The sequence below is a fragment of the Salvelinus fontinalis genome, chromosome 22 (assembly GCF_029448725.1).
Source record: "Salvelinus fontinalis isolate EN_2023a chromosome 22, ASM2944872v1, whole genome shotgun sequence".
In the NCBI taxonomy this organism is placed as follows: Eukaryota; Metazoa; Chordata; class Actinopteri; order Salmoniformes; family Salmonidae; genus Salvelinus; species Salvelinus fontinalis.
Window position 1 is genome coordinate 21216680 of NC_074686.1, and position 69467 is coordinate 21286146.

At 44.1% G+C, this 69467-nt stretch overlaps 6 protein-coding genes and 1 pseudogene across 8 annotated transcripts; 4 read left to right on the forward strand and 3 right to left on the reverse strand.

Annotated features, from left to right (window-relative positions):
- Positions 1 to 586: 586 nt before the first annotated feature.
- On the reverse strand, positions 587 to 2807 carry LOC129820378 (uncharacterized). The gene is made up of 4 exons (XM_055877446.1): positions 2701 to 2807; positions 2547 to 2605; positions 843 to 2457; positions 587 to 657 (listed from the first exon to the last, which is right to left on the reverse strand). The coding sequence occupies exons 1-3, from the start codon at positions 2721 to 2723 to the stop codon at positions 1016 to 1018; spliced, it is 1524 nt and encodes a 507-aa protein (XP_055733421.1). The 5' UTR covers positions 2724 to 2807; the 3' UTR covers positions 587 to 657; positions 843 to 1015.
- A 9958-nt stretch (positions 2808 to 12765) lies between these two features.
- Positions 12766 to 15036, reverse strand: LOC129820379 (uncharacterized). Its single transcript, XM_055877447.1, has 4 exons — positions 14880 to 15036; positions 14726 to 14784; positions 13022 to 14636; positions 12766 to 12836 (listed from the first exon to the last, which is right to left on the reverse strand). Exons 1-3 carry the CDS (start codon positions 14900 to 14902, stop codon positions 13195 to 13197), a joined length of 1524 nt encoding a protein of 507 aa, XP_055733422.1. The 5' UTR covers positions 14903 to 15036; the 3' UTR covers positions 12766 to 12836; positions 13022 to 13194.
- Positions 15037 to 15884: 848 nt separating this feature from the next.
- LOC129820380 (uncharacterized) lies at positions 15885 to 18156 on the forward strand. Its single transcript, XM_055877449.1, has 4 exons — positions 15885 to 16042; positions 16138 to 16196; positions 16286 to 17900; positions 18086 to 18156. Exons 1-3 carry the CDS (start codon positions 16020 to 16022, stop codon positions 17725 to 17727), a joined length of 1524 nt encoding a protein of 507 aa, XP_055733424.1. The 5' UTR covers positions 15885 to 16019; the 3' UTR covers positions 17728 to 17900; positions 18086 to 18156.
- A 9072-nt stretch (positions 18157 to 27228) lies between these two features.
- On the forward strand, positions 27229 to 29516 carry LOC129820381 (uncharacterized). The gene is made up of 4 exons (XM_055877450.1): positions 27229 to 27402; positions 27498 to 27556; positions 27646 to 29260; positions 29446 to 29516. The coding sequence occupies exons 1-3, from the start codon at positions 27380 to 27382 to the stop codon at positions 29085 to 29087; spliced, it is 1524 nt and encodes a 507-aa protein (XP_055733425.1). The 5' UTR covers positions 27229 to 27379; the 3' UTR covers positions 29088 to 29260; positions 29446 to 29516.
- A 2870-nt stretch (positions 29517 to 32386) lies between these two features.
- LOC129820018 (keratinocyte differentiation factor 1-like) lies at positions 32387 to 38351 on the forward strand. Of its 3 annotated transcripts, none has more exons than XM_055876813.1 (5): positions 32387 to 32461; positions 33994 to 34869; positions 35041 to 35156; positions 35284 to 35361; positions 35957 to 38351. In XM_055876813.1, exons 2-5 carry the CDS (start codon positions 34016 to 34018, stop codon positions 36043 to 36045), a joined length of 1137 nt encoding a protein of 378 aa, XP_055732788.1. In that variant the 5' UTR covers positions 32387 to 32461; positions 33994 to 34015; the 3' UTR covers positions 36046 to 38351. The 3 variants fall into 3 exon arrangements, with proteins under 3 accessions (XP_055732788.1, XP_055732787.1, XP_055732789.1); XM_055876812.1 differs by having other exon boundaries at positions 32393 to 32810; XM_055876814.1 differs by having other exon boundaries at positions 32393 to 32810; positions 35960 to 38351.
- A 511-nt stretch (positions 38352 to 38862) lies between these two features.
- On the reverse strand, positions 38863 to 44948 carry LOC129820019 (nuclear receptor subfamily 0 group B member 2-like; annotated as a pseudogene).
- Positions 44949 to 46327: 1379 nt separating this feature from the next.
- On the forward strand, positions 46328 to 53968 carry LOC129820020 (nuclear migration protein nudC-like). Its single transcript, XM_055876815.1, has 9 exons — positions 46328 to 46518; positions 46841 to 46918; positions 49584 to 49796; positions 49925 to 50017; positions 50192 to 50305; positions 50640 to 50834; positions 50943 to 51026; positions 51255 to 51373; positions 53220 to 53968. The coding sequence occupies exons 1-9, from the start codon at positions 46447 to 46449 to the stop codon at positions 53269 to 53271; spliced, it is 1020 nt and encodes a 339-aa protein (XP_055732790.1). The 5' UTR covers positions 46328 to 46446; the 3' UTR covers positions 53272 to 53968.
- The last annotated feature ends 15499 nt before the right edge of the window (positions 53969 to 69467 follow it).

Genomic DNA, 69467 nt, shown 5'->3' on the forward strand with positions numbered 1-69467 from the left:
ATTTGCAGGGTCAAGATAACCAGCCAGAATGGGTTGCGCAGGCTCTAAGCTCAAGACCTCCAGTGCGCCTCAACGGAACAGTGTATCCGGTGCCTCTGCCAAGGCCTCCTGTATGTCTCTCCAGCCTGGTGAGTCCTGTGCCTAGAATTAAGCCTCCTGCATGTCTCCCCAGCCTGGTGAGCCCTGTGGCAGGTCCACATACCAGACTGCCCATACGTCTCCTCACTCCAGTGAGCACATGTGACAAGTTTGATTTGGCCATTTCCTGGACGATCAGACAATGGAATAAATGTTCTTACACTTTTTTTTTGGGGGGGGGGGGGGTGTTAATGAAATACTTCAATCAGGAGGGTTTTAGTGAGATAGAAAGCAAGTGCATTAGAGCCACCATTAATATTAAAGGCATCAGGCCCTAAACACTGCTTCGAGCTCATTGACTGCAGAGGTCCAGTGATGCAAATGATCCTGGCCAATGCCAGAGAACCAACATTTCTTCTACTGGAACAAGCAACCTGATTACCACAACACTGACATTCCTTTGAAGGCATTCAAAACATTTAAATTTAATAAGAAAAAAAGACTAAAATGTATTAGAATCAATTTTATTTAAAACAATTGAAGTAGAGAAGTCCTGACAACACTTCCAGGTCACAGCACCTAGAAGACAACATATTAGTAACAAGCATACATGAAAGAAAAGACAAGTGGCAAAGCTGCATTTACACAGGCAGCCAAATTCTGATCTTTTGCCTAAGAGCCAATCAGCAAAAAGATCAATAAACTGCCTGTGTAAACCTACACAGCCCAAGTGGCATAAAAATACAGAGAAGCCGAAATCTCACCTCAACTGGTGGCTACAGATCCCACTTCATGTTCTGGACTCCCCTAGTCCACTAAAGCTCTGGGCTCAGACGTAGGTAGTGCTGGGGCCTTTCTGCTTGGCAGATAGTGTGGTTTGTCTGTGGCTTTCCGACACTTGAAGAGCTGGGTTGAGTGGCTAGGGGAGGCCCTACTCCTACTGAGTAGGGTCTTTGAGCCGATGGATTGGAGATCCGCCGTACAATTCTGGGATGCTGTGGATGACGGTCTGGGCAAAGCGTTGAGGGGTGGTCGAGATGGCACTGCTGGTCCTGCTCTGGGTAGGGCCATAGCTGCTAGACAAGAGGTTCTGGGTGGGACCTCTGACAGCGCCAGTGTTGGACTTCACTTCATTGAACATATAGCGTTGACCGGGGGCAGGTTCAGAGCCACTTGACTTCTGGGCTGTGGCAGGAGCATTCTGGATGAATGTTGAACTGGCAGCCTGGGTAGAACTGAAGAGGCTGGAGACTGGCCCACTACTGGCAGCATAGCTGGGCTGGTAACTCCCCCAATGAGCAGACATTTGGCCATACTTCCTTTGGGTAGGTTTAGCAAGGAGATTCTGGCTGTATGTTGAACCCTTTCCACCCTGGTTAGAGGTAAACAGGCTTTGGCTTGGCGTTGCACCAAGGTCATAGCCAGGCTTGTAGGCTCCATAGGAGTTTCCACTAGCTGTAGAGCTAGGGCGAAAAAGACTGGAGCGAGAGGCCAGGCTAGATGTGGGCATGCCACGACTTGAGGTAGAGGCTCCATCTATTCTCTGGCCAGATGTTTGGGCATATTGATTGGAAGTTGAAACACTACTGGTAGCGCTGCTCTGGTATTGCATAACATCTTGGGAGAAGCTAGGCTTGTAGCTTTTTGTTGCACTCCACCCTTGAGTAGAACCAAAACTCAGAGGACCTGATCTAAATGAAGTTAGTGAAGAACCACTTGAGGGAACTTGACGGTCAGGAGTGGAAATTGACTGGGCAGAGATTTCTATTGGTCCCTTGGAAGCCAGGGTAGGGAAGCGGCTCCCTTGCTTCAGTTCCTGGACATAGCGGGTGAGGGAGGTGGTTTGGGTAGCAGCTTGACCATAGAGGCTGGGGGCTCCTCTACTCTGAGTCTGGACAAGGCCTTGGTTGGGTTGTCTGGAGGTGGAGAACTTCAATCCACTCTGGGTAGAGCCATAGTTAGGAGAAGATGGTTTCAGGTTAGAGGCAGTTCTACTCTGGACATTAAACATAGCATATGGACTATGGACTAATCCAGAGCTGCTGGAGTGAGGCTGTACTGGACGAAGAGTGTAGGGCTGGATTCTCTTTGCCTCCCAACTTGTGTCAGTGACACTTTGACCATAGGTTCTGCTGGCCTTGGTTTGATGCTTGTTGTGGATGGCAGAGGTTCCACTGGCTATAGAACCAGAGAGGCTAATGTCAGTATTCTTGGCACGGGTCCTCTTACCCTTTGTCTGGGCAGAGGTAAAGCTGCTGGGGTTAGAGCCACGAGAGGCTGGTCTGAATTGATCCTGGGGATAGCTGCCACCTGTTTGCCTCTGCTCAACTTCCATTCTGGAAGAGCCAGAAAACCCATAGCCTCTTACTCTCTGGGCATCTAAACAGAACAAAGGGAAGTTATAGATTCAGTGACAAACGTGAAGGTTGGTCTGACAAAAGTGACAATGTTTGGTGTTCATGCCTTACCACGTGGAGCCCATGTAAAACTTGAGTGTTCTGCAAACAATGAGCAAAGGAACACAATCCTGTCAAGAAAAGAAGTGGCCATTACACATCAACATTGCAAATACAAGCAGCAACCTTGCAGTAGACCTGAAACACATTGTTCAAAGAATCTTACCCCAAATTAATTCCAAAAGCCATATCAAAGCCTTAAACCACCAGACCAGCCAACGCAACACTCCACAATTAGTAGCTCAATGCCTTGCTGCCTTGCTTGGTGTGTATTTATTGCCTGAACCTGCAGTTGCCGTCCAAGCACTGGCTTATTGATTGATCATTCTCAGCTGTATGTCTTTGTGGAGTGGACAGATTTTAAAACAACCAAGGTGAGGAGAGAGGACGCGAAGAGTTAAGGAAAGACTTTTGAAATTCACACAAAGAGGGCTAACGTTATGACATCACAACGACATGCAGCTGAACATGATCAATCAATCAAACAGTGATGACGACTGGCTGTTCAGGCTAGAAATATACACTCAGCTGATATATCAACAACTCAAGGCAGTAAGGCTGCGTTTACACAGGCAGCACAATTCTGATCTTGTTTTCACTAATTAGTCTTTTGACAAATCAGATCTGCTCTGAAAAAGAGCTGATTTGAAAAGATCTGATGTGATTGGTCAAAAGACAAATTAGTAGAAAAAAGATCTGAATTGGTCTGCCTGTGTAAAAGCAGCCTAAGTCAGCGAGCTGCCAGCTATTGCGCTGTCTAGTCTGTGGGTTCTCTAGTACTTCATTTAAATATAGCTTTTGGAAAACATTTTGGTTACAATGTTTGGGGAAAAAGTGTTTCATACCTACTGAAAAGTTTGTGAAATATGTTGTGTAATTTCTCTCTTGGCTTTTACGTGATTTAACTTGTACAATTTATTCTCTTGACAGGATTTGTTTGTTTTGTTCATTGTTTGCAGCTTGTGTAAGCTATGTGTGTCAAATCAAATCAAAATTCAAATCAAATTGTATTGGTCACATACACATGGTTAGCAGATGTTAATGCGAGTGTAGCGAAATTCTTTGCTTCTAGTTCCGACTATGCAGTAAAATCTAACAAGTATTCTAACAAATTCAGCTACCTTATACAAAAACAACTACCTTATACACACAAACGTAAAGGGATGAATAAGAATATGTACATATAAAAATATGGATGAGCGATGGCAATGAGATGAGTAATGTAGGATATGTAAACATTATTAAAGTGGCATTATTTAAAGTGACTAGTGATACCTTTATTAAGTCAGTTTATTTAAGTGGCCAAAGATTTTTGTCTGTATGTTGGCAGCAGCCTCTCTATGTTAGTGATGGCTGTTTAACAGTTTGAAGCTGTTTTTCAGCCTCTCGGTCCCAGCTTTAATGCACCTGTACTGACCTCGCCTTCTGGATGATAGCGGGGTGAAAAGGCAGTGATGATCTTTTTGGCCATCGGGTGCCGTAGGTGTCCTGGAGGGCAGGTAGTTTGCCCCCGGTGATGCTTTGTGCAGACCGCACTACCCTCTGGAGAGCCTTGCGGTTGAGGGCGGTGCAATTGCCGTACCAGGCGGTGATACAGCCTGACAGGATGCTCTCGATTGTGCATCTGTAAAGGTTTTTGAGTGTTTTAGATGAGAAACCACATTTTTTCAGCCTCCTGAGTTTGAAGAGGCGCTGTTGCACCTTCATCACCACGCTGTCTGTGTAGGTGGACCATTTCAGTTTGTCCGTGATGTGTACACCGAGGAACTTAAAACGTTCCACCTTCTCGACTACTGTCCCGTCGATGTGGATGGGGGGGTGCTCCCTCTGCTGTTTTCTCAAGTCTTCTTTGTTTTGACGTTGAGTGAGCAGTTATTTTCCTGACACCACACTCCGTGCCCCCTTACCTCCTCGTCGTTGTTGGTAACCAGGCCCACCACTGTAGTGTTGTCTGGAAACTTGATGATTGAGTTCAGCGGGGTGGAGATGTTGTTTCCTACCTTCACCACCTGGGGGCGGCCCGTCAGAAAGTCCAGGACACAGTTGCACAGGGCGGGGTCGAGACCCAGAGTCTCAAGCTTGATGACGAGTTTGGAGGGTACTATGGTGTTAAATGCTGAGCTGTAGTCAATGAACAGCATTCTTACATAGGTATTCCTCTTGTCCAGATGGGATAAGGCAGTGTGCAGTGTGATGGCGATTGGATCGTCAGTGGACCTATTGGGGCAGTAAGCAAATTGGAGTGGGTCTAGGGTATCAGGTAGGGTGGAGGTGATATGGTACTTGACAAGTCTCTCAAAGCACTTCATGATGACAGAAGTGAGTGCTATGGGCGATAGTCATTTAATTCAGTTACCTTAGCTCTTGGGAACAGGAACAATGGTGGCCATCTTGAAGGATGTGAGGACAACAGACTGGGATAGGGATTGGTTGAATATGTTTTTTTGTTTGTAGCACATAGCCCTTTAGCTTCACGGTTGTTTTGGATTTTGTGCCACAAACAAAGTTAACCTCCCACAAAGACAGGTGGGAAAAAGGGCTACCTAAGTATGGTTCTCAATCAGAGACAATGATAGACAGCTGTCCCTGATTGAGAACCCTACCCGGCCAAAACATAGAAATACAAATAATAGAACTAAAGAACATAGAATACCCACCCCAAATCACACCCTGACCACACCAAATAGAGACATAAAAAGGATCTCTAAGGTCAGGGCGTGACACCAGTCACTCTATGGGTAGCTTTACTCTGGCCTGAACCAGCAGTACTAGAGGCTGGTCTGAGTTGATCCTGTGGTTAGCTGCCACTTGGTGGTCCCTGCTTAACTTATAAGACTGACGTATAAATGAATATTGCATGGCCCAGACTGACTTATAAATGAATATTGCATGGTCCAGACTGACTTATACATGAATATGGTGTGGCCCAGACTGACTTATAAATGAATATGGTGTGGCCCAGACTGACTTATAAATGAATATGGTGTGGCCAAGACTGACTTATAAATGAATATGGTGTGGCCCACAGTGATGTTCTGTGCATTCAAATGACCATTTGTTAAACTCTCCTTTGTTCTACACTCTCCTTTGTTCTATTTTATAATAATAATAATGTAAGGCCCATGTACAATGGTTCACAGCGCCTTTATGCAACCACTTCTGTTCTTCACCAATGTTGCACATGTTTACATTCCAAATAAGTCATTCATTCAAATTTGTACAATTGAATGTACATTTTATAAAAACAACGTTTCCTAAGTCGTAGACGACTATGTTTGTTACTACGCTGTACCACAGCGCCGATAAAGGACGTAATCCATCTGGACCTTTGCCACCGAGGAAATTTGTGTCACCGGACCTTCTCAAATGGTTTAATACCGAGGTAAAGTTGGTTTTATATTCACACATTCGGACATGCAACAGACATTCAACAGACATTCGCCAAAAGCAATTTAAAAATGTAAAAATCAATAACTAATTCACGTTTGTCACAGAATCATCAAGCTATATATGATTTATTCTATAAACATCTAGAATACTTTTACAACCTTCGTTTCGAGGAAAAATTCCAGTTTTGATTTAATAGAACTACATAAAATCTATAAAAGGCCATTTAAAGTGGCAAAAATCAATAACTAATTCACTGTTTGTGACAGAAACATCAAACTATGTATGATTTATTCTATAAATGCCAAGCATTCTTTTATAACTTGTTTTGAGTAAAAATTCCTGTTTTGATTTGATAGAGGTCATGTAGTCCGTCTAGAGGGCGTGTGGTCAAAGTTCTAATGAGTCTGTTATACCCTATTAGAAGGGGCCTGGCAGGAAATTCTGCATCTTCACCAAGACAACCATGAGGATCAACATGGACATTCCACAGTGGAGATAAGGAAAACAGAGTGAACCATAACATACACTACCATTCAAAAGTTTGCGGTCACTTAGAATTGTCCTTGTTTTTAAAGAAAATCAACATTTTTGTCCATTAAAATAACATCAAATTGATCAGAAATACAGGGTAGACATTGTTAATGTTGTAAGTGACTATTGTAGTTGGAAACGGGAATATATGCAAATGAACATTAATACCATTTAAATGTAGATGTTTTTTGCATTGGATATATTTACCATATCATATGGAGACAGAAACATAAACCTTATCATAAGTAGATATAATTGCAAATTATGAAATCGTTCCAATAGAAAAACAACAACAATTTAGTTACGAATTGAACTTTAATTAAATGAGTTGACTCTTCACATGGGATGATTTCACTGAACAACAAAAGGGAATATTTAATGATCCATCGCATCTCCCAAAAACGTTATCAACATACATCTCTAAAATGATAGTCTAGAAACTAAAGCTTTGGTTGTCTTCCTCGCGGGCGTCCACGTGTTCTCCCTGGACCTCCTCAATGTCCACTTCTTAAACATCAGACTCTGAGGCCTCATCTTCACTGTCACTTTCCAACCTTGTTGAGGATGGCTCGTTGTCAGGCTCAAATAGCCTCAAATTTGCCTGGATGGCAACCAATTTTTTCAACCCTTGTATTGGTCAGCCTGTTGCGTGCTTTGGTGTGTGTGTTCTCAAACAAGGACCAGTTGCGCTCTGAGGCGGCTGATGTTGGTGGGATTTGGAGGATGATGGGAGGCAACAGAGGAAAGAGCCTCAGTTCCACAAAGCATCTTCCATCAGGTGGCTGATGAGATATGTTGGCACGACTACCATATTGCATCTCCATCCCAAAGCCCTTGCTTGGAAGTGTACTTCCCTAGACTGCCAAGAACCTTGCCCTCATCCAAGCCAAGGTGGCGAGACACGGTAGTGATGACACCATAGGCCTTGTTGATCTCCAGACAGGATGCTCTTGCCAGCATACTTTGGGTCCAATATGTACGCTGTGGCATGTATGGGCTTCAGGCAGAAGTCTTCACACTTTTTGATGCATTTCAGAACTGCAGTTTCCTCTGCTTGGAGCAACAGTGAAGTGGGCAGGGCAGTACGGATTTCTTCTCTTACATCTGCCAGCAGAGTCTGAACATCAGACAGGATGGCATTGTCTCCCTCAATCCGGGCAATGGCTACTGCTTTAGGTTTCAGCAGTTTCAGGCTGCTTACCACTCTCTCCCAAAATACATCATCCAGGAGGATCCTCCCGATGGGGCTTGTCCATATTGGCAGACTGTGATATGGCCATTTCTTGGCGACTCTTTCCCCTCCAGGAGACTGTCAAACATGATGACACCACCCCAACGGGTGTTGCTGGGCAGCTTCAATGTGGTGCTCTTATTCTTCTCTCTTTGCTTGGTGAGGTAGATTGCTGCTATAACTTGATGACCCTTTACATACCTAACCATTTCCCTGGCTCTCTTGTAGAGTGTATGCATTGTTTCCAGTGCCATGATGTCCTTGAGGAGCAGATTCAATGTATGAGCAGCACAGCCAATGGGTGTGATGTGAGGGTAGGACTCCTCCACTTTAGACCAAGCATCCTTCATGTTCACAGCATTGTCTGTCTCCAGTGAAATGCCTTCTGTGGTCCAAGGTCATTGATGACTGCTTTCAGCTCATCTGCGATGTAGAGACCGGTGTGTCTGTTGTCCCTGGTGTCTGTGCTCTTGTAGAATACTGGTTGAGGGGTGGAGATGATGTAGTTAATTATTCCTTGTCCACGAACATTCGACCACCCATCAGAGATGATTGCAATACAGTCTGCTTTCTCTATGATTTGCTTGACCTTCAGACCTTCACTTGAACTCTGTTGAACTCTACATCCAGCAAATGAGTAGATAAAGCATGTCTGGTTGGAGGGGTGTATGCTGGGCGAAGAACATTCAGAAATCTCTTCCAATACACATTGCCTGAGAGCATCAGAGGTGAACCAGTTGCATCCACAGCTCGAGCAAGACATTCATCAGCATTTCTCTGGCTACGTTCCTCCATTGACTACGTTCCTCCATCCATTTAATACTGCAGATAGAATGCTCTGTGTGCCAGAGATGGTACCATTCAGCTTGTCTGGGGATGAAGGACTTCAACAAAGCCAAAATAGAAAATGATTGGAAGGGGCCTCTTTGCTGTTAAATTAGAGACGTGTAAATAAATGACTGTTGTGCCTTGTAACTACTTTAAAATGTGGAACTGTTGCACTAAAAATGTGAACATTGATTTGACATAAAGTTGTACAGTGTTTACAATCTTACATTGTACAACTTTTTGTAAACATTGTCTAACTTCATATAGAACAAATTACACTTGAAATTAACATTTCTTTAAAGTTATTGCAAATAAATGCATATTTTCACTTTTTCTGAGACAATCACTCAATTACTGCACTCTTTAAATGCACTATTTGAGATTTTATGTATTTCTATCAAATCAAAACTGGAATTTCTACTCAACGCAAAGGTTGTAAAAGTATAGACATTTATAGAATAAATCATACCTAATTTGATGATTGTCATAATCAGTGAATTAATTACTGATTTTTTACAGCTTTAAACGGCATTTCATAGATTATGTATTTGTCACGCCCTGACCATAGAGCCTTTTTATTCTCCATTTTGGTTAGGTCGGGGTGTGACTAGGGTGGGTAATCTAGGTTGTTTTATTTCTATGTTGGCCTGGTATGGTTCCCAATCAGAGGCAGCTGTTTAGCATTGTCTCTGATTGGGGATCATATTTAGGCAGCCATTTCCCCACTGTTTTGTGGGATCTTGTTTATGTGTAGTTGACTGTGAGCACGCCATTGCTTCACGGATCGTTCGCCGTTTAAAAAAATGTTTTTGTGCGTTTCACAAATAAAAAGATGTGGAACCCATATCACGCTGCGCCTTGGTTCGAATGTTATTTCGACGATCGTGACAGTATTTCTATTAAATCAAAACTGGATTTTTTTCCCCCCTCGAAAACAAAGGATGTAAAAGTATGCTAGACATTTATAGAATACATCATATATAGCTTGATGATTCTGTGACAAACGTTTAAATATCTTTTGGCCAATGTGTGCTGAATATCGGTTGAATGTCTGATAAATGTCTGTGTATAAAACCAACTTTACGTCGGTAATAGTAGTGGAGTGCCCCTGGACTACAGTTTACTGAAGGGAGCATAATCATTAGTCCAAACAGTTGCAAAACGGAACGTTTTCCCAATAAAAACGTCAGTTTCTATTGGACCAATTCTGGTAGGTCCCTCAGTTTCGTTTCACTTGCTTCATTTTAAGAAACATTTTTCAACAGAATCTGCATAAGGAATTTGCCCCTGATCTACGCTAACCAGCAAAAATTGTAGTGCACCATTTGACCAGTAGACGGCAGCCAATTCACATCTATAAAGGGTGACATAGCGATGCCCTACATTCACACAGTAGTCTCAATACCTGGCCACTGGTCTCTAGGGTTTAAGGATGGCACAGTACATGGCCAAATAATTAATTATAGGACAAACTTACTGTTGGGTGAATGGTTTGTTAGAAAGCCAAAATAGAAAATGATTAAAAGGGGCCTCTTTGCTGTTTGGCTTTGTCTGAATTCAGAATTGCCCACAAAAACAGATGCGGTATGGTTTGGTTTCCCATGCACTTCCTACAACAGTTTATCTGCGAGACAAGGTAGACCAACCATACATTCAACCCATAGGAGAGAGAGGACATCATACGCACTCCAATGTATGCCCTACTTTCACTAATCTTAATGGCTGGCCCTGGTCAAGGGTTCAAGGGTGACATAGTTTATGGCCAAATAATGCATTACAGAACAAACTTACTGTTGGGTGAATGGTTAATTATAAAGATTTGTCTGAATGCAGTCATTTAAGTGACACATTTCCCAAATGTACTAGTTAGGATTAAAGTGAAAGACAGAAAATTCCTAAAATAGACAAATTCATTAAACATTTAAATTGGTTCAACTACAGCGGTTGAGTGTCACCAAGAAGACAAATGTAGATTAGTAACAAGTCACACAAAGCATCTGAAGTGCTTACTGAAAATAAGATTTATAAAGCTGTTCTAACACCCGAAGATGCTTTGTGATATCTTACCTCAACCCCTGGGCTCCCATACTAAAGCTCAGACGTAGGTAGTGCTGTGGCTTTCTGCTTGGCGGGTGCAGTGTGGTTTGGCTGTGGCTTGCTGACACTTGAAGAGCTGGGTTGGGAGTGGCTAGGGGAGGAGGCACTACTTAGTCTTGGAGGCGACGGACACAAGCTCCACCGTAGTATTCTGAGATGTTGTGGATGGTGGCCAGGGCGAAGCGTTGAGGGGTGGTGGAGGTGCCATTGCTAGTCCCACACTGGGTAAGGCCATAGCTTCTAGAGGAGAGGCTTTGGGTAGGGCTGCTGGCAGACCTAGGGTTGGACTTCACTGCATTGGGAGTATAGCTGGGCTGATATCAGCACAGGCCAAGCTTGGGGGCAGGTTTAGAGCCACTTGACTTCTGGACAGTGGCAGGGGCTTTCTGTATGTAGGTTGAAAAACTGGCAGCCTGGGCAAAACTGAAGAGGCTGGAGACTGGCAGTGTAGCTGGGCTGGTAGCTCCCCCTCTGAGCAGACATTTGTTTGTGCAGGTGTAGCACTGCTTGGCTTCTGGCAAGGACATTCTGTCTGTAGGTTGAACCACTTCTACTGCCTTTTGTTGCACTCCCCACCTTCAGTGGAACCAAAACCCAAAGGACTTGGTCTAAATTAAATTTAGACCACTAGACCGTTAGGGGTGTAAGCCAATTCCCTTCCAGACAGAAACTTCCATTGGTCCACTTGAAACCAGGATAGATGGCCATAGCGGGTGAGGTTCTGGCCGTAGTGGGCGAGGGAGGGGGTGTGGGTAGCAGCTGCGGCTGGTGGCTCCTCTATTCTGAGTCTGGACAAGGCCTTAGTTGGGTTGGCTGGAGGTAGAAAATCTTGTTCCACTCGGAGTAGAGCCATAGCTGTTAGGAATAGATACACCAGTAGAGGGTTTCATATTACTATAGACAGAGGCAGCTCTACAGAAGAAAATATCTTGAAACCTAACAGAGCCTAGTGGTTTTATATGGGGGTGTCGCCTCTGGACTTGTAGCTTCCACTTTGTGCTACAGTTCAGGGATTCTGAACTGATCCAGAGCAGCTAGATTGAGGCTGTACTGGACAAAAGGTGTTGGGCTGGATTCTCTTTGTCTCCCAACTTGAAACTGGCTTCACTGCAGTGGGGTTGGTGACACTTTGACCAGAGGTTTTGCTGACCATAGTGTGATGCTTGTGCTGTCAGAGAGGTTCCACTGGCTATAGAGCCAGAGAGGCTACGATAGCTATTCTTGGAGCGAGTCCTCATACCCCTTGTCTGGGCTGAAGTGAAGCAGCTGATGAGGGAAGATCCAGAGCCCCTTGGGGCTGGCTGGACAGAGTTTGGTGTAGAGCCTCAGAGACAGTCTCTGGTTGTTGGCTCCAGTTGTCACGGCCGTCAGCAGAAGTAGACCAAAGCGCAGCGTTGTAAGCGTACATATTCCTTTATGACACCGACAAAAACAACCGTGAAGCTAAAGGGCCATTTATTGTTTTTGTTGGCATCATATAAAGGATTATGTACGCTCAGCTTTGGTCTACTTCTGTTGACGGCCGTGACAGAACCTCTCACCACAAATGGACCAAGCAGCGTGGTAAGGGGGACTCATGGACTTGGGAGGAAATCCTGGATGGTAAAGGACCCTGGAGGCAGGCTGTGTAATATCATTGTCCCAAAGAGGAGCTGGAGGCAGCAAAGGCATCGTTACGAGGGAACACGGCTAGCAAGGAAGCCCCCAACATTTTTTCGGGGTGGCCCACGAGGAGAATGGCCGAGTCAGGTTGGAGACCTGAGCCAACGTTCCACGTACCAGACTGCCCATACGTCTCCTCACTCGTGAGCACATGTGACAAGTTTGATTTGGCCATTTCCTGGACGATCAGACAATGGAATAAATGTTCTTACACTTTTTTGGGGGGGGGGTGTTAATGAAATACTTCACAATCAGGAGGGTTTTAGTGAGATAGAAAGCAAGTGCATTAGAGCCACCATTAATATTAAAGGCATCAGGCCCTAAACACTGCTTCGAGCTCATTGACTGCAGAGGTCCAGTGATGCAAATGATCCTGGCCAACGCCAGAGAACCAACATTTCTTCTACTGGAACAAGCAACCTGATTACCACAACACTGACATTCCTTTGAAGGCATTCAAACATTTAAATTTAAAAAGAAAAAAGACTAAAATGTATTAGAATCAATTTTATTTAAAACAATTGAAGTAGAGAAGTCCTGACAACACTTCCAGGTCACAGCACCTAGAAGACAACATATTAGTAACAAGCATACATGAAAGAAAAGACAAGTGGCAAAGCTGCATTTACACAGGCAGCCAAATTCTGATCTTTTGCCTAAGAGCCAATCAGCAAAAAGATCAATAAACTGCCTGTGTAAACCTACACAGCCCAAGTGGCATAAAAATACAGAGAAGCCGAAATCTCACCTCAACTGGTGGCTACAGATCCCACTTCATGTTCTGGACTCCCCTAGTCCACTAAAGCTCTGGGCTCAGACGTAGGTAGTGCTGGGGCCTTTCTGCTTGGCAGATAGTGTGGTTTGTCTGTGGCTTTCCGACACTTGAAGAGCTGGGTTGAGTGGCTAGGAGAGGCCCTACTCCTACTGAGTAGGGTCTTTGAGCCGATGGATTGGAGATCCGCCGTACAATTCTGGGATGCTGTGGATGACGGTCTGGGCAAAGCGTTGAGGGGTGGTCGAGATGGCACTGCTGGTCCTGCTCTGGGTAGGGCCATAGCTGCTAGACAAGAGGTTCTGGGTGGGACCTCTGACAGCGCCAGTGTTGGACTTCACTTCATTGAACATATAGCGTTGACCGGGGGCAGGTTCAGAGCCACTTGACTTCTGGGCTGTGGCAGGAGCATTCTGGATGAATGTTGAACTGGCAGCCTGGGTAGAACTGAAGAGGCTGGAGACTGGCCCACTACTGGCAGCATAGCTGGGCTGGTAACTCCCCCAATGAGCAGACATTTGGCCATACTTCCTTTGGGTAGGTTTAGCAAGGAGATTCTGGCTGTATGTTGAACCCTTTCCACCCTGGTTAGAGGTAAACAGGCTTTGGCTTGGTGTTGCACCAAGGTCATAGCCAGGCTTGTAGGCTCCATAGGAGTTTCCACTAGCTGTAGAGCTAGGGCGAAAAAGACTGGAGCGAGAGGCCAGGCTAGATGTGGGCATGCCACGACTTGAGGTAGAGGCTCCATCTATTCTCTGGCCAGAGGTTTGGGCATATTGATTGGAAGTTGAAACACTACTGGCAGAGCTGCTCTGGTATTGCATAACATCTTGGGAGAAGCTAGGCTTGTAGCTTTTTGTTGCACTCCACCCTTGAGTAGAACCAAAACTCAGAGGACCTGATCTAAATGAAGTTAGTGAAGAACCACTTGAGGGAACTTGACGGTCAGGAGTGGAAATTGACTGGGCAGAGATTTCTATTGGTCCCTTGGAAGCCAGGGTAGGGAAGCGGCTCCCTTGCTTCAGTTCCTGGACATAGCGGGTGAGGGAGGTGGTTTGGGTAGCAGCTTGACCATAGAGGCTGGGGGCTCCTCTACTCTGAGTCTGGACAAGGCCTTGGTTGGGTTGTCTGGAGGTGGAGAACTTCAATCCACTCTGGGTAGAGCCATAGTTAGGAGAAGATGGTTTCAGGTTAGAGGCAGTTCTACTCTGGACATTAAACATAGCATATGGACTATGGACTAATCCAGAGCTGCTGGAGTGAGGCTGTACTGGACGAAGAGTGTAGGGCTGGATTCTCTTTGCCTCCCAACTTGTGTCAGTGACACTTTGACCATAGGTTCTGCTGGCCTTGGTTTGATGCTTGTTGTGGATGGCAGAGGTTCCACTGGCTATAGAACCAGAGAGGCTAATGTCAGTATTCTTGGCACGGGTCCTCTTACCCTTTGTCTGGGCAGAGGTAAAGCTGCTGGGGTTAGAGCCACGAGAGGCTGGTCTGAATTGATCCTGGGGATAGCTGCCACCTGTTTGCCTCTGCTCAACTTCCATTCTGGAAGAGCCAGAAAACCCATAGCCTCTTACTCTCTGGGCATCTAAACAGAACAAAGGGAAGTTATAGATTCAGTGACAAACGTGAAGGTTGGTCTGACAAAAGTGACAATGTTTGGTGTTCATGCCTTACCACGTGGAGCCCATGTAAAACTTGAGTGTTCTGCAAACAATGAGCAAAGGAACACAATCCTGTCAAGAAAAGAAGTGGCCATTACACATCAACATTGCAAATACAAGCAGCAACCTTGCAGTAGACCTGAAACACATTGTTCAAAGAATCTTACCCCAAATTAATTCCAAAAGCCATATCAAAGCCTTAAACCACCAGACCAGCCAACGCAACACTCCACAATTAGTAGCTCAATGCCTTGCTTGGTGTGTATTTATTGCCTGAACCTGCAGTTGCCGTCCAAGCACTGGCTTATTGATTGATCATTCTCAGCTGTATGTCTTTGTGGAGTGGACAGATTTTAAAACAACCAAGGTGAGGAGAGAGGACGCGAAGAGTTAAGGAAAGATTTTTGAAATTCACACAAAGAGGGCTAACGTTATGACATCACAACGACATTCAGTTGAACATGATCAATCAATCAAACAGTGATGACGACTGGCTGTTCAGGCTAGAAATATACACTCAGCTGATATATCAACAACTCAAGGCAGTAAGGCTGCGTTTACACAGGCAGCACAATTCTGATCTTGTTTTCACTAATTAGTCTTTTGACAAATCAGATCTGCTCTGAAAAAGAGCTGATTTGAAAAGATCTGATGTGATTGGTCAAAAGACAAATTAGTAGAAAAAAGATCTGAATTGGTCTGCCTGTGTAAAAGCAGCCTAAGTTAGCGAGCTGCCAGCTATTGCGCTGTCTAGTCTGTGGGTTCTCTAGTACTTCATTTAAATATAGCTTTTGGAAAACATTTTGGTTACAAAACTTTTCAGTAGGTATGAAACTTTTTCCCCAAACATTGTAACCAAAATGTTTTCCAAAAGCTATATTTAAATGAAGTACTAGAGAACCCTAGTGAAAACAAGATCAGAATTGTGCTGCCTGTGTAAACGCAACCTTACTGCCTTGAGTTGTTGATATATCAGCTGGGTGTATATTTCTAGCCTGAACAGCCAGTCGTCATCACTGTTTGATTGATTGATCATGTTCAGCTGCATGTCGTTGTGATGTCATAACGTTAGCCCTCTTTGTGTGAATTTCAAAAATCTTTCCTTAACTCTTCGCGTCCTCTCTCCTCACCTTGGTTGTTTTAAAATCTGTCCACTCCACAAAGACATACAGCTGAGAATGATCAATCAATAAGCCAGTGCTTGGACGGCAACTGCAGGTTCAGGCAATAAATACACACCAAGCAAGGCATTGAGCTACTAATTGTGGAGTGTTGCGTTGGCTGGTCTGGTGGTTTAAGGCTTTGATATGGCTTTTGGAATTAATTTGGGGTAAGATTCTTTGAACAATGTGTTTCAGGTCTACTGCAAGGTTGCTGCTTGTATTTGCAATGTTGATGTGTAATGGCCACTTCTTTTCTTGACAGGATTGTGTTCCTTTGCTCATTGTTTGCAGAACACTCAAGTTTTACATGGGCTCCACGTGGTAAGGCATGAACACCAAACATTGTCACTTTTGTCAGACCAACCTTCACGTTTGTCACTGAATCTATAACTTCCCTTTGTTCTGTTTAGATGCCCAGAGAGTAAGAGGCTATGGGTTTTCTGGCTCTTCCAGAATGGAAGTTGAGCAGAGGCAAACAGGTGGCAGCTATCCCCAGGATCAATTCAGACCAGCCTCTCGTGGCTCTAACCCCAGCAGCTTTACCTCTGCCCAGACAAAGGGTAAGAGGACCCGTGCCAAGAATACTGACATTAGCCTCTCTGGTTCTATAGCCAGTGGAACCTCTGCCATCCACAACAAGCATCAAACCAAGGCCAGCAGAACCTATGGTCAAAGTGTCACTGACACAAGTTGGGAGGCAAAGAGAATCCAGCCCTACACTCTTCGTCCAGTACAGCCTCACTCCAGCAGCTCTGGATTAGTCCATAGTCCATATGCTATGTTTAATGTCCAGAGTAGAACTGCCTCTAACCTGAAACCATCTTCTCCTAACTATGGCTCTACCCAGAGTGGATTGAAGTTCTCCACCTCCAGACAACCCAACCAAGGCCTTGTCCAGACTCAGAGTAGAGGAGCCCCCAGCCTCTATGGTCAAGCTGCTACCCAAACCACCTCCCTCACCCGCTATGTCCAGGAACTGAAGCAAGGGAGCCGCTTCCCTACCCTGGCTTCCAAGGGACCAATAGAAATCTCTGCCCAGTCAATTTCCACTCCTGACCGTCAAGTTCCCTCAAGTGGTTCTTCACTAACTTCATTTAGATCAGGTCCTCTGAGTTTTGGTTCTACTCAAGGGTGGAGTGCAACAAAAAGCTACAAGCCTAGCTTCTCCCAAGATGTTATGCAATACCAGAGCAGCTCTGCCAGTAGTGTTTCAACTTCCAATCAATATGCCCAAACCTCTGGCCAGAGAATAGATGGAGCCTCTACCTCAAGTCGTGGCATGCCCACATCTAGCCTGGCCTCTCGCTCCAGTCTTTTTCGCCCTAGCTCTACAGCTAGTGGAAACTCCTATGGAGCCTACAAGCCTGGCTATGACCTTGGTGCAACACCAAGCCAAAGCCTGTTTACCTCTAACCAGGGTGGAAAGGGTTCAACATACAGCCAGAATCTCCTTGCTAAACCTACCCAAAGGAAGTATGGCCAAATGTCTGCTCATTGGGGGAGTTACCAGCCCAGCTATGCTGCCAGTAGTGGGCCAGTCTCCAGCCTCTTCAGTTCTACCCAGGCTGCCAGTTCAACATTCATCCAGAATGCTCCTGCCACAGCCCAGAAGTCAAGTGGCTCTGAACCTGCCCCCGGTCAACGCTATATGTTCAATGAAGTGAAGTCCAACACTGGCGCTGTCAGAGGTCCCACCCAGAACCTCTTGTCTAGCAGCTATGGCCCTACCCAGAGCAGGACCAGCAGTGCCATCTCGACCACCCCTCAACGCTTTGCCCAGACCGTCATCCACAGCATCCCAGAATTGTACGGCGGATCTCCAATCCATCGGCTCAAAGACCCTACTCAGTAGGAGTAGGGCCTCTCCTAGCCACTCAACCCAGCTCTTCAAGTGTCGGAAAGCCACAGACAAACCACACTATCTGCCAAGCAGAAAGGCCCCAGCACTACCTACGTCTGAGCCCAGAGCTTTAGTGGACTAGGGGAGTCCAGAACATGAAGTGGGATCTGTAGCCACCAGTTGAGGTGAGATTTCGGCTTCTCTGTATTTTTATGCCACTTGGGCTGTGTAGGTTTACACAGGCAGTTTATTGATCTTTTTGCTGATTGGCTCTTAGGCAAAAGATCAGAATTTGGCTGCCTGTGTAAATGCAGCTTTGCCACTTGTCTTTTCTTTCATGTATGCTTGTTACTAATATGTTGTCTTCTAGGTGCTGTGACCTGGAAGTGTTGTCAGGACTTCTCTACTTCAATTGTTTTAAATAAAATTGATTCTAATACATTTTAGTCTTTTTTCTTTTTAAATTTAAATGTTTGAATGCCTTCAAAGGAATGTCAGTGTTGTGGTAATCAGGTTGCTTGTTCCAGTAGAAGAAATGTTGGTTCTCTGGCGTTGGCCAGGATCATTTGCATCACTGGACCTCTGCAGTCAATGAGCTCGAAGCAGTGTTTAGGGCCTGATGCCTTTAATATTAATGGTGGCTCTAATGCACTTGCTTTCTATCTCACTAAAACCCTCCTGATTGTGAAGTATTTCATTAACACCCCCCCCCCAAAAAAGTGTAAGAACATTTATTCCATTGTCTGATCGTCCAGGAAATGGCCAAATCAAACTTGTCACATGTGCTCACGAGTGAGGAGACGTATGGGCAGTCTGGTACGTGGAACGTTGGCTCAGGTCTCCAACCTGACTCGGCCATTCTCCTCGTGGGCCACCCCGAAAAAATGTTGGGGGCTTCCTTGCTAGCCGTGTTCCCTCGTAACGATGCCTTTGCTGCCTCCAGCTCCTCTTTGGGACAATGATATTACACAGCCTGCCTCCAGGGTCCTTTACCATCCAGGATTTCCTCCCAAGTCCATGAGTCCCCCTTACCACGCTGCTTGGTCCATTTGTGGTCAGAGGTTCTGTCACGGCCGTCAACAGAAGTAGACCAAAGCTGAGCGTACATAATCCTTTATATGATGCCAACAAAAACAATAAATGGCCCTTTAGCTTCACGGTTGTTTTTGTCGGTGTCATAAAGGAATATGTACGCTTACAACGCTGCGCTTTGGTCTACTTCTGCTGACGGCCGTGACAACTGGAGCCAACAACCAGAGACTGTCTCTGAGGCTCTACACCAAACTCTGTCCAGCCAGCCCCAAGGGGCTCTGGATCTTCCCTCATCAGCTGCTTCACTTCAGCCCAGACAAGGGGTATGAGGACTCGCTCCAAGAATAGCTATCGTAGCCTCTCTGGCTCTATAGCCAGTGGAACCTCTCTGACAGCACAAGCATCACACCATGGTCAGCAAAACCTCTGGTCAAAGTGTCACCAACCCCACTGCAGTGAAGCCAGTTTCAAGTTGGGAGACAAAGAGAATCCAGCCCAACACCTTTTGTCCAGTACAGCCTCAATCTAGCTGCTCTGGATCAGTTCAGAATCCCTGAACTGTAGCACAAAGTGGAAGCTACAAGTCCAGAGGCGACACCCCCATATAAAACCACTAGGCTCTGTTAGGTTTCAAGATATTTTCTTCTGTAGAGCTGCCTCTGTCTATAGTAATATGAAACCCTCTACTGGTGTATCTATTCCTAACAGCTATGGCTCTACTCCGAGTGGAACAAGATTTTCTACCTCCAGCCAGCCCAACTAAGGCCTTGTCCAGACTCAGAATAGAGGAGCCACCAGCCGCAGCTGCTACCCACACCCCCTCCCTCGCCCACTACGGCCAGAACCTCACCCGCTATGGCCATCTATCCTGGTTTCAAGTGGACCAATGGAAGTTTCTGTCTGGAAGGGAATTGGCTTACACCCCTAACGGTCTAGTGGTCTAAATTTAATTTAGACCAAGTCCTTTGGGTTTTGGTTCCACTGAAGGTGGGGAGTGCAACAAAAGGCAGTAGAAGTGGTTCAACCTACAGACAGAATGTCCTTGCCAGAAGCCAAGCAGTGCTACACCTGCACAAACAAATGTCTGCTCAGAGGGGGAGCTACCAGCCCAGCTACACTGCCAGTCTCCAGCCTCTTCAGTTTTGCCCAGGCTGCCAGTTTTTCAACCTACATACAGAAAGCCCCTGCCACTGTCCAGAAGTCAAGTGGCTCTAAACCTGCCCCCAAGCTTGGCCTGTGCTGATATCAGCCCAGCTATACTCCCAATGCAGTGAAGTCCAACCCTAGGTCTGCCAGCAGCCCTACCCAAAGCCTCTCCTCTAGAAGCTATGGCCTTACCCAGTGTGGGACTAGCAATGGCACCTCCACCACCCCTCAACGCTTCGCCCTGGCCACCATCCACAACATCTCAGAATACTACGGTGGAGCTTGTGTCCGTCGCCTCCAAGACTAAGTAGTGCCTCCTCCCCTAGCCACTCCCAACCCAGCTCTTCAAGTGTCAGCAAGCCACAGCCAAACCACACTGCACCCGCCAAGCAGAAAGCCACAGCACTACCTACGTCTGAGCTTTAGTATGGGAGCCCAGGGGTTGAGGTAAGATATCACAAAGCATCTTCGGGTGTTAGAACAGCTTTATAAATCTTATTTTCAGTAAGCACTTCAGATGCTTTGTGTGACTTGTTACTAATCTACATTTGTCTTCTTGGTGACACTCAACCGCTGTAGTTGAACCAATTTAAATGTTTAATGAATTTGTCTATTTTAGGAATTTTCTGTCTTTCACTTTAATCCTAACTAGTACATTTGGGAAATGTGTCACTTAAATGACTGCATTCAGACAAATCTTTATAATTAACCATTCACCCAACAGTAAGTTTGTTCTGTAATGCATTATTTGGCCATAAACTATGTCACCCTTGAACCCTTGACCAGGGCCAGCCATTAAGATTAGTGAAAGTAGGGCATACATTGGAGTGCGTATGATGTCCTCTCTCTCCTATGGGTTGAATGTATGGTTGGTCTACCTTGTCTCGCAGATAAACTGTTGTAGGAAGTGCATGGGAAACCAAACCATACCGCATCTGTTTTTGTGGGCAATTCTGAATTCAGACAAAGCCAAACAGCAAAGAGGCCCCTTTTAATCATTTTCTATTTTGGCTTTCTAACAAACCATTCACCCAACAGTAAGTTTGTCCTATAATTAATTATTTGGCCATGTACTGTGCCATCCTTAAACCCTAGAGACCAGTGGCCAGGTATTGAGACTACTGTGTGAATGTAGGGCATCGCTATGTCACCCTTTATAGATGTGAATTGGCTGCCGTCTACTGGTCAAATGGTGCACTACAATTTTTGCTGGTTAGCGTAGATCAGGGGCAAATTCCTTATGCAGATTCTGTTGAAAAATGTTTCTTAAAATGAAGCAAGTGAAACGAAACTGAGGGACCTACCAGAATTGGTCCAATAGAAACTGACGTTTTTATTGGGAAAACGTTCCGTTTTGCAACTGTTTGGACTAATGATTATGCTCCCTTCAGTAAACTGTAGTCCAGGGGCACTCCACTACTATTACCGACGTAAAGTTGGTTTTATACACAGACATTTATCAGACATTCAACCGATATTCAGCACACATTGGCCAAAAGATATTTAAACGTTTGTCACAGAATCATCAAGCTATATATGATGTATTCTATAAATGTCTAGCATACTTTTACATCCTTTGTTTTCGAGGGGGGAAAAAAATCCAGTTTTGATTTAATAGAAATACTGTCACGATCGTCGAAATAACATTCGAACCAAGGCGCAGCGTGATATGGGTTCCACATCTTTTTATTTGTGAAACGCACAAAAACATTTTTTTAAACGGCGAACGATCCGTGAAGCAATGGCGTGCTCACAGTCAACTACACATAAACAAGATCCCACAAAACAGTGGGGAAATGGCTGCCTAAATATGATCCCCAATCAGAGACAATGCTAAACAGCTGCCTCTGATTGGGAACCATACCAGGCCAACATAGAAATAAAACAACCTAGATTACCCACCCTAGTCACACCCCGACCTAACCAAAATGGAGAATAAAAAGGCTCTATGGTCAGGGCGTGACAAATACATAATCTATGAAATGCCGTTTAAAGCTGTAAAAAATCAGTAATTAATTCACTGATTATGACAATCATCAAATTAGGTATGATTTATTCTATAAATGTCTATACTTTTACAACCTTTGCGTTGAGTAGAAATTCCAGTTTTGATTTGATAGAAATACATAAAATCTCAAATAGTGCATTTAAAGAGTGCAGTAATTGAGTGATTGTCTCAGAAAAAGTGAAAATATGCATTTATTTGCAATAACTTTAAAGAAATGTTAATTTCAAGTGTAATTTGTTCTATATGAAGTTAGACAATGTTTACAAAAAGTTGTACAATGTAAGATTGTAAACACTGTACAACTTTATGTCAAATCAATGTTCACATTTTTAGTGCAACAGTTCCACATTTTAAAGTAGTTACAAGGCACAACAGTCATTTATTTACACGTCTCTAATTTAACAGCAAAGAGGCCCCTTCCAATCATTTTCTATTTTGGCTTTGTTGAAGTCCTTCATCCCCAGACAAGCTGAATGGTACCATCTCTGGCACACAGAGCATTCTATCTGCAGTATTAAATGGATGGAGGAACGTAGTCAATGGAGGAACGTAGCCAGAGAAATGCTGATGAATGTCTTGCTCGAGCTGTGGATGCAACTGGTTCACCTCTGATGCTCTCAGGCAATGTGTATTGGAAGAGATTTCTGAATGTTCTTCGCCCAGCATACACCCCTCCAACCAGACATGCTTTATCTACTCATTTGCTGGATGTAGAGTTCAACAGAGTTCAAGTGAAGGTCTGAAGGTCAAGCAAATCATAGAGAAAGCAGACTGTATTGCAATCATCTCTGATGGGTGGTCGAATGTTCGTGGACAAGGAATAATTAACTACATCATCTCCACCCCTCAACCAGTATTCTACAAGAGCACAGACACCAGGGACAACAGACACACCGGTCTCTACATCGCAGATGAGCTGAAAGCAGTCATCAATGACCTTGGACCACAGAAGGCATTTCACTGGAGACAGACAATGCTGTGAACATGAAGGATGCTTGGTCTAAAGTGGAGGAGTCCTACCCTCACATCACACCCATTGGCTGTGCTGCTCATACATTGAATCTGCTCCTCAAGGACATCATGGCACTGGAAACAATGCATACACTCTACAAGAGAGCCAGGGAAATGGTTAGGTATGTAAAGGGTCATCAAGTTATAGCAGCAATCTACCTCACCAAGCAAAGAGAGAAGAATAAGAGCACCACATTGAAGCTGCCCAGCAACACCCGTTGGGGTGGTGTCATCATGTTTGACAGTCTCCTGGAGGGGAAAGAGTCGCCAAGAAATGGCCATATCACAGTCTGCCAATATGGACAAGCCCCATCGGGAGGATCCTCCTGGATGATGTATTTTGGGAGAGAGTGGTAAGCAGCCTGAAACTGCTGAAACCTAAAGCAGTAGCCATTGCCCGGATTGAGGGAGACAATGCCATCCTGTCTGATGTTCAGACTCTGCTGGCAGATGTAAGAGAAGAAATCCGTACTGCCCTGCCCACTTCACTGTTGCTCCAAGCAGAGGAAACTGCAGTTCTGAAATGCATCAAAAAGTGTGAAGACTTCTGCCTGAAGCCCATACATGCCACAGCGTACATATTGGACCCAAAGTATGCTGGCAAGAGCATCCTGTCTGGAGATCAACAAGGCCTATGGTGTCATCACTACCGTGTCTCGCCACCTTGGCTTGGATGAGGGCAAGGTTCTTGGCAGTCTAGGGAAGTACACTTCCAAGCAAGGGCTTTGGGATGGAGATGCAATATGGTAGTCGTGCCAACATATCTCATCAGCCACCTGATGGAAGATGCTTTGTGGAACTGAGGCTCTTTCCTCTGTTGCCTCCCATCATCCTCCAAATCCCACCAACATCAGCCGCCTCAGAGCGCAACTGGTCCTTGTTTGAGAACACACACACCAAAGCACGCAACAGGCTGACCAATACAAGGGTTGAAAAAATTGGTTGCCATCCAGGCAAATTTGAGGCTATTTGAGCCTGACAACGAGCCATCCTCAACAAGGTTGGAAAGTGACAGTGAAGATGAGGCCTCAGAGTCTGATGTTTAAGAAGTGGACATTGAGGAGGTCCAGGGAGAACACGTGGACGCCCGCGAGGAAGACAACCAAAGCTTTAGTTTCTAGACTATCATTTTAGAGATGTATGTTGATAACGTTTTTGGGAGATGCGATGGATCATTAAATATTCCCTTTTGTTGTTCAGTGAAATCATCCCATGTGAAGAGTCAACTCATTTAATTAAAGTTCAATTCGTAACTAAATTGTTGTTGTTTTTCTATTGGAACGATTTCATAATTTGCAATTATATCTACTTATGATAAGGTTTATGTTTCTGTCTCCATATGATATGGTAAATATATCCAATGCAAAAAACATCTACATTTAAATGGTATTAATGTTCATTTGCATATATTCCCGTTTCCAACTACAATAGTCATTTACAACATTAACAATGTCTACCCTGTATTTCTGATCAATTTGATGTTATTTTAATGGACAAAAATTTTAAACAAGGACAATTCTAAGTGACTGCAAACTTTTGAATGGTAGTGTATGTTATGGTTCACTCTGTTTTCCTTATCTCCACTGTGGAATGTCCATGTTGATCCTCTTGGTTGTCTTGGTGAAGATGCAGAATTTCCTGCCAGGCCCCTTCTAATAGGGTATAACAGACTCATTAGAACTTTGACCACACGCCCTCTAGACGGACTACATGACCTCTATCAAATCAAAACAGGAATTTTTACTCAAAACAAGTTATAAAAGAATTCTTGACATTTATAGAATAAATCATACATAGTTTGATGTTTCTGTGACAAACAGTGAATTAGTTATTGATTTTTGCCGCTTTAAATGGCATTTTATAGATTGCATGTAGTTCTATTAAATCAAAACTGGAAATTTTCCTCGAAACTAAGGTTGTAAAAGTATGCTAGACGTTTATAGAATAAATCATATATAGCTTGATGATTCTGTGACAAACGTGAATTAGTTATTGATTTTTACATTTTTAAATTGCTTTTGGCGAATGTCTGTTGAATGTCTATTGCATGTCCGAATGTGTGAATATAAAACCAACTTTACCTCGGTATTAAACCATTTGAGAAGGTCCGGTGACACAAATTTCCTCGGTGGCAAAGGTCCAGATGGATATCGTCCTTTATCGGCGCTGTGGTACAGCGTAGTAACAAACATAGTCGTCTACGACTTAGGAAACGTTGTTTTTATAAAATGTACATTCAATTGTACAAATTTGAATGAATGACTTATTTGGAATGTAAACATGTGCAACATTGCTGAAGAACAGAAGTGGTTGCATAAAGGCGCTGTGAACCATTGTACATGGGCCTTACATTATTATTATTATAAAATAGAACAAAGGAGAGTGTAGAACAAAGGAGAGTTTAACAAATAGTCATTTGAATGCACAGAACATCACTGTGGGCCACACCATATTCATTTATAAGTCAGTCTTGGCCACACCATATTCATGTATAAGTCAGTCTGGGCCATGCAATATTCATTTATAAGTCAGTCTGGGCCATGCAATATTCATTTATACGTCAGTCTTATAAGTTAAGCAGGGACCACCAAGTGGCAGCTAACCACAGGATCAACTCAGACCAGCCTCTAGTACTGCTGGTTCAGGCCAGAGTAAAGCTACCCATAGAGTGACTGGTGTCACGCCCTGTCCTTAGAGATCCGTGGTGGGCCTGGTTACCAACAACGACGAGGAGGTGAGGGCCCTCGGAGTGTGGTGTCAGGAAAATAACTGCTCACTCAACGTCAAAACAAAGAAGACTTGAGAAAACAGCAGAGGGAGCACCCCCCCATCCACATCGACGGGACAGTAGTGGAGAAGGTGGAACGTTTTAAGTTCCTCGGTGTACACATCACGGACAAACTGAAATGGTCCACCTACACAGACAGCGTGGTGATGAAGGTGCAACAGCGCCTCTTCAAACTCAGGAGGCTGAAAAAATGTGGTTTCTCATCTAAAACACTCAAAAACTTTTACAGATGCACAATCGAGAGCATCCTGTCAGGCTGTATCACCGCCTGGTATGGCAATTGCACCGCCCTCAACCGCAAGGCTCTCCAGAGGGTAGTGCGGTCTGCACAACGCATCACCGGGGGCAAACTACCTGCCCTCCAGGACACCTACGGCACCCGATGGCCAAAAAGATCATCACTGCCTTTTCACCCCGCTATCATCCAGAAGGCGAGGTCAGTACAGGTGCATTAAAGCTGGGACCGAGAGGCTGAAAAACAGCTTCAAACTCAAGGCCATCAGACTGTTAAACAGCCATCACTAACATAGAGAGGCTGCTGCCAACATACAGACAAAAATCTTTGGCCACTTAAATAAACTGACTTAATAAAGGTATCACTAGTCACTTTAAATAATGCCACTTTAATAATGTTTACATATCCTACATTACTCATCTCATTGCCATCGCTCATCCATATTTTTATATGTACATATTCTTATTCATCCCTTTACGTTTGTGTGTATAAGGTAGTTGTTTTTGTATAAGGTAGCTGAATTTGTTAGAATACTTGTTAGATTTTACTGCATAGTCGGAACTAGAAGCAAAGAATTTCGCTACACTCGCATTAACATCTGCTAACCATGTGTATGTGACCAATACAATTTGATTTGAATTTTGATTTGATTTGACACACATAGCTTACACAAGCTGCAAACAATGAACAAAACAAACAAATCCTGTCAAGAGAATAAATTGTACAAGTTAAATCACGTAAAAGCCAAGAGAGAAAATACACAACATATTTCACAAACTTTTCAGTAGGTATGAAACACTTTTTCCCCAAACATTGTAACCAAAATGTTTTCCAAAAGCTATATTTAAATGAAGTACTAGAGAACCCACAGACTAGACAGCGCAATAGCTGGCAGCTCGCTGACTTAGGCTGCTTTTACACAGGCAGACCAATTCAGATCTTTTTTCTACTAATTTGTCTTTTGACCAATCACATCAGATCTTTTCAAATCAGCTCTTTTTCAGAGCAGATCTGATTTGTCAAAAGACTAATTAGTGAAAACAAGATCAGAATTGTGCTGCCTGTGTAAACGCAGCCTTACTGCCTTGAGTTGTTGATATATCAGCTGAGTGTATATTTCTAGCCTGAACAGCCAGTCGTCATCACTGTTTGATTGATTGATCATGTTCAGCTGCATGTCGTTGTGATGTCATAACGTTAGCCCTCTTTGTGTGAATTTCAAAAATCTTTCCTTAACTCTTCGCGTCCTCTCTCCTCACCTTGGTTGTTTTAAAATCTGTCCACTCCACAAAGACATACAGCTGAGAATGATCAATCAATAAGCCAGTGCTTGGATGGCAACTGCAGGTTCAGGCAATAAATACACACCAAGCAAGGCAGCAAGGCATTGAGCTACTAATTGTGGAGTGTTGCGTTGGCTGGTCTGGTGGTTTAAGGCTTTGATATGGCTTTTGGAATTAATTTGGGGTAAGATTCTTTGAACAATGTGTTTCAGGTCTACTGCAAGGTTGCTGCTTGTATTTGCAATGTTGATGTGTAATGGCCACTTCTTTTCTTGACAGGATTGTGTTCCTTTGCTCATTGTTTGCAGAACACTCAAGTTTTACATGGGCTCCACGTGGTAAGGCATGAACACCAAACATTGTCACTTTTGTCAGACCAACCTTCACGTTTGTCACTGAATCTATAACTTCCCTTTGTTCTGTTTAGATGCCCAGAGAGTAAGAGGCTATGGGTTTTCTGGCTCTTCCAGAATGGAAGTTGAGCAGAGGCAAACAGGTGGCAGCTATCCCCAGGATCAATTCAGACCAGCCTCTCGTGGCTCTAACCCCAGCAGCTTTACCTCTGCCCAGACAAAGGGTAAGAGGACCCGTGCCAAGAATACTGACATTAGCCTCTCTGGTTCTATAGCCAGTGGAACCTCTGCCATCCACAACAAGCATCAAACCAAGGCCAGCAGAACCTATGGTCAAAGTGTCACTGACACAAGTTGGGAGGCAAAGAGAATCCAGCCCTACACTCTTCGTCCAGTACAGCCTCACTCCAGCAGCTCTGGATTAGTCCAGAGTCCATATGCTATGTTTAATGTCCACAGTAGAACTGCCTCTAACCTGAAACCATCTACTCCTAACTATGGCTCTACCCAGAGTGGATTGAAGTTCTCCACCTCCAGACAACCCAACCAAGGCCTTGTCCAGACTCAGAGTAGAGGAGCCCCCAGCCTCTATGGTCAAGCTGCTACCCAAACCACCTCCCTCACCCGCTATGTCCAGGAACTGAAGCAAGGGAGCCGCTTCCCTACCCTGGCTTCCAAGGGACCAATAGAAATCTCTGCCCAGTCGATTTCCACTCCTGACCGTCAAGTTCCCTCAAGTGGTTCTTCACTAACTTCATTTAGACCAGGTCCTCTGAGTTTTGGTTCTACTCAAGGGTGGAGTGCAACAAAAAGCTACAAGCCTAGCTTCTCCCAAGATGTTATGCAATACCAGAGCAGCTCTGCCAGTAGTGTTTCAACTTCCAATCAATATGCCCAAACCTCTGGCCAGAGAATAGATGGAGCCTCTACCTCAAGTCGTGGCATGCCCACATCTAGCCTGGCCTCTCGCTCCAGTCTTTTTCGCCCTAGCTCTACAGCTAGTGGAAACTCCTATGGAGCCTACAAGCCTGGCTATGACCTTGGTGCAACACCAAGCCAAAGCCTGTTTACCTCTAACCAGGGTGGAAAGGGTTCAACATACAGCCAGAATCTCCTTGCTAAACCTACCCAAAGGAAGTATGGCCAAATGTCTGCTCATTGGGGGAGTTACCAGCCCAGCTATGCTGCCAGTAGTGGGCCAGTCTCCAGCCTCTTCAGTTCTACCCAGGCTGCCAGTTCAACATTCATCCAGAATGCTCCTGCCACAGCCCAGAAGTCAAGTGGCTCTGAACCTGCCCCCGGTCAACGCTATATGTTCAATGAAGTGAAGTCCAACACTGGCGCTGTCAGAGGTCCCACCCAGAACCTCTTGTCTAGCAGCTATGGCCCTACCCAGAGCAGGACCAGCAGTGCCATCTCGACCACCCCTCAACGCTTTGCCCAGACCGTCATCCACAGCATCCCAGAATTGTACGGCGGATCTCCAATCCATCGGCTCAAAGACCCTACTCAGTAGGAGTAGGGCCTCCCCTAGCCACTCAACCCAGCTCTTCAAGTGTCGGAAAGCCACAGACAAACCACACTATCTGCCAAGCAGAAAGGCCCCAGCACTACCTACGTCTGAGCCCAGAGCTTTAGTGGACTAGGGGAGTCCAGAACATGAAGTGGGATCTGTAGCCACCAGTTGAGGTGAGATTTCGGCTTCTCTGTATTTTTATGCCACTTGGGCTGTGTAGGTTTACACAGGCAGTTTATTGATCTTTTTGCTGATTGGCTCTTAGGCAAAAGATCAGAATTTGGCTGCCTGTGTAAATGCAGCTTTGCCACTTGTCTTTTCTTTCATGTATGCTTGTTACTAATATGTTGTCTTCTAGGTGCTGTGACCTGGAAGTGTTGTCAGGACTTCTCTACTTCAATTGTTTTAAATAAAATTGATTCTAATACATTTTAGTCTTTCTTTTTAAATGTTTTGAATGCCTTCAAAGGAATGTCAGTGTTGTGGTAATCAGGTTGCTTGTTCCAGTAGAAGAAATGTTGGTTCTCTGGCATTGGCCAGGATCATTTGCATCACTGGACCTCTGCAGTCAATGAGCTCGAAGCAGTGTTTAGGGCCTGTTGCCTTTAATATTAATGGTGGCTCTAATGCACTTGCTTTCTATCTCACTAAAACCCTCCTGATTGTGAAGTATTTCATTAACACCCCCCCCCCCCCCAAAAAAAAGTGTAAGAACATTGATTCCATTGTCTGATCGTCCAGGAAATGACCAAATCAAACTTGTCACATGTGCTCACTGGAGTGAGGAGACGTATGGGCAGTCTGGTACGTGGAACGTTGGCTCAGGTCTCCAACCTGACTCGGCCAATCTCCTCGTGGGCCCCCCCCCCCCCCAAAAAACAAAATGTTGGGGGCTTCCTTGCTAGCCGTGTTCCCTCGTAACGATGCCTTTGCTGCCTCCAGCTCTTCTTTGGGACAACGATATTACACAGCCTGCCTCCAGGGTCCTTTACCGTCCAGGATTTCCTTCCAAGTCCATGAGTCCCCCTTACCACGCTTCTTGGTCCATTTGTGGTGAGAGGTTCTGTACATGAAAACGTTTGCAGAAATCACACACTGATAAGTATTTGCAACAAGTCCGTTTGGTGGAAATACACCACTAGTGGGACAATTTGCATATTTCCTTCATGAGGATTCTAGAATATTCATGAATCTGTCACCAATTGGATGGAAACCTAGCAGTGTGGCCCTAAAATATGATTAGAGCTCATTCAATCACTGGTGGGACCCAATGATAGGCCTCTACATCATTGAAGTTAGGTAGGTTTCCATCCAATTGTCAACAGATTTTCATGTGTATATTGACATGTTTGCATTTCTCTATCAATTTGACTTGTTGCGGATAAAAGGCTGTGCGTGATGATGTAGTTTACATAATTATTTTTGCGGTTCAATTCCCATGTACCAAATAAAAAAATATATATACAAGTTGGTTCCCATTCTATTTTCACCTACTGATGGTTTTGTCACAAAATACTTTAGGCCTATATTGCATTTATATAGCTAATGTGCCCATTATGGTTATGGCATGTGCTCTAGCCAACAGCTGGCAGATACAGTGAGGGTAGACTGGCCTACATGAGGTGATTATGGACAAGAGAGATGATTTGTATTTGTCAAATGGCAGCCAAGCATCGATCATTTTAATTTTCATTAGCTCACTGTTAACATGATATATAGATCTACAAGTTCGTCCTGTTTGATTTCCTACAAATATTTTTCCTGTTACAGCAGTGGTTATTAATGAAAAAATATATATATTTCACCTTTATTTAACCAGGTAGGCTAGTTGAGAACAAGTTCTCATTTACAACTGCGACCTGGCCAAGATAAAGCAAAGCAGTTCGACACATACAACAACACAGAGTTACACATGGAGTAAACAAACATACAGTCAATAATACAGTAGAAAAAGTCTATATACAGTGTGTGTAAATGAGGTAAGATAAGGGAGGAAAGGCAATAAATAGGCCATAGTGGCGAAGTAATTACAATATAGCAATTAAACGCTGGAGTGATAGATGTGCAGAAGATGAATGTGCAAGTAGAGATACTGGGGTGCGAAGGAGCAAAATAAATAAATACAGTATGGGGATGAGGTAGTTGGATGGGCTATTTACAGATGGGCTATATACAGGTGCAGTGATCTGTACGTGTGAATTCACATACAGATCTAATTTTCAATGGATTCCAGTTCAAATTACATATACACTGTGTACAAAACATTAGGAACATCTTCCTAATATTGAGTTTCACCTCCTTTTGCCCCCCAGAACAGCCTCAATTCATCAGGGCATGGACTCTACAAGGTGTCAAGCATTCCACAGGGATGCTGGCCCATGTTGACTCCAATGCTTCCCACAGTTGTGTCAAATTGGCTGGTTGCCTTTTGGGTGGTGGACCATTCTTGATACACACAGGAAACTATTGAGCTTGAAAAACTCAGCAGCGTTGCTGTTCTTGACACACATTCGTCGGGGCATGGAGTCTACAAGGTGTCAAGCATTCCACAGGGATGCGGGCCCATGTAGACGCCAATGCTTCCCACAGTTGTGTCAAATAATATCTATAGTTGACTTCTGGAAAAACTCAAAAGGAGGTAAAAACAAGTGGAAAGAGGAACTGCTAATATGGGATCCACCAAAAGGGCAACACAGATTTTACGAACACCACATTTGGGTGGTGGACCACTCAATACACATGGGAAACTGTTGTGTGGAAAAACCAGCAGTGTTGCAGTTCTTGACACACCTACTACCATATCCCGTTCAAAGGCACTTAAATATGTTGTCTTGCTCATTCACCCTATGAATGGCACACATACACAATCCATGTCTCAATTGTCTCAAGGCTTAAAAATCCTTGTTTAAGCAGCCACATTGCCTTCATCTACACTGATTTAAGTGGATTAAACAAGTGGCATCAATAAGGGATCATAGCTTTCACCTGGATTCCACTGGTCAGTATGTCATGGAACGAGCAGGCGTTCTTATGTTTTGTACACAGTGTACATCTAAAACCATATGAAATCAAACCAAATGTATTTATAATTTTTTTTTTTTTTTTTTTTTTTTACAAAGTGCTTATACAAAATTCAGCCTAAAACCCAAATAGCAAGCAATGCAGATGTGGCTCGCAAAAACTCCATAGAAAGGCAGAAACCTGTGTGTAATCTTCATAGGGCTAACCCTCCTGAATGGGAATGCAAAAACTTTTCTTCTTTTACATGTAATCACTGGCATTGCACTTTTACGACGATCCCTAAATCACCTGAGCGCCAGAAAACAGAATATTGCCTTCTGTTCGACCCTGTTAAGGGAAGAGTTCAACTATCGGTAAAAACAAAAGGTGTATTTTGCTCTCTACCGTCATCTGATTCTAGATATCACCCTAGGACGTTCCGTCGGACAGCTATTGACGAGCGAACTCTGAATATCTAAAGTAGCCTAAAAGTAATTTACTGCGGTGATAGATTTTGGTTGGAGTAACTCTCTTGCTTTATTACCTTGTCGCGCAGGTGGAAAACTGTTGTAGGAAGCATTTGAGAAACAAAACTATGCCGGGTCTTTTTTTGTGGGTAATTCAATTTAAAAAATAATTTAAAAAAGTGAACTCTAACTCTTTATGGAATATAACCTTTCGGACGAAAACTCGGTGGAGAACCGCGATCACCCTTCGGATGCCGTGAGTAAGACATCGCCTGAACACATGGAAACTCTAAAACAGCCAAATTAATAAACCCAGGTGTTACTTAGTTTAAAGTATCAATTACAGATGGAACGAAAGTTGATTAGATATGTGTTTTGGAAGTAGCACCTTGACAATTGTATTTTTTGTTGTTGACAAAAGGCTGTAGATGGACTGAAAAGGTCGTCGTCCATTTCAACCAGTTGTTCTGCGTCTCAGCATATGACAGTAGTAACCTTTCATTGTATGAAGTAGGCCCGGCCCTGCTTTCATCAAACATCTGATCAGAACATTGTTTTAGTCACCCCCCCCCCCCCATTACATTCACTTTATGACACATTTGTTTACATTTTGGCCTACGTTGAATGGACACCGTCTTCATCCTGGCTTCCATATGGCCTTTGTTGACTTTCTTTGAAAGTACGTTTTGAACATAGCCTACAGGCCAGAGGGGTATACTACATAGCAGGTTCAATGAGTTAGCCAGCTCACTTCAATCAACAACTAGAAATAACTCGCTTTTCTGGTTCATTAAGAAAGCTAAACTTACATATGTGTTTTTGGTTGTTTAATGAATTAGGCCATCCCCGTTTCAAGCTTATGTTAATAAAAAATAAAACGTTATTTAAGAATATTTAAGCAAGTTAGCTGGCTAATCCAATAATTACCCCTCGGGGCTTCTCCTTGTGCTGGAGACCCAGGCTGCAAATGTTTTTCCTATCACAGCAATATCACACCTGAATCAATTTCTCACCTAATCACCAAGCCTTGGATTTAGTTTAATCAAGTGTGTTAATGCTGGGCTAGAACAGAAACGTGCACCAGTGTGAGCAGTTTTTGTATTTAAACTGCTTGTGTTTCATTGATTTTAAAACTAATTTGAGCCCTATAGAACCATTTGGGTAACTGCTTGGCACTAAGGGATATGTGGTGATCGGTATTGTTGGTCGGTTTGGAAGAGGTTTAGTTTTCCATGCCATGGGCCTGCAGCAAACATTTGACATAGACAATACTACATAGATATTAAGTCTATTGATTCACGGCTACATTGTTGTCTATTTGAAGCCGCTGATTATTATGACAGGATTAAGCAATGTTTAAAATATATATAACATACATATTTCCTACATTAATGTAATGAATTGCCCTCCCCCACACTCCCCGTCCTCTTCTTTCCCAGGCCTTGGCTCTAGTGAGCCACCATGCCCAGCAGCATCACAGGGAGCCCCAGACCCTGGTCAGAGCCAGGGGGCCAGGTCGGCCTCGTCCCTGTGGAACCCAACCATCTCCTCTACCGGGGCAGCAGCACCAGCCAGGAGTCCTGCTATGAGGAGCGATGTGTGGACCCGGTGGAGGTGAGGCACCACAAGGCCCACCGCGGGGATGTGCAGAGCAAGGCGGCTGAGGAGACCATCGGCTTCATCCCCGGATCAGCAGACTCTCCTCCAGGGGATCAAGGGTGTGGTCCTTGTGCCCCCTCCTCCCCAGGCAGCTGGAAGAACTGGCTGTGCAGCTTGCTGACCTGTGGACTCTACATGGTGTGTCGGAGCACCATCCTGGCCCCCAGTCCCACAGGGAGGTCCCCAGATGACGATCAGGAGAAGGTCAACCTCCGGGGTCTCCAGAGCTACCCTGGGGCCAACGACCCCCAAACCAGGAAGGAGGGCGGGGGTAGTGGCTCTGATTGGTCAGAGGACATCTACATCAGAGGGGTCAAAGTGGACATTCCCAAAATGGAGGAGGAGCCGGTGGTCATTACCAGGCCTCCGTTACACAATGAAAGAGGTGGAGGAGGGAGACGGTACAGCCCTCCATCCTACTCCTGGTATGAGGGGGATATGGGTGATCTGAGCATGGGTGACGTGGACTCTCTGATCACCCAGAAGCTTTTGGAGCTGTACTCTGAGTACCAGATCGAGGAGCTGGCCCACTGCACCTCGGACTCAGTGTTCCTGAAGAAGACCGGTGAGATCAGCCAGCTGATCAGTGACCTGGCCGAGGAGCATCAGCTTGATGAGCAGGACGCAGAAGGTCGACTGGTCAAGGGCATCATCAGGTAGCTACCATTCACTGACATTTGCTGGTAGTGTTTAACTGCCTTGATCAAGGGCACAACAAGTGTGTGTGTGCATGCAAGCTGTTGGGAATGTGACAGCAATTCAATACATTTCCTTTTGTAAAATGGACAATAAAGTTTATACTCTTTTAATCCGTTCTATCCATTCAGGATCAGCACTAGGAAGAGCAAGAAGAGACCTCCGTACCAAAGGTCACAGAGGAGAACCTCCGACAGCGGAAACGAAACCATGAGCAACTATCAAACATCAACCATCGGCAATAACAGTAAGCAACACCTCTACTGATAAACAACCGCTTTTCCCCTATTTTACGTACTTGTTGAAGGAATACTTCATGGGCTTTCATGTGTTATTCCACTGTTAGTTGACTGTCACTCTGTTTTACCTCAAAGATGATTACGATATCCAGATATCCAAGGAGACAGATTCTGATATGAACGCTAGGAACATGAGGATGAACAGTGGAGCAGGTAAGAGACTTGCCGTGGGTACTGTATGTTGTGTGTCCTGCACAGTGTTATTGTAGTCCTCATTAAGAGCTTGTTATGATAGGGTTAGAGTCCTTCAATACACACTTTTTTTTAACTGAAATCACAGTGTGTCCCCTGTGTTCATTTAGCAGTGGCACATTGCTGCAGGGGTTTTCAACTCTTAAGCTACGAGGTCCGGAGCCTGCTGGCTTTCTCTTCTACTTGATCATTAATTGCACCCACCTGGAGTCCCAGGACTAAATCAGTCTCTGATTAGAGAGGAACTATGAGTGGAACTGACTTCGAGGTTCAGTTTGAGGGATGAAGATTATTTGTTCTTGACGATGATGGTCTTGAACCAATTATGTATATATGACTAAACCTGTGGTCTTCAAACTGCATTTTGCACACTTTTTTGTAAGTTTACGTTAGCGATCTTGATGTCGAGGTACTCCTGATTTGAGTTTTTATGTCATTTGTATTTTTGTGTGAACTATGAAGCCAAAGACACATTTCCACATTGCGTGGACAATGAAGTTTGTCTGTTCTATTATGTTCTGCATCTCATGCCTTCTTTATCATATTTTGATTTAAGCAGAAAGTTCTGAACGTCAGATGTCTGTGTTTGGCATGCCCCTGCCCGGGACCTCAGTCAGAACATCCATCCATCTTCAACACTGCTGATACCATGGAGCTACTCACCAGTCTCCAGCTGAAGAGGTTGGGAGCCATACAGATACACATATTATATGTTCTATTTAATTCTATGTTGGAAACTTTAAGAAGCCTGAGAATTGCACTATGTTAAATGAAGTGGGAGGAGTATTATGCGTATGCAAACTCCTCCGAAGACCATGACTTTACTTTGAAGGCGATATTATGAATCGTGTCATCTGTATATTGAAGGATTATAACGTAACCAGGGTAGTGAATGTATCTTTGATTCTGGCATATTGTGCCCTTGTTTGGGGGTTGGCCTGTCATAGAAAAGCCACTGTAGACTTACTTACCAAACCCTTCCAGCAGCTCCCCCTGTTTTGTTGTCCGTTCCTCTTATTGCCCTCCAATTACATCAGTGGTGGTGTGTGTTCCTTTACCCTTGAAAAACAACTAGCTATTTTGATATGAAACTCGACTCTCCACTGCTGCCGGACCTCTTTCTGCATTATCACTTCAACCCACAACACTGACACGAGAATCAGTTTCAAGGTAGTGTACTCACATCCAGGGACATGCAGGGTAAAGTAAACTGACTCGAGGAAGATAGATAACTACACACTTGATTGGTCAACGGTTTTATAGTGCAACATGTAGACACCATGAACTAACCTGGAATGTACTGGGGGCCAAAAAAACACTTGGAACGGATGAAGAGGGAACACCTCAAAGACAATGAATGTTATTGACATATTGGTGACTTTGAAATACAATTGTAGATGTGCTTTTTGTTGCCAAGAGAATATCATAGTCCTGTACCTAACTAGGTAATATTTTACTTGACACCCAGTGTCATAACATGTTATGACATGGTCTTAACCATGTCATATGTCACAACACTTGATACATCCGGTCATAATATGGTCATAACACTGTCATGACCCATATATTTACACCTGCTGTGACATATATTGTGTTATTTTATGGCTGGTTATGGAATCAAAACTCACATTTATTCAAAATAGTTTTTTCCCCCGGAAGTGTCCTTTCGTTTTTAAAGATTGTTTCTTAAATCCTTTGTTGTTCTAATGAATTCTTTACAGTCATGTTTTTGTTATATTTTAAGTAACTTGTAGAAAATACTCTTTTTGACACTGTCATGAAGCATTATGACCATCATCCTATAAGTCACCTATCGCGTACATGCTGTTATATACGTCATCCGTCAAAGAGAGTCTTGTCCTGCTCCTGAAATCTGCATCTGCGTTCATCCCAGTCATCAGCAACGGAGCGTTGGGGTAGGTGCATGCCTGACATCAATGTGTGTGCAATTACAGTGATCATTTCATGTGGTCAATTTCACACACAAATATAGAACATGTCAACAGTGTAATTGTGTCATGGAATGTTTTGCCTTGTGTGGTAGGTTTTGACACTCTTATGTAGGTGTCATAACCAGCCATAAAATAACGCAATATGTGTCATGACAGGGATATGACCGTATTATAAAAGGTTATGACATATTAAAACATGGTTATGACCATGTCATAATGTGTTATGACGCTGGGTGTCAAGTGAAGTGTTACCCATAACGGTAATCTTAATATGTTTGTATTGCTTTAAAATTGGTTAGGGTCCAAAATCTCTCACGAGCATGTGGCCTGGTTAATGATTAACATGATCTCATTGTAGACGCCAATGAGTATATACTTGAAATTAAATTGTATAATGTGTGCATTTCTGTGATTTATAGAAAACTATTTTAAAAAGGGGATCCATAAATTAAGTTGTAAAGGCATTGATGCCATGCTATTCTTGCGCATTTTGTCTTCTGTTTTATTGTGGCTGGTATAATGTTGCTCTCTATGGGGAAAATTCTTACTTCCACTTAAGTCTAATTTTAGTTATGTACAATGAGACAATGTGGAAGTTAGGAGCCGCCTCTCTAAGAATGTCTAAATTAATGACTTGTTAATAAAAAAAATCTTTCAGGCAAGAATGTCAACCTGTGACTAGCTCACTTTTCATTAGCTCACCAGTAGAAGAGTCCCAGTCATATGTTTTGTGTGTGTTGTTGACATTAATCTCTGTGTATTTCTGTGTTTTCATTCTTTCTAAATAGCCTTTTCCCGTCGCATTACTGGACATGAATCAGCCAGTTACTTACACACAGTACTCTTCCAATCTATCTACAACTCACTTCTATTGTGTGGATGTTGATGTATTGAAATGGAAGAATCTCTGACAACATACATACTGCGAACCAATGAGGGTTCTGTGATGTGAAATGTTTAGATGGTTGCGAATTGAAATTAAAGATCGATTCTACTATGGATAGCAAGCATATATTTTATTCTACTTAAAAAAAATGTCTGAGTGTTCTGTAATGTAATGTTTTGCCCTGTTGAACAGGCCCAAATGTACACAGATATCTTTGGCAGGTGCACAGTACCAGGGTGTTCACTTGTGCCCCCTAGGGACAACTTTTATCTTTGGCAAGGACAAAATAATACAGACCACCGAATGACTGTAAAACAGGTCATTCTGGTCCTGGGCATAGACAGGAAATTGATAAGAGGTAGGTTTACAGGAAATATGAGTGTTGACACATTGTTGGAGTATTAATACACAGTCTAAAGCTGCATTTTGCTAGCCTTCCTTATCATGCATTGGTGAGTTTCCCAGGTCACGTCACTCAAGGGATTTTTGCTACTTTCCATTCCATACCCTGTACAGTGTACAGCACAACAGATACTTGTAGTTACAGGTAGAATACCACAGGTAGGAGACAGAGTACATATCATGCTAAGAGCCAGTACAATATTACAGGGTTATTCGATCAATAGAAAATACCGTTGCACTCACTACATTTATTTTATCACACCACTGATAAATTGTCAGATACATGCCAAAAGTAAATGATAGAACAATGACTAAATGTGTGTATAGAAGAGAGGATAAACAAACATTTAGTTTATGAAACTTTTATTGCCTGGTTGCATTCTTCACATTCATATTTGTCATAGTAGAAAATACCCTAAAATATAATTCAAACACATACACCATACACACACACACTTTCAGCTTTATTCTTGTCTAATGAACAGCATCTCACTTAACAAACCAAACAGATCCGCCTGACCAATAACAGGTCTGAAGAACACTTCTGTGATGAGTGATTGGCTGACAGTCTGTAAGTCAGAGGTCGATAGTAGGATGCAGCTGAATCGACCCAAGTCTCCTGGGTGAAGGGTCAGCACAACCTCCTGTAGAGCTCTCTGGGCCTCCTGTTGGAGACTGTTGATGAGTACAGTGGTGCTTAGTCCTGGGATATCTGTTATGTCAAATCAATTGTATTCCACCATCAGTAGTTCAACACTGACAGAAGAAAGAGGGAAGCTGTTTGCCGTATTTGTCATGTTGTAAATGAGAACGTGTTCTCAATTTGCCTACCTGGTTAAATAAAGGTTAAATAAAAATAAAATGTTAGATGATTAAATAATCGATTTATGGCATTGATTGCTTCAAATATTTACATCAAATAAAATGAATACAATGTCAGTTTAAGTAGATTTGGAGTTTCACATTACATCATGGCATGCTGAGAAGAAGTAGAAGAAGATCTTTACCTGGATTGAACAGCTTAGCTCCCTTCAGATAGGCATATTCCTTTGGGCTGAGATCCAGAGTCCACAGTCTGTTCAGACAGGATCTGAGTTTATGCACCCCAGCCAGGGTGGGCAGCAACCTCTTCCCGTCATCTTCCGCCTCCTGCTCTTCCTCACTCTGTGGCCCCTGACCGTTGAGAAGGATCCTCCTCAGCATGCTAGCCTGTGGAACATCCTTCACCTCGAACACAGTCCGTTCCTGGGCCAGGCCCAGACAGAACAGGGGCACCCAGCAGTCCCTCAGCAGAGATAGCGGATCCTCCACTGGAAGCTGACTGAAGGAGGGTAAACTCTTCATTTACATTTACATTTAAGTCATTTAGCAGACGCTCTTATCCAGAGCGACTTACAAATTGGTGCATTCACCTAATGACATCCAGTGGAACAGCCACTTTACAATAGTGCATCTAGATCTTTTAAGGGGGGGGGGGGGGGGCAGAAGGATTGCTTTATCCTATCCTAGGTATTCCTTGAAGAGGTGGGGTTTCAGGTGTCTCCGGAAGGTGGTGATTGACTCCGCTGTCCTGGCGTCGTGAGGGAGTTTGTTCCACCATTGGGGTGCCAGAGCAGCGAACAGTTTTGATTGGGCTGAGCGGGAACTGTACTTCCTCAGTGGTAGGGAGGCGAGCAGGCCAGAGGTGGATGAACGCAGTGCCCTTGTTTGGGTGTAGGGCCTGATCAGAGCCTGAAGGTACTGAGGTGCCGTTCCCCTCACAGCTCCGTAGGCAAGCACCATGGTCTTGTAGCGGATGCGAGCTTCAACTGGAAGCCAGTGGAGAGAGCGGAGGAGCGGGGTGACGTGAGAGAACTTGGGAAGGTTGAACACCAGACGGGCTGCGGCGTTCTGGATGAGTTGTAGGGGTTTGATGGCACAGGCAGGGAGCCCAGCCAACAGCGAGTTGCAGTAATCCAGACGGGAGATGACAAGTGCCTGGATTAGGACCTGCGCCGCTTCCTGTGTGAGGCAGGGTCGTACTCTGCGGATGTTGTAGAGCATGACCCTACAGGAACGGGCCACCGCCTTGATGTTAGTTGAGAACGACAGGGTGTTGTCCAGGATCACGCCAAGGTTCTTAGCGCTCTGGGAGGAGGACACAATGGAGTTGTCAACCGTGATGGCGAGATCATGGAACGGGCAGTCCTTCCCCGGGAGGAAGAGCAGCTCCGTCTTGCCGAGGTTCAGCTTGAGGTGGTGATCCGTCATCCACACTGATATGTCTGCCAGACATGCAGAGATGCGATTCGCCACCTGGTCATCAGAAGGGGGAAAGGAGAAGATTAGTTGTGTGTCGTCTGCATAGCAATGATAGGAGAGACCATGTGAGGTTATGACAGAGCCAAGTGACTTGGTGTATAGCGAGAATAGGAGAGGGCCTAGAACAGAGCCCTGGGGGACACCAGTGGTGAGAGCGCGTGGTGAGGAGACAGATTCTCGCCACGCCACCTGGTAGGAGCGACCTGTCAGGTAGGACGCAATCCAAGCGTGGGCCGCGCCGGAGATGCCCAACTCGGAGAGGGTGGAGAGGAGGATCTGATGGTTCACAGTATCGAAGGCAGCCGATAGGTCTAGAAGGATGAGAGCAGAGGAAAGAGAGTTAGCTTTAGCAGTGCGGAGCGCCTCCGTGATACAGAGAAGAGCAGTCTCAGTTGAGTGACTAGTCTTGAAACCTGACTGATTTGGATCAAGAAGGTCATTCTGAGAGAGATAGCAGGAGAGCTGGCCAAGGACGGCACGTTCAAGAGTTTTGGAGAGAAAAGAAAGAAGGGATACTGGTCTGTAGTTGTTGACATCGGAGGGATCGAGTGTAGGTTTTTTCAGAAGGGGTGCAACTCTCGCTCTCTTGAAGACGGAAGGGACGTAGCCAGCGGTCAGGGATGAGTTGATGAGCGAGGTGAGGTAAGGGAGAAGGTCTCCGGAAATGGTCTGGAGAAGAGAGGAGGGGATAGGGTCAAGCGGGCAGGTTGTTGGGCGGCCGGCCGTCACAAGACGCGAGATTTCATCTGGAGAGAGGGGAGAGAAAGAGGTCAAAGCACAGGGTGGGGCAGTGTGAGCAGAACCAGCGGTGTCGTTTGACTTAGCAAACGAGGATCGGATGTCGTCGACCTTCTTTTCAAAATGGTTGACGAAGTCGTCTGCAGAGAGGGAGGAGGGGGGGGGAGGGGGAGGAGGATTCAGGAGGGAGGAGAAGGTGGCAAAGAGCTTCCTAGGGTTAGAGGCAGATGCTTGGAATTTAGAGTGGTAGAAAGTGGCTTTAGCAGCAGAGACAGAAGAGGAAAATGTAGAGAGGAGGGAGTGAAAGGATGCCAGGTCCGCAGGGAGGCGAGTTTTCCTCCATTTCCGCTCGGCTGCCCGGAGCCCTGTTCTGTGAGCTCGCAATGAGTCGTCGAGCCACGGAGCGGGAGGGGAGGACCGAGCCGGCCTGGAGGATAGGGGACATAGAGAGTCAAAGGATGCAGAAAGGGAGGAGAGGAGGGTTGAGGAGGCAGAATCAGGAGATAGGTTGGAGAAGGTTTGGGCAGAGGGAAGAGATGATAGGATGGAAGAGGAGAGAGTAGCGGGGGAGAGAGAGCGAAGGTTGGGACGGCGCGATACCATCCGAGTAGGGGCAGTGTGGGAAGTGTTGGACGAGAGCGAGAGGGAAAAGGATACAAGGTAGTGGTCGGAGACTTGGAGGGGAGTTGCAATGAGGTTAGTGGAAGAACAGCATCTAGTAAAGATGAGGTCAAGCGTATTGCCTGCCTTGTGAGTAGGGGGGGAAGGTGAGAGGGTGAGGTCAAAAGAGGAGAGGAGTGGAAAGAAGGAGGCAGAGAGGAATGAGTCAAAGGTAGACATGGGGAGGTTAAAGTCACCCAGAACTGTGAGAGGTGAGCCGTCCTCAGGAAAGGAGCTTATCAAGGCATCAAGCTCATTGATGAACTCTCCAAGGGAACCTGGAGGGCGATAAATGATAAGGATGTTAAGCTTGAAAGGGCTGGTAACTGTGACAGCATGGAATTCAAAGGAGGCGATAGACAGATGGGTAAGGGGAGAAAGAGAGAATGACCACTTGGGAGAGATGAGGATCCCGGTGCCACCACCCCGCTGACCAGAAGCTCTCGGGGTGTGCGAGAACACGTGGGCAGACGAAGAGAGAGCAGTAGGAGTAGCAGTGTTATCTGTGGTGAGCCATGTTTCCGTCAGTGCCAAGAAGTCGAGGGACTGGAGGGAGGCATAGGCTGAGATGAGCTCTGCCTTGTTGGCCGCGGATCGGCAGTTCCAGAGGCTACCGGAGACCTGGAACTCCACGTGGGTCGTGCGGGCTGGGACCACCAGGTTAGGGTGGGCGCGGCCACGCGGTGTGAGGCGTTTGTATGGTCTGTGCAGAGAGGAGAGAACAGGGATAGACAGACACATATTTGACAGGCTACAGAAGAGGCTACGCTAAAGCAAAGGAGATTAGAATGACAAGTGGGCTACACGTCTCGAATGTTCAGAAAGTTAAGCTTACGTAGCAAAAAATCAATAAAATTACAAATCTTATTGACTAAAATGATATAGTACTGCTGGCTGGTGAAGTAGCCTGGCTAGCAGTAGCTGCGTTGTTGAAAGTGAAGCTGGCTAGGTGACCTCGACAGTTTCTCTAAATTTCTCTAAACTACACAATTATCATGGATACAAGGACAGCAAAGACAACTAGCTAACACTACGCTAATCAAGTCGTTCCGTTGTAATGTAAGTTTCTACAGTGCTGCTATTCGGTAGAAGTTGGCTAGCTAGCAGTGTTAGCTAGCAGTGTTGGCTAGGTAGGAGGACAGCAGCGCGGCAGGCGAAACTAGCTGGCTAGCTAACCGATAATTACTCAAAGTTACACAATTATCTTAGATACAAAGCTAGCAAAGAAAACTATGTAGCTAGCTAACACTACACAAAACAAGTCGTTCCGTTGTATTGTAATCGTTTCTACAATGCTCTTCGGTGGCAAGCTGGCTAGCTAGCAGTGATGGCTACGTTGCGTTAATTTCGAACGAAAATAGCTCGCTAGCGAACCTCAATAACGACGCAATTATGTTTGATAAAAGACGGCTATGTAGCTAGCTAAGATCAAACAAATCAAACCGTTGTACTGTAATGAAAATGAAAATCAGACCGTTGTACTATAATGAAATGTAATGAAAAGTTATACTACTATTCGGTAGACGGTGGACGTTTGCTAGCTGCTGGGCAGATAGCAGTGGACAACGAGACGACGAAATACGATAATTACGCAGTTATCTTTGATACACAGACGGCTATGTAGCTAGTTAAGAAGAAATTGCTAAGGTTGGACAAATTAAATCGTTGTACTATAATGAAATGTAATGAAAAGTTATAAAAGTTATACTACCTGCAGAGCGAATGCAGAGCAGATGGTTTTGACCAGAACATCAGACGCCATCTGACAGGTTCCCTCGGAGTTCTTCAGACACACTGCCCATTGCCGCTTGCAGTGACAGTTGTGAGGCATCATCTTATTGTAGTTGTACTGGTTCACCTGGTTGTTGTTGATCAGACTGTCGTTGTTGCTGTAGTTACTGTCCGCCCGGCTCAGGATGTTGTACAGGATGGTGTGAGGCTGCTATTGTTGCTCCCGGTAACCTGAACAGTGACAGGTGGTCTTCATCTCTTCAAGAGGAAACATCATGGATAATTCTCCGTTGAGGATCAATAAAGTATCAATCAATCAATAGATGATAAGATGTCCCCAGTGCAGAGGCTTTACAGAGCTAAGCTACAGACATGAGAATAGCCACATTCTCTCTTTGAAATGTTGTCCAGCAGTGTGATCAGCAGCTCTGACTGTCTGACAACTCCAGTAGACTGAGTCTTATTTATAGGAAGACAGGACACGCTCCTCTGATCTGTGTGTGACAAGTCAGCCTTGACCCCTCCCCCTCAAACCACACACACTCACACCTGAGAACAACAGAGTGACCCTGGACTGCTCAGCTCTCTGTGTTAGGTTCTCTCAACGTGGAGCGAGGTGATAGGGCATATACAATACAACTGTGACATTTGGCCTGCAGGGAGGGAGAGACGTGAGGAAGCCGGCTGCACTACGAGATCAATGACATTTATCATGTTGATCTGACTACCAAGGACGGGGTCAATGCTCCCATACAGACTACCACCCCAACACACAGCCTTGGTTCAGTCTTCTATGTCTTGCTAGTTAAGGGGTAAATGCAAACTCGGGATCATAGTTTATCAGCATTTGGTATTGACAAAGAGCAATACAATTTTAGGAAAATAATGACACAAGTAGCCTAGATCCTAATCATGTAGATGTAACGGATGTGAAATGGCTAGCTAGTTAGCGGGTACGCGCTACTAGTGTTTCAATCAGTTACGTCACTTGCTCTGAAACCTAGAAGTAGTGTTGCACCTTGCTCTGCAAGGGGCGTGGCCTTTGTGGAGCGATGGGTAACGACGCTTCGTGGGTGTCAGTTATTGATGTGTGCAGAGGGTCCCTGGTTCGCACCCGGGTCGGGGCGAGGGGACGGTCTAAAGTTATACTGTTACATTGGTGCCGTGACCCGGATCACTGGTTGCTGCGGAAAAGGAGGAGGTTGAAAGGGGGGTGAGTGTAACGGATGTGAAATGGCTAGCTAGTTAGCGGGTACGCGCTACTAGTGTTTCAATCAGTTACGTCACTTGCTCTGAAACCTAGAAGTAGTGTTGCACCTTGCTCTGCAAGGGCCGTGGCCTTTGTGGAGCGATGGGTAACGACGCTTCGTGGGTGTCAGTTGTTGATGTGTGCAGAGGGTCCCTGGTTCGCGCCCGAGGTCGGGGCGAGGGGACGTACTAAAGTTATACTGTTACATAGATAGGTATCATTTTTTTCTCATTATCAATAGCCTACTTTATTTTTGGCCTTTCATGTGTTTTTGCAAATAGGCTAGGTATCCTAGAATTTTTTTTATCTTTCCACCCATGTTGCTTATCACTCAACATAACACTGTGTGGCAGTCACTGTGACTCTTATTTCAGTATATTTGAATAGTTCAGTCATGGCGTCAAGATACAGTATGTTATCTGGGTCAAAAAATGGAACATTGAGCTGTTGGTCATTGACACCTATCCATCAGAGATATCTCCTGCTAAATCACGATCACTGTTAATATATGAAGGATTGGAATTAGAATGACGTTATCCAACTATCAAATGTAACATTTTCAATAGGATTTCTGAAGACAAACAAGGGTCATTGCCAATTTAGAGGTGGGGAGATTAGATATAATGGCTACACCAAAGATGTTCAGAATCAGAAAGTAATCCTTGAGCATATAAATCGTGTTTGCATGTGAAAATGTCTGTACATAAATACATTTAAATTCATTCAAATGCTAATTTATAACAGATTAACCTAAGAAAAAAGTATAATAGTGAAATTACATGAATATACGATAATTATGTCATAATGAATTACCAATACTTTTTTGCCATCAATCTAACACTAATTTCTCATCAAGAATATTCGGTTCCCCGCTGCACTCGGTTTCACACCGTCAAAACTTGAACACGCCATCTAACACGATCTAATTGGCTGTTTGGTTTGCCAATCAAAAGGTTGGCCTCATCTTGCCTGGTTGTTTGCGTCAAACGTTTAATTCGCTTAGAAACAAGGCGGTGCTTGTTTCCAGGAAGTAGCACAGCAACGTGACTTCACATTGCTCCATTTTAGCTCCCTGCTAGCCTGCATTTCAAATTATATTTAATCAAGTTCATACATTAGGACAGAAAATGGGTGATGATGAGAAGTATGACGGGATGTTGCTTGTTATGGCACAACAGCATGAAGGAGGTGTACAAGAGGTAAACTTCAGCTTGTTAGGATGCTAGCAAATTCATCATAAAACAACTGGCTAGCCGGCTAATGTACGTTAGCTATATGATGGTGATTGGAACGTGTCCGGCGTTTCCACTATGAATATGGCACCACAAACCAGTAGTTAATGTTAGTTGCGTATATTAAATATCACACCAGTAGCGTATTCGTTAACCACAGTTTAGCTAGTTAGTTGTGTTTAGGCATGCTGGTGGTGTGGCAACCTTTAGTAAGCCATAGCAAATAGGCGTGTTTAAGGCTTAGGTTGGCTATGTATCATCTCTAATGTAATGTTTATTCTCCCAACAGTTAGTAAATACGTTTTTCAGCTTCCTCCGGCGTAAAACAGACTTCTTCACGGGTGGAGAGGCAGGCGCACCAGAGAAGGTGAGTCCAGAATTGACTACCTAACGCCTCGATCAAACCGACAGTGTCATAGCATTTTGGGACACCTTGCCATTCAGCATTGCGTTGCAGAGGCAGTTGCAGTGCGTTTTGTGTGGTGCATATGTTTATCGACCGTATGCGTCAAACTGTATGCATAGACGGCTTGACAGAAATGGTAGCAGATGATGCTGCCTACTCTTTTGCCCAAGGCTACTATCGGTGTGATCAAGATGTAACAGAATGAAGGTTACTTATGTAACCACAGTTATGTGAGTTATATGGATCACTCCAATACATTGGTATCACTCTGCGGTGGAGTATCACTCCGCGGTGGAGTGATACATCCAAGGTGAGGATTTACAGATATACTCCCATGTACACCTGTGTCACGACTGGGGTCCGCCCCTATATATAGACCCTATGGCCACGACACACGTTCTCTACATCATTTTTGAGGTGCCTCTAGCACCGTAGAGGATTGGAGTGATCCATATAGCTCACGTAACCTTCGTTATGTTTCACTATATTGGATCACTCCAATATATTGGTATACCCGTACCAGATTTAATCGGTGGTAGACGGACCTGGCCAGCCAGCGGCAAAGTCCCGGGACAGAGACGCAGGGGCCGTCAATGTGGTAGGGTGGTCCCGGCACAGTCCCCGGAAGGAGTGGCGATGCCCAGGACCGCTGAACCAACTGCAGTGGGAGGTGCCACATTTACCCGATAGTACCTAGCAAAGGTGCAAGAGGAAGCCCAGCTGGCTGCAGCACAGATATCAGTGAGGGGCACTCCTCTCAGTAGAGCCCAGGACACTGCCACACCTCGTGTTGAATGTGCCACCACAGATCCCAGCACTGGTATGCCAGCCAGGCGGTATGCTGTCGTAATTGGTCCAAGATCCAGTGAGAGAGCCTCTGCTTTGATAGCTCAGCCCCCAGGACTCTCTCACAATAGCAGACAAAGAGCTGGTCTGTTGTTCCCACTGCGTGTCCGCTCCACATAGGCTGCCAGTGCCCGTACAGGGCACAGCATGCCGGAGGGAGGCCCAGACCCCCCCCCCCCACCATTGCCGGGGGGTTGTAAGCAGACAGGTTAAAAGGGATGTTCACATGCCTGTCTGACAGAACCTTCGGGAGGAATGAGGAGTTGGAGTGGAGAGATGTACTCCTCCCACTGGGGTCCATACGAGGACATAATGCACCCTGCATGACTCGGGCACAACCTCAATACTAGTGCACCAAGAGCAGAACAACCACCAGGGCAACTGTTATGTCGCAGTTGTAGCCGGTGCCCTTAAACTCTGCATGGTGTTCACTACGCCCTCTGTAGTCCTAACATGGACCATTGGTGCCGTTCAGCAGGGGGGGGGGGGGGTCCCGGCCTCAGTCGCAGGTTCCGCCCTATAATCTCCCGGTCCGGGAGGACCGTGGCAGCTATCATGGTGTCCATGGTCGGGTAGTCCCGGAGGCCAAGTGACTCCGCGCCCGCAACATAACTCCATGGTCCAGTCTCTGCTGTGAGTCGGAAGCGCCCCCTGGTAGAGGCCCAGCTCTCCTGCAAGGCCTCGCGGAACTCAGCGGAGATGGGGACAGATGGAGTCATCACTGTCCACCAGTTTGATGTGCAGTGGCTACCCGAGTGAGTAGGCTCCTCATAGCCTCTCGAGCCGCTGGGGGCGATGAAGCCCCGCTGGCGGCTTCTGATGGCCTGTCAGCCTGGTAGCCCCGCTCACGGTGGTGAACAGTGCCAGCATCGTCCCCCAGGAACAGCCTATCACTGGCCAACCGGGAACAGCTGTCGTCATCAACCTCCTGACGGTCCGACTCGATACTCCTACACTCTGCAGGGGAAAGAAGAAGAAGAAGAAAAGCAGAATGTTAAAGCAATTCACAACACACACATAGAACAAGCCAGTGGGCAAGTTGTGTAAAATGAATACAGTTTGTGGCAGCAAGAGCCACCGTACTAATGGATGCACACGGACTCGTAGTGTAACACTAACGAAACACAAGTACGACAAACCAGGGGCGGAAGATACAGATCAACCACGCCCAGCGAGTGGAGCACTGAAGAGGAGGGGCGGCTATGTGGCCAGCTGCTCCAGGCTGCAAACAGCCAGTGAGAGAACTTCCAAGGAAGATATTACACTTACCAGTGACTAACAAAGCGAGCTTCAAAAGTTTGTACCTCAAACCATACAGACGTCCACTGAGAAAATGGAAGTGTGTCGCGGTCATGGGGTCTATATATAGGGGCGGACCCCAGCCATGACACCAGTGTACACGGGAATAAATCTGTAAATCCTCACCTCGGATGTATCCCTCCGCCGCGGAGTGATCCAACATAGTGAAACATAACAAAGATGCATATGTCAAAAGATGCAGAACTGCTAAAGTAGTTTCGCGATCTAACCTCCCCCTTTTCCCCTCTGTCCGGTTTCAACTAGATAGCACAAAGTAAAAAATTGGCTATATCGTAAAAATTATTAAAACAAAACTGTGTTTTTTGGTCTTAATTTAAGGTTAGGGTTATACTTAAGGTTAACAGTATGGTTTAGGTTAGGATAAGGTTTAAAATCATATTTTAAGAAGAGAAATTGTAGAAATGTGAGGGGTTTATGACTTTGTGGCTGTGTTACCTAGTGACGACCCCTCTGTCCCCAGCTGGTGAAGGAGTCGTTTGCCCACCACAGTGGTCTTGCCCTGAAGGCCCACAGAGAGAAGGAGAAGAGGCAGGAGAAGGAGAAGAGAGAGAAGGCAAAGAGGGCTGCCAAGCTAGCTGAGGAAGAGGAGATAAAAAGAAAGAACGCAGACGAGCCCAAAATCAAAGAACTGACAGACGAAGAGGCAGAGAGAATTCAGTCTGAAATCGACCAGGTAAGAGAAACTGATTGTCAGTTATGAATGATTGATTGATGTACTATACACACTAGATTTAACAATGTCATTGTCTTGATGAAGTTTATATGCGCTACTTTAATGTCTTCGTCTTGTCTTGGTTTCAGCAAAAGAAACAAGAGGAGAAGAAAGAGGCCACAAATGCAGTAGCTCCAGCTGAGGAAGCTGAGAAGGAAGAGAGAGAGAAGGGAGACAAGGGGGTAAGAGATTATGTTGGGATGCCTCAGTAGATAAATGAGAGGTATAGGTGGGGTGTCCCACCTGGGAAATGAACTAGGGGAAAAACTGATGCACATAGTTTACAGCATAAGGGTATTTTATGTATGTGCAGTATGCTGAAGACAATTAATCCCAGTCTTCTTCTTTTCTGCCAGACTGATTCCGATGGAGAAGAAGATGAGAAAGACAAGGACAAGATTAAACCCAACGCAGGTAACGGAGCTGACCTGGCCAACTATCGCTGGACACAGTCCCTGTCTGAAGTGGACGTGAGTTTGTTTCCCTTGTCTTCAGTGATTACCGTACTGCTATGTTCCCTAGTGATATTAAAGTTGTCTAACTGGAGCATGATTTTGCTTTAACAATAGAGGTATTTGTGCTGCCCCTTCGTGTAGCTAATCCTGCATAGGCAGCTCCCTCTATTTCAGAGCGGATGTTGATTATCTTTTGTCTGCAGTCGCTAGGGATTGGTTTAGTGTTGGACAAGATGTAATCTGGGCAGACAAGGTAATCAGGCATTCTGTTGGTTCCCCTATGTCCTTGCCTCCTAGCTAGTGGTGCCTTCATTCTAACTTGGTGTTGCCCTCTATTCCGCCCCCCCAGCTGGTGGTGCCTTTTGATGTGAAGTTCCGTTTGAAAGGGAAGGATGTGGAGGTGGACATCCAGCGTGGTGTGCTGAAGGTGGGTCTGAAGGGCCATCCTCCTGTGATCCAGGGTCAGCTCTACAACCACGTCAAGGTGGAGGAGAGCTCCTGGCTCATTGAGGACAGCAAGGTGGTCACTATTCACCTGGAGAAGGTACTTCAGAGAGGATGCTTTTATTTATTTTATTGCGATTGGTTTAATTGAGATGGTTTTAGCGTGAAATATTTTATAAGTCAGTAAGTCATGCCTTGTCTGTTTCAGATCAACAAGATGGAGTGGTGGAATAAGATAGTGACCACGGATCCAGAACTCAACACGAAGAAGATCTGTCCGGAGAACTCGAAGGTAACCAACGCCAAGCTACTGATGCAAGGCTCACTGTATATTGCAAGAGAACATGTGATTAGTCTCCTATATTTAAAAGTAAAAGGGTAATGCATCTCCCACTTATTAAAACTCTTTCCCTCACCTCTATCGCTAACCCTCCATATCTCATCTCTTTCTATCGCTCACCTTCCATCTCTCTCCTCTCTCTCTCCTCTTCCATCTCTCTCTGTGATCCTGCGGTCTCAGCTGTCAGATCTGGATGGGGAGACCCGTGGTATGGTGGAGAAGATGATGTATGATCAGAGACAGAAGTCCATGGGTCTACCCACCTCCGAAGAGCAGAAGAAACAAGACATCCTCAAAAAGTAGCTTTCAGCACATTGCTTCTAGCACCATCATATAGCATGCCTGTTATGATAACGTTTAAGTAGTGCAATACTTTTCTTCACATATACAATGTAAAGTTTGAACCATGTCAAGACATCCCTGGGACTTAACTACTGACACAGAGCTGACTAGTTTACCTACTGACAGGAAATGTTCTCTTTTCTGTTAACGTTCTCACAGGTAAAGGTACAATAGGGAGGCATATTTGTCCTGTTTCACACATGTACAAGTCTGTGTGGTGGGAAATGGAAATTAGGTTTTTGCATATCCCATTCCCCTGAGACACCCGCGGATAATGGGGTCACAGCCAGGGATCAGCCATTATTGACAGCGACCCTGCAGCACTTAGGGTTAAGGGCCTTGCTCAAGGATAGATCGACACATTTTTCACCTCGTCGGCTCAGGGATTTGATCTAGCAACCTTTCGGTTACTGGCCCAATGCTCAAACCACTAGGCGCCCACTTGGTGCTTTGCTTTTTATTGTCTAACATGTTCTAGTAGCTACTGTATAGTTTAACATCGCCATAAAAAGGAGGTAAAATGTGAATTTGAATTCTGTCAAGGTCAGGTTACATGATCACTGCAGCCATAAACGGATAGTACGGAGTCGGGGACCAGAGCTGACCTCGTTGTTGCTCCTCTACCGTCATAATACCCGAGGTGTCTGGGGAGGAAACATGTCTCCCATTACACCGCTTTTTTACGAGTCGTGTCCCAAGGTGTTTGTGGGAAAATAATGTCTCCAACTGTGTTATATGAGCAGGTGGATTGCACAGTTTATGTGCCCTGTTGTTTTTATTGAAGAACAAAGTTATATTCAGTTTACATAGTCTTGTGAATATGCTCCATATTCTAAACATGACCAGACAATGACAATGTCCTTTCCTAGCAACGTGACTTGGGCAATTTGAGGTGCATTTAGTGATGGTTGGCAAATATTTAGTCTCTGTATGACTCGCTAGACTAGTATAAGTATTAGGACGATTACACTGCGATGCGGGGTCTGTACGGGATAGAGGGAAGGCGCTGTAGCCGTTGGAGATGGATGTAAAGGTCTCTTATCACTGGAGGTTAAAGCCCTTCTAGTCCCAGTCACGAGCAAGGCCAGCGTTACATTTCCCTGTGGCTTATTGGAAACCCTGATCTAGGGAAGGAGCCGTCGGAGACGATGTGGAGGACAGTCTCTTATCAGAGTTCAGGTTATTAACCCCTTCTACTTCCTGTCCTGGTCATGACAAGGCCAATGGTAGGTTAGCCGTGGTTGTCCACTTGTGTCTGGTTATATGCGTGTCATTCTGCATCGCCTCACACTTCCTCTAGTTTATGAAAGTGTCCTATTCAAAAGATCTGGTATGGTTACTACGGTTAGACTTTACTGTTTGACACAATAGCAGACATTCAAGTCCTTTAGAAATGGATGTCAGTCTGATATGGTTACTTTAGGTATGGACGATAATAGCCAAAATAATTTAGATCTGCATTTTCCCGATGCGGAGGTGAGAAAACGAAGATATAGGTCAATATTGCAAATAAAATATTGGCTATTGGTGTCACCCCTAATGTCCACATCGGTGCATCTCTATCCGCCGTCACTGCTGCTCCCAGCCTCGCTTCCTCCACTGTCCCCTTACTGGGCTCAACGCTGGGATGACTTTATCCTGTCTAGTCTGATTTATACATGGCTAGTATGCTGTCTTTAAGCTAGATGCAGTTAAATAGTCTTGCAAACTCCTATTGTTATTTACCAGTTCCTTGTAGACTGGGACCAGGCTACTCTTTCACTGTTCAGACTCCATGATGTGACCCCCATCATTGTGTTCCAGGTTCATGACGCAGCACCCGGAGATGGACTTCTCTAAAGCCAAATTCAGCTGAGAGACGTGGCTGTCGTTCCCCAGCCAACCCTCCATACCCATCTGCACTCTTACTCTGCCCAGGAAAACAAAACAACCACTGAATCGTTATCAAAAGCAACCTCCGGCGCCGATGTTACAGTTGAATCCACCCTATCTTACTCTCTTTGTCTATATCACCATCTCTCTCCCCTTTTCTGTCATCATGGGATACTGGCTTCTTGTTAGTCTCATTCCTGCGACAGAAACTCGATGACTGTAGTAACATCTATGTGCTGTTCCATGTGAGAGTGTTCTGAGTGTTTTAAAGAAATGTTTGGAGCCTTTTTTTTTTATAACTTGATTCAAACCACCTTCATTTTTATTTAACCAGGCAAGTCATTTATGAATAAATTCTTATTTACAATGACGGCCAAATCTGGACGATGCTCGGCCAATTGTGCGCCGCCCTATGGGACTCCCAATCACAGCCGGATGGGATGCAGCCTGCAGCCTCTTGCACTGAGACACAGTGTCTTAGACCGCTGCTCCACTTGGGAGCCTGAGTGAAATATGGCATCATCAGGACTTTACTGCAAGAGAAAAATAACTACTGAAATACCATGTGAGATTAACTATCATGCAGATTAGGCATTTATAATGAACAACAATATAAACGCAACATGTAAAGTGTTGGTCCCATGTTTCATGAGCTGAAATAAAAGATCCCAGAAATGTTCCATACGCACAAAAAGTTTCTTTCTCTCCCAAGTTTGTGTACAAATTCATTTACATCCCTGTTAGTGAGCATTTCTCCTTTGCCAAGATAATCCTTCCACTTGACAGGTGTGGCACATCAAGAAGTTAATTAAACAGCACAATCATTACACAGGTGAACCTTGTGCTCGGGACATAAGGCCATTCTAAAATGTGCAGTTTTCTCACACAACCCAATGCCAAAAAATGTCTCTAATTGAGGGAGTGTTCAATTGGCATGCAGAGCTGTTGCCAGAGAGTTGAATGTTCATTTCTCTACCATAAGCATTGAACGCTGTTTTAGAGAATTTGGTAGTACGTCCAAACAACCTCACAACCGCAGACCACGTGTAACCACGCCAGCCCAGGACCTCTACAACCGGCTTCTTCACCTGCGGGATCGTCAGAGACCAGCCACCTGGACAGCTGATTAAGTATTTATATCTGTAATAAAGCCCTTTTGTGGGGAAAAACTCATTCTGGCCCTGGCTCCACAGTGGATGGGCCGGGCTCCTAAATGGGTGGGCCTATGCCCTCCCAGGCCCACCAATGGCTGTGGCCCTTCCCAGCCATGTGAAATCCATAGATTAGGGCCTAATGAATTTATTACAATTGACTGATTTCCTAATATGAACTGTAACTCTTAAATTGTTGCATGTTGCGTTTATATATTTGTTCAGTTTAGTTCATTGTAGAATGTAACCAGAGCTTTCTGAGAAGTGAGAGGGGAAGGTGCCAAATGTCACATTTTTTATTTGTTCTCCTATTGTTTTTATTACCCAATCATAAAATGTAGTTGAAGGACAGGTTAACCGGTAGTCATTTTTATTTTGGAGGACATCCAAGCCTCAGGCCCCAGGGCTGCTGGCTGACTGACATATTTAACAAGTTTGAAATTAAACTTAATTGTGTTGAGTGACCAAGTGTTGCTATTATGTAACGTGTGCTGCCCTTGAGACTTGAGGTTTGTATGGATCTCCTATGAATCACTTTAAATATGATCTCATATAGAATCAGGTTTATAAAGTAAGGAGCAGGTGTCAGGTAGGGCTGGAGCAGGCAAACAACTTGTGTGTGTATAGAGTGGATGACATCAATATTTGTAGTTCATAGGTTGGAAATGGTTAAGTGAATATTACTGCGTTACCCATGAGGGTTTCATGGTATTTTTGATTTAGAACCCTCCAATGAAGAGAAGATTATAAATATACAGTTGAAGTCGGAAGTTCACATACACTTAGGTTGGAGTCATTAAAACATGTTTTTCAACCACTCCACAAATTTCTTGTTGACAAACTATAGTTTTGGCAAGTCGGTTAGGACATCTACTTTGTGCATGACACAAGTAATTTTTCCAACAATTGTTTACAGACAGATTATTTCACTTATAATTCACTGTATCACAAATCAAGTGAGTCAGAAGTTTACATACATTAAGATGAGTGTGCCTTTAAACAGCTTGGAAAACTCCAGAAAATGATGTAATGGCCTTTGAAGCTTCTGATAGGCTAATTGACATAATTTGAGTCAATTGGAGGTGTACATGTATTTCAAGGCCTACCTTCAACTCAGTGCCTCTTTGCTTGACATCATGGGGAAATCAGCCAAGACATCAGATTTTATTTGGAGATCTCCAAAGGTCTGGTTCATCATTGGGAACAATTTCCAAACTCCTGAAAGTACCACGTTCATCTGAACAAACAATAGTACGCAAGTATAAACACCATAGGACCACGCAGCCGTCATACCGTTCAGGAAGGAGACGCGTTCTGTCTCCTAGAGATGAACGTTCTTTAGTACGAAATGTGCAAATCAATCCCAGAACAACAGTAAAGGACCCTGTGAAGATGCTGGAGGAATAAGGTACAAAAGTATCTATATCCACAGTAAAACGAGTCCTATATCGACATAACCTGAAAGGCCGCTCAGCAAGGAAGAAGCCACTGCTCCAACACCGCCATGAAAAGATTGTACTTTTTGGGGAAATGTCCTCTGGTCTGATGAAACAAAAATAGAACTGGCCATAATGACCATCTTTATGTTTGGAGGAAAAAGGGGGAGGCTTGCAAGCTGAAGAACACCATCTAAACCGTGAAGCACGGGGGTGGCAGCATCATGTTGAGGGGGTGCTTTGCTGCAGGAGGGACTGGTGTACTTCACAAAATAGATGGCATCATGAGGGAGGAAAATGGTGTGGATATATTGAAGCAACATCTCAAGACATCAGTCAGGAAGTTAAAGCTTGGTCGTAAATGGGTCTTCCAAATGGACAATGACCCCAAGCATACTTCCAAAGTTGTGGCAAAATGGCTTAAGGACAACAAAGTCAAGGTATTGGAGTGGCCATCACAAAGCCCTGACCTCAATCCAATAGAACATTTATGGGCAGAACTGAAAAGCTTGTGCGAGCAAGGAGGCCTACAAACCTGACTCAGTTACGCCATCTCTGTCAAGAGGAATGGGACAAAATTTACCCAACTTATTGTGCGAAGCTTGTGGAAGGCTACCTGAAGCGTTTAACCCAAGTTAAACAATTTAAAGGCAATGCTACCACATAGTAATTGAGTGCATGTAAACTTCTGACCCACTGGGAATGTGATGAAACAAATAAAAGCTGAAATCAATCATTCTACTATTATTCTGACATTTCACATTCTTAAAATAAAGTGGTGATCCTAACTGACCTAAGACAGGATTAAATGTCAGGAATTGTGAAAAACTGAGTTTAATGTATTTGGCAAAGGTGTATGTAAACTTCTGACCTCAACTGTAGGTCACATAAATATAAATATAACCTGGAAATGAGGTTTGGCGATTTAGCGTATTAATAAGGAGGCCTGCTGTTGCGGCGGCAAAGCCTCTCAGAGTAGGTTTTAAGATCTAGGATCTGTTTTGCCTATTAGATTATAATGAGTAAGACGTACATGGACAGGGGGGACCTGATTCTAGATCAGCATTCCTACTCTGAGACATATGGGCTCTGGACCTCAACCCGACCCCAGCCTCTCTGGCTCCCTCTGCAACAATAGGTCAGACAATGATTCCAGCCGGGTTCTATTGTCAGGGTCTGCATGGGGTCGTGGGTAAAACAGCCCAGCTCACTGAGGGGGTCGGCTGCCCTCCCCTTCTCAGACTGGAGGAACAACAACCAGCCTTCCAGCCAAGACCCTTCGGAAACAGAAAGATAGGGAGAGCGCACCATGGGTCCTTATATAGGTTATAACTGGTGTTATAGCCTGAGTTATAACCACCCTGGATTATATAATAACAGACTGTTTCACCTCATGTTGACAAGTGACCTCCGAAAGTGATGGAAAACAATCAAACCACCTACTCCTGTTAATGAAGTGTCAGGGCTACTGTTGGGCTGAAATTAGAATCTGCCGCATTCAACAAACTAAAGCATCTGTGTGAACAAACACTCTTAAACACATGTAATGCTGTGATCCAGACGTGTCCTGCATTGTATCTGTGGGTAATACCAAGGTTGTTCACTGGTTTACAGGACTGATGTCTATCATAGGAGGAGAGTCAGGGGGTATTTCCCACTCAGTGGGGTATATGGGGATCCTGGGGTATCCTACCAGGCGTGAGCGAGAGAGGACATGTTTGATTGGTGTTTGCATGTGTCCCAGGATGTGTCCATGCGTCAGGGTTGATGGGATTAACTGGAGATGTTACACATCGTTCTCTCCGCATAAATTCATTCTGTTCTCGCTGCATTTCTCACTTTAGAAGTTCAAAGTGTGGGATGAGGGTTAGGGGAAGGGGATAGCGGGGGGTGTGGTGAGGTGTGTGTGTGAGAGGGGGTGTCTTACCTTCATGTGCGTTGCCACAGCTGGGATTCACTATACAGTCAACTTTGCTGGGTTTGAACACCATGCCTTATAATGTGGATGACCAATATGTCGATCTTTCCTTCTCTCTTTCTGTGAAACAGTTTGAACGCTCTCCACAATGGTCTCTATAGCTCAGCTGGTAGTGGACACTAGTCTTCTCTCTATCCAGATCAGTGGACAGAGTGGCCAGTCACAGTGACCCTTCAGTCAGTCAGGATTTGAACATCTTCTCTGTGTACAGCTCAGTTATGCTAATCTCCTCAGAAGCACCAAAGACACCAAGTTTTACCTCATGAACTCGAGGCCACTCTTTCATCAATAGACAGACCTGACTTTCTCAGGTCAAGGTGCTCTGTAAATTAGTCCTAATTCTCGTCACAAAACAGACAAATGCTTGTACATTATACAGTTTTATTCTAATTTGGCAATTGTACTTATTTGTAATCCTTACAAACTGGTCTCCATGATTTTTAAATGCTTTCAAAATTGCTTTCAAAACATACAAGGCCATTACATCACCAACCCATAGATTTCCAACCCATACATTGGTAGCATGAAGGAGAGAAGGAACACGTGACTGAGGAGAGAGAGAGGTCCACTCCACCAAGATGAAGGGAGACCAGAAGAAAAGGGTAAATTACTGTTCCTTTCTTATGGAAATCGTAATGAAGTGGTGAGGGGCCCGGGAACAATAGGGGCCACAGGCAGCTTGAGCGTCACCATGTAAACTGCTTCCTGTTAGGGACCATTTAGGCCCTTTAACTTTTACTGACTAACACGCCAACTACAAAGAGAGGGCCTCCCCATCAAAGACACACCGGGGCTGGTAGCGGGCTCTGAGGTCCGTCCAGACAGACCTTTCCCAGGCCTGATCTGACTGACATCTGTTAATAAAGTTTTCTAAATCTAAATCAAATGATTTCTATAGGGTTCTGACTTGTTTTTTGCAGCTTGTTTTTGAGAACCTGCCTGAGTTGACACACAAATTCTGAAGGATGATTCCGCTATAAAATATCTACCCGCTCTTGTATATTTATCATTGCTATGTAAAGCTGTTGTAATACCAGCACATCTGGATCACAAGGACACGGCATCCAGTTGATTGTGTTTCTATTTGTTTATCTTATTATAAGAGGCTGATACAGTTTCACTGCTCACTCATACGTGTGGTGGAATACTTGGACAGGCTGAAATCCACTGTTGCTAAGTATCAGTTAAACTTTTCATTTCTTGTCCAAAATTACTGGACAGAGTGAATAATTGTTTTGGACTATCTTTATAGCTCAGTACTGTTCTGTGTCTATTTGTCTGTATACATTAAAACCTGTAAAGTCTTGGGTGATAATTAAGTAGAGTTGTATGGATGTTGTATCCAAGCAAAGCACCTATAATCTCAGCAAAGTTTAAAGATCAGGACAAAGGCCAGTCAGTAACCGACCACTAGGGGAAGTGTTACAATCCTCATTGATTCCCTGACTCAAAGTGACTGTCTTGTCCCAGGTTTGACCAGCCAGTAGGGGGAGCTCTAGCAGGTGGAGTCTAAGGAAGTGGATTGATATAGAGAAAGCCCATGCTGTGGTACAAGTCTGGATTAGGGGGTGGGGGATAGGAATCTATTGTCCTTTAATGAGACCCTTTGATCTCGGGCTGTGTTTAGTGTTTGTACACCTGGGCTGCAGCAGTCGACTTGGATTGGTTGTCTACTCCTGCTGCTGGTAGTAGGGATGGGGGTAGATGGAAGGGGGGGGGGGGGGGGGGTCCTGCGTTTTTCAGGTAGCACTTCTCAGTAAGCTGCTGCTGCTGCTGCTGGCGTGGGAATGCAGTAAAAAGCGCCCTGCTCATGCCCAACCCCTTTGTTTATTCCGTTTTATAGTCTGCTGGGCTACAGCTCCTGGTTAGCCCCCTCAGACTGGCCAGACAGACAAGATGCTTGGCTGAGGCCCTGGCTGGCTCTTGTCCTAGCTGTGGTTCTGGCTGCCTAGAGAGGGGCTCCTTCCTACGTGGAAAACCTGGGACACATACACTACCGGTGAAAAGTTTTAGAACACCTACTCATTCAAGGGTTTTGTCTTATTTTTACTTTTTCTACATTGCAGAATAATAATGCAGACATCAACACTATGAAATAACACAAATGAAATCGTATAGTAACCAAAAAAGTGTTAAACAAATATGTTATATTTCAGATTCTTCAAATAGCCACCCTTTGCCTTGATGACAGCTTTGCACACTCTTGGCATTCTCTCAACCAGCTTCATGAGGTAGTCACCTAGAAGACATTTCAATGAACAGGTGTGCCTTTTTAAAAGTTAATTTGAGGATTTTTTTTCATTCTTAATGCGTTTGAGCCAATAAGTTGTGTAGTGACAAGGTAGGGGGGTATACAGAAGATAGCCCTATTTGGAAAAAGACCAAGTTCACATTAAGGCAAGAACAGCTCAAATAAGCAAAGATAAACGACAGTCCATCATTACTTTAAGACATGAAGGTCAGTCAATACGGAACATTTCAAGAACTTTGAACGTTACTTCAAGTGCAGTCGCAAAAACCATCAAGCGCTATGATGAAACTGTCTCTCATGAGGACCGCAACCGGAATGGAAGACCCAGAGTTAACTCTGCTGCAGAGGATAAGTTCATTAGAGTTACCAGCCTCAGAAATTGCAGCCCAAATAAATGTTTCACAGAGTTAAAGTAACAGACACATCTCAATATCAACTATTCAGAGGAGACTGTGTGAATCAGGCCTTCATCGTCGAATTGCTGCAAAGAAATCCCTACTAAAGGACACCATTAAGAAGAAGAGACTTGCTTGTGCCAAGAAACACGAGCAATGGACATTAGACCGGTGGAAATGTGCCCTTTGGTTTGGAGTCCAAATTTGAGATTTTTGGTTCCAACCACCGTGTCTTTGTGAGACGCAGAGTAGGTGAATGGATGATCTCCGCATGTGTATTTCCCACCGCAAAGCATGGAGGAGGAGGTGTTATGGTGTGGGGGTGCTTTGCTGGTGACACTGTCTGTGATTTATTTAGAATTCATGGCACACTTAACCAGCATGGCTACCACAGCATTCTGCAGCGATACGCCAATCCATCTGGTTTGGGTTTAGGCGGACTATCCGTTGTTTTTCAACAGGACAATGACGCAACACACCTCCAGGCTGTGTAAGGGCTATTTGACCAAGGAGCGTGATGGAGTACTGCATCAGATGACCTGATCTCCACAATCCCCCGACCTCAACCCAGTTGAGATGGTGTGGGATGAGTCGGACCGCAGAGTGAAGGAATAGCAGCCAACAAGTGCTCAGCATATGTGGGAACTCCTTCAAGACTGTTGGAAAAGAATTCCAGCTGAAGCTGGTTGAGATAATGCCAAGAGTGTGCAAAGCTGTCATCAAGGCAAAGGGTGGCTATTTGAAGAATCTCAAATATAAGATATATTTGGATTTGTTTAACACTTTTTTGGTTACTACATGATTCCATATGTTATTTCATAGTGTTGATGTCTTCACTATTATTGTACAATGAAGGAAATAGTAAACATAAAGAAAAACCCTTGGATGAGTAGGTGTTCTAAAACTTTGGACCGGTAGTGTATAGGGTAGATGATCAGTCAAAAAAGGACCACTTCTGTCGGGAATTGCCTCAGCAGTGTGTGTTCTCATAAGAAAGATTAGCCAAAGATGACATTCAACTACTCAGCAATAGACCATCTTAATCCATCTCCCCTATGTGTCCCAGGATGAACACCAGAAAAGACCATCAAAATAAATGGTTTTGTTAGTCCGTTGTATGTCAGTGGTGACAAAAGCTTCATCACAGATAAAAAAAGAAATCCTAATATCTCGTAGAACATTCATCAGTAGCTGACACCGTATCATGTGAACATTTGATTGTGCATTTATAAAGAGAAAGTGATGAAACAGGAAGAGAGTGCTTAGTGATGTGTCTGCTCTGTGGGCTCACGTCCAGTCAGTCTTCTGGGTAAATAACGTCCTCAGAGGTGAGACCTGCAACCATTAATCCTTGTATGGGGGTGGTTAACACTTTCTGTTTGTCAGAACTATCTGTCTGTGTGTCTGTGAATCTGTCCTTTAGATCTCTCTCCATCAATTCTCTCTTTACTCCCATACCTAACCCTGCCAGCTCATGTCCTTCCTGCCATACCTACAGTATGTAACCCAGCCACCTCATATCCAGTGGAAAGGGTGTTGGTTTCCTAGAAAAGGCACTCAGAAAATACAAACTATAACATGAATAATGATTGTGTGTGTGTGTGTGTGTGTGTGTGTGTGTGTGTGTGTGTGTGTGTGTGTGTGTGTGTGTGTGTGTGTGTGTGTGTGTGTGTGTGTGTGTGTGTGTGTGTGTGTGTGTGTTAGTGTGTGTGTGTGTGTGTGTGTGTGTGTGTGTGTGTGTGTGTGTGTGTGTGTGTGTGTGTGTGTGTGTGCGTGCGTGCGCGTGCGCGTGCGCGTGTGCGTGTGCGTGTGTGTGTTAGAGACAGTGGTGGAAAAAGTAACCAATTGTCATACTTGAGTAAAAGTAAAGATGCCTTAATAGAAAATGACTCAAGTAAAAGTGAAAGTCACCCAGTAAAATCCTACTTGAGTAAGTCTATAAGTATATGGTTTTAAATATACGTAAGTATCAAAAGTTAATGTAGTTAATGTAACGCTCCAACACTCAGACATTATTTACAAACGAAGCATGTGTTTAGTGAGTCCTCCAGATCAGAGGCAGTAGGGATGACCAGGGATGTTCTTTTGATAAATGTGTGAATTAGACCATTTTCTTGTCCTGTTAAGCATTCAAAAGTACTTTTGGGTGTCAGGGAAAATGTATGGAGTAAATAGTACATTATTTGCTTCAGGAATGTAGTGAAGTAAAAAAAAAAGTTGTCAAATAAAGGAATGTTAAAATAAAGTACAGATACCCCAAAAAACGACTTAGGTAGTACTTTCAAGTACTTTACACCACTGGTTAAAGAGATGGCACAGCTGGGGCTGAGCAGATTTAAACATGTTTTCTCACACACCAGTGTCTGCTGACCTCAACGGCTCATACAGTATTTACACCAGAAACACCAAATCCACTGAAACAGACTGAAAACAGCTGCTCATATTAACACCAGCAACACCAAACCCACTGAAACAGAATGAAAACAGCTGTTCATATTATCACCAGCAACACCAAACCCACTGAAAGAGACTGAAAACAGCAGCTCATATTTACACCAGAAACACCAAACCCACTGAAACAGACTGAAAATAGCTGCTCATATTTACACCAGCAACACCAAACCCACTGAAACAGTCTGAAAACAGCAGCTCATATTATCACCAGCAACACCAAACCCACTGAAACAGACTGAAAACAGCTGCTCATATATACACCAGCAACACCAAACCCACTGAAACAGACTGAAAACAGCTGCTCATATTTACACCAGAAACACCAAACCCACTGAAACAGACTGAAAATAGCTGCTCATATTTACACCAGAAACACCAAACCCACTGAAACAGACTGAAAAAAGCTGCTCATATTAACACCAGCAACACCAAACCCACTGAAACAGACTGAAAACAGCAGCTCATATTTACACCAGCAACACCAAACCCACTGAAACAGACTGAAAACAGCTGCTCATATTTACACCAGCAACACCAAACCCACTGAAACAGACTGAAAACAGCAGTTCATATTTACACCAGCAACACCAAACCCACTGAAACAGACTGAAAACAGCTGCTCATATTTACACCAGCAACACCAAACCCACTGAAACAGACTGAAAACAGCTGTTCATATTTACACCAGGTAACACCAAACCCACTGAAACAGACTGAAAACAGCTGCTCATATTTACACCAGCAACACCAAACCCACTGAAACAGACTGAAAACAGCTGCTCATATTTACACCAGCAACACCAAACCCAAACAGAAATCTCATAATTAAAATTCCTCAAACATACCAGTCTCTTATACCATTTTAAAGGTAATCTTGTTGTTAATCCCACCACAGTGTCCGATTTCAGAAAGGCTTTACAGCGAAAGCACCACAAACGATTATGTTAGGTCACCACCAAATCACAGAAAAACACACCCATTTTTCCAGCCAAAGACAGGAGTCACAAAAAGCAGAAATAGAGATAAAATGAATCACTAACCTTTGATGATCTTCATCAGATGACACTCATAGGACTTCATGTTACACAATACATGTATGGTTTGTTCGGTAAAGTTCATATTTATATCAAAAAATCTCAGTATACATTGGCGTGTTATGTTCAGTAGTTCCAAAAACATCCGGTGATTTTGCAGAGAGCCACATCAATTTACAGAAATACTCATAATAAACGTTGATCAAAGATACAAGTGTTAGACATGGAATTTTAGATCCACTTCTCCTTAACATGATTTGGAGCTTGTTTTTGTTAAGTGTTTATTTCTGTTTTTCAACATGATTTAGAGCTTGTTTTTGGAAAAGTGTTTATTTCTGTATTCCAATGTTGCAACTTGCTGAAAACTGTCCACAGTGTTCCTATCATCCTGATTAAACAGTACTGAAATAAAATTAACTTAGAGTGCATCAAACATGATTTAGAGCTTGTTTATGGAAAAGTGTTTATTTCTGTATTTCAACATGATTAGGAGCTTGTTTTTGAAAAGTGCTTATTTCTGTTTTTCAACATGATTTGGAGCTTGTTTTGGAAAAGTGTTTATTTCTGTTTTCCAATGTTGCAACTTGCTGAAAACCGTCCACAGTGTTACTATCATCCTGATTAAACAGTACTGAAATAAAATTAACTTACAGAGAGCATCAAACATGATTTAGAACTTGTTTATGGAAAAGTGTTTATTTCTGTATTTCAACATGATTTGGAGCTTGTTTTTGTTAAGTGTTTATTTCTGTTTTTCAACATGATTTAGAGCTTGTTTTGGAAAAGTGTTTATTTCTGTATTCCAATGTTGCAACTTACTGAAAACTGTCCACAGTGTTCCTATCATCCTGATTAAACAGTACTGAAATAAAATTAACTTAGAGTGCATCAAACATGATTTAGAGCTTGTTTATGGAAAAGTGCTTATTTCTGTATTTTAACGTGATTTGGAGCTTGTTTTTGAAAAGTGTTTATTTCTGTATTTCAACTTGATTTGGAGCTTGTTTTTGAAAAGTGCTTATTTCTGTTTTTCAACATAATTTAGAGCTTGTTTTTGGAAAAGTGTTTATTTCTGTATTCCAGTGTTGCAACTTGCTGAAAACTGTCCACAGTGTTCCTATCATCCTGATTAAACAGTACTGAAATAAAATTAACTTACAGAGTGCATCAAACATGATTTAGAGCTTGTTTATGGAAAAGTGTTTATTTCTGTATTTCAACATGATTTGGAGCTTGTTTTTGAAAAGTGCTTATTTCTGTATTTCAACATGATTTGGAGCTTGTTTTTGGAAAAGTGTTTATTTCTGTATTCCAATGTTGCAACTTGCTGAAAACTGTCCACAGTGTTCCTATCATCCTGATTAATGCAACCGCTGTGTCAGATTTTAAATAAGCTTTATGGAAAAAGCAAACCATGCAATAATCTGAGGTCGGCGCTCAGAGCCCAATCAAGACAAAAATATATCCGCCATATTGTGCAGTCAACAGAAGTCAGAAATAACATTATAAATATTCAATTACCTTTGACGATCTTCATCAGAATGCACTCCAAGGAATCCCAGTTCCACAATAAATGTTTGATTTGTTCGATAATGTCCATCATTTATGTCCAAATAGCTACTTTTGTTAGCGCGTTTGGTAAACAAATCAAAACTCACAAAGCGCGTTCACTAGTTGCAGACGAAATGTCAAAAAGTTCCGTTACAGTCCGTAGAAACATGTCAAACGATGTATTGAATCAATCTTTAGGATGTTTTTAACATAAATCTTCAATAATGTTCCAACCAGAGAATTCCTTTGTCTTCAGAAAATGCAAATGAATCAGGAGCTACCTCTCATGTGAATGCGTGTGACCAGCTCCCGGCACTCTGCCAGACCTCTGACTCAATCCCCTCTCATTCAGCCCCACTTTACAGTAGAAGCCTCAAACAAGTTTCTAAAGACGGTTGACATCTAGTGGAAGCCTTAGGAAGTACAACATGACCAATATCCCACTGTATCTTCAATAGGGGCTGAGTTGAAAATCGACCAACCTCAGATTTCTCACTTCCTGGTTGTATTTTTCTCAGGTTTTTGCCTGCCATATGAGTTATGTTATACTCACAGACATCATTCAAACAGTTTTAGACACTTCAGAGTGTTTTCTATCCAAATATACTAATAATATGCATATATTAGCAACTGGGTCTGAGGAGAAGGCAGTTTACTCTGGGCACCTCTGGGCACCTGATTCATCCGAGCTACTCAATACTGCCCCCAGCCATAAGAAGTTAAGGTGAACTGGTATTAAGGTGGACTGGTGTTAAGGTGAACTGGTGTTAAGGTGGACTGGTATTAAGGTGGACTGGTATTAAGGTGACCTGGTATTAAGGTGAACTGGTATTAAGGTGGACTGGTATTAAGGTGACCTGGTATTAAGGTGGACTGTTATTAAGGTGACCTGGTATTAAGGTGGACTGGTATTAAGGTGAACTGGCATTAAGGTGGACTGGTATTAAGGTGGACTGGTATTAAGGTGGACTGGTATTAAGGTGACCTGGTATTAAGGTGAACTGGTGTTAAGGTGGACTGGTATTAAGGTGAACTGGTATTAAGGTGGACTGGTATTAAGGTGGACTGGTATTAAGGTGGACTGGTATTAAGGTGGACTGGTATTAAGGTGACCTGGTATTAAGGTGAACTGGTGTTAAGGTGGACTGGTATTAAGGTGACCTGGTATTAAGGTGAACTGGTGTTAAGGTGGACTGGTATTAAGGTGAACTGGTATTAAGGTGAACTGGTGTTAAGGTGAACTGTTATTAAGGTGACCTGGTATTAAGGTGGACTGGTATTAAGGTGGACTGGTATTAAGGTGAACTGGTGTTAAGGTGAACTGTTATTAAGGTGACCTGGTATTAAGGTGGACTGGTATTAAGGTGAACTGGTATTAAGGTGGACTGGTATTAAGGTGAACTGTTATTAAGGTGGACTGGTATTAAGGTGGACTGGTGTTAAGGTGGACTGGTATTAAGGTGGACTGGTATTAAGGTGGACTGGTATTAAGGTGGACTGGTATTAAGGTGAACTGGTATTAAGGTGGACTGGTATTAAGGTGAACTGGTATTAAGGTGGACTGGTATTAAGGTGGACTGGTATTAAGGTGGACTGGTATTAAGGTGACCTGGTATTAAGGTGAACTGGTATTAAGGTGGACTGGTATTAAGGTGAACTGGTATTAAGGTGAACTGGTGTTAAGGTGGACTGGTATTAAGGTGACCTGGTATTAAGGTGGACTGGTATTAAGGAGACCTGGTATTAAGGTGAACTGGTATTAAGGTGGACTGGTATTAAGGTGGACTGGTATTAAGGTGAACTGGTGTTAAGGTGGACTGGTATTAAGGTGGACTGGTATTAAGGTGACCTGGTATTAAGGTGAACTGGTGTTAAGGTGGACTGGTATTAAGGTGACCTGGTATTAAGGTGAACTGGTGTTAAGGTGAACTGGTATTAAGGTGACCTGGTATTAAGGTGGACTGGTATTAAGGAGACCTGGTATTAAGGTGGACTGGTATTAAGGTGAACTGGTATTAAGGTGAACTGGTGTTAAGGTGGACTGGTATTAAGGTGACCTGGTATTAAGGTGACCTGGTATTAAGGTGGACTGTTATTAAGGAGACCTGGTATTAAGGTGGACTGGTATTAAGGTGGACTGGTATTAAGGTGAACTGGTGTTAAGGTGGACTGGTATTAAGGTGACCTGGTATTAAGGTGAACTGGTGTTAAGGTGAACTGGTATTAAGGTGACCTGGTGTTAAGGTGAACTGGTATTAAGGTGACCTGGTATTAAGGTGGACTGGTATTAAGGTGACCTGGTATTAAGGTGAACTGGTGTTAAGGTGGACTGGTATTAAGGTGACCTGGTATTAAGGTGGACTGGTATTAAGGAGACCTGGTATTAAGGTGAACTGGTATTAAGGTGGACTGGTATTAAGGTGGACTGGTATTAAGGTGAACTGGTGTTAAGGTGGGCTGGTATTAAGGTGGACTGGTATTAAGGTGACCTGGTATTAAGGTGAACTGGTGTTAAGGTGGACTGGTATTAAGGTGACCTGGTATTAAGGTGGACTGGTATTAAGGTGAACTGGTGTTAAGGTGGACTGGTATTAAGGTGGACTGGTATTAAGGTGACCTGGTATTAAGGTGGACTGGTATTAAGGAGACCTGGTATTAAGGTGAACTGGTGTTAAGGTGGACTGGTATTAAGGAGACCTGGTATTAAGGTGAACTGGTATTAAGGTGGACTGGTATTAAGGTGGACTGGTATTAAGGTGGACTGGTATTAAGGTGAACTGGTGTTAAGGTGGACTGGTATTAAGGTGAACTGGTGTTAAGGTGAACTGGTGTTAAGGTGGACTGGTATTAAGGTGAACTGGTGTTAAGGTGAACTGGTGTTAAGGTGGACTGGTATTAAGGTGAACTGGTGTTAAGGTGAACTGTTAAGGTGCCAAACAAGTTCCAGGGGCACCAGTGGCACCAGGGGGAAAAGTTGTCTGGAGCCCTCCTATACAGCCTCTACAAAGGTGGTTCCCAAATTTTTATAGTCCCGTACCCCTTCAAACATTCAACCTCCAGCTGCGTAGCCCCTCCAGCACCAGGGTCAGCACACTCTCAAATATTGTTGTTTTTTACCATCATTGTAAGCCTGTCACACACACACACTGAGATAGTACTTTTGCACATATAACACACTGTGGCTGAGGAAAGGCACTACTCCCAATATAAGTGAACCCCAAATCAATATAGTTCTCATCATATTTGCGTCTCTTCAATGGTCCAACGTCCCTGTCTGTTGTTCGGTGCTTTCCCGGATAAGGGGGCAGTAGCACTTAGGCTGCAGCAGATTCACAACTGTCAGTGTCCATGCTAGCTGGGCTAACAACAAATGTAGAATTACTGATGCTAGCATTGGATGTGCTCGTGGAAGCAGAACAACTTGTGTCGTCTACAGGTGCAGATGTAGTAATGATTAAGAGCTGATATATGTCTCTATGGGCCTTATTTTTTTAAACCATTTATCTATTTTGGAGCAAACGGAATGAGCAGCAGCTACGTTTGGCTACATATGGACCTTTAGGGAAATTCCCGTGAGAGAGTAACAGTTAATGTGATTGGATGTTAATTATTTGACTAGGCTACCTGTATTTGACATTGTGTTGTTATTTCGCTAAACACTTGATGGTTTAATTGTATTTTTGGCAGTGAAACGAGGCTACTCAGGTGAGAAAAAAAACTCCCCCAAATGTATAGGCCCGTTGTAAAAAATAAATGGACTGTTTGAAAATGTGAATAAAAATTATTATTATTATATATTTTTTAATGTGAATCACATTTTTATTTGGCGTACCCCCGACGGCTTTGTGCGTACCCCCCCAGTTTGGGAATACCTGATCTAAATCATCAATCCAATGACTTAAAGCCACAATCTGTGAATCTGTGTTTCA

Excerpts from the sequence above, each read along its gene's own strand:
- LOC129820378 (XM_055877446.1), bottom strand. The coding sequence starts at position 2,723 with ATGGCTTTTGGAATTAATTTGGG. Across the intron at positions 2,606-2,700 it reads GCTTTTGGAATTAATTTGGG|GATTGTGTTCCTTTGCTCAT; the intron begins GTAAGATTCTTT and ends TTTTCTTGACAG. Across the intron at positions 2,458-2,546 it reads TTTTACATGGGCTCCACGTG|ATGCCCAGAGAGTAAGAGGC; the intron begins GTAAGGCATGAA and ends TGTTCTGTTTAG.
- LOC129820379 (XM_055877447.1), bottom strand. The coding sequence starts at position 14,902 with ATGGCTTTTGGAATTAATTTGGG. Across the intron at positions 14,785-14,879 it reads GCTTTTGGAATTAATTTGGG|GATTGTGTTCCTTTGCTCAT; the intron begins GTAAGATTCTTT and ends TTTTCTTGACAG. Across the intron at positions 14,637-14,725 it reads TTTTACATGGGCTCCACGTG|ATGCCCAGAGAGTAAGAGGC; the intron begins GTAAGGCATGAA and ends TGTTCTGTTTAG.
- LOC129820380 (XM_055877449.1), top strand. The coding sequence starts at position 16,020 with ATGGCTTTTGGAATTAATTTGGG. Across the intron at positions 16,043-16,137 it reads GCTTTTGGAATTAATTTGGG|GATTGTGTTCCTTTGCTCAT; the intron begins GTAAGATTCTTT and ends TTTTCTTGACAG. Across the intron at positions 16,197-16,285 it reads TTTTACATGGGCTCCACGTG|ATGCCCAGAGAGTAAGAGGC; the intron begins GTAAGGCATGAA and ends TGTTCTGTTTAG.
- LOC129820381 (XM_055877450.1), top strand. The coding sequence starts at position 27,380 with ATGGCTTTTGGAATTAATTTGGG. Across the intron at positions 27,403-27,497 it reads GCTTTTGGAATTAATTTGGG|GATTGTGTTCCTTTGCTCAT; the intron begins GTAAGATTCTTT and ends TTTTCTTGACAG. Across the intron at positions 27,557-27,645 it reads TTTTACATGGGCTCCACGTG|ATGCCCAGAGAGTAAGAGGC; the intron begins GTAAGGCATGAA and ends TGTTCTGTTTAG.
- LOC129820018 (XM_055876813.1), top strand. The coding sequence starts at position 34,016 with ATGCCCAGCAGCATCACAGGGAGCCCCAGACCCTGGTCAGAGCCAGGG. Across the intron at positions 34,870-35,040 it reads CTGGTCAAGGGCATCATCAG|GATCAGCACTAGGAAGAGCA; the intron begins GTAGCTACCATT and ends CTATCCATTCAG. Across the intron at positions 35,157-35,283 it reads ATCAACCATCGGCAATAACA|ATGATTACGATATCCAGATA; the intron begins GTAAGCAACACC and ends TTTACCTCAAAG.
- LOC129820020 (XM_055876815.1), top strand. The coding sequence starts at position 46,447 with ATGGGTGATGATGAGAAGTATGACGGGATGTTGCTTGTTATGGCACAA. Across the intron at positions 46,919-49,583 it reads AGGCAGGCGCACCAGAGAAG|CTGGTGAAGGAGTCGTTTGC; the intron begins GTGAGTCCAGAA and ends CTCTGTCCCCAG. Across the intron at positions 50,835-50,942 it reads TCACTATTCACCTGGAGAAG|ATCAACAAGATGGAGTGGTG; the intron begins GTACTTCAGAGA and ends TGTCTGTTTCAG.